At 42.2% G+C, this 72,089-nt stretch overlaps 2 protein-coding genes across 3 annotated transcripts; both read left to right on the top strand.

The window, feature by feature from the left end:
• The first annotated feature begins 2,758 nt into the window (after nucleotides 1-2,758).
• ppp1r36 (protein phosphatase 1 regulatory subunit 36) lies at nucleotides 2,759-15,356 on the top strand. 2 transcript variants are annotated; one of them, XM_014177597.3, is made up of 15 exons: nucleotides 2,759-3,230; nucleotides 3,347-3,447; nucleotides 3,899-3,973; nucleotides 4,075-4,160; nucleotides 4,312-4,349; nucleotides 5,527-5,591; nucleotides 5,779-5,865; nucleotides 6,177-6,307; nucleotides 7,656-7,725; nucleotides 9,501-9,599; nucleotides 9,739-9,879; nucleotides 10,144-10,186; nucleotides 10,649-10,875; nucleotides 13,215-13,409; nucleotides 15,018-15,356. In XM_014177597.3, the coding sequence occupies exons 4-15, from the start codon at nucleotides 4,091-4,093 to the stop codon at nucleotides 15,277-15,279; spliced, it is 1,428 nt and encodes a 475-aa protein (XP_014033072.1). In that variant the 5' UTR covers nucleotides 2,759-3,230; nucleotides 3,347-3,447; nucleotides 3,899-3,973; nucleotides 4,075-4,090; the 3' UTR covers nucleotides 15,280-15,356. The 2 variants fall into 2 exon arrangements, with proteins under 2 accessions (XP_014033072.1, XP_014033075.1); XM_014177600.3 differs by lacking the exons at nucleotides 2,759-3,230; nucleotides 3,347-3,447; nucleotides 3,899-3,973; nucleotides 4,075-4,160; nucleotides 4,312-4,349 and adding an exon at nucleotides 5,185-5,271.
• Nucleotides 15,357-23,695: 8,339 nt separating this feature from the next.
• On the top strand, nucleotides 23,696-57,594 carry sdc2a (Syndecan-2-A). Its single transcript, NM_001146396.1, is given in 5 exon segments — nucleotides 23,696-24,124; nucleotides 52,941-53,055; nucleotides 53,557-53,726; nucleotides 54,681-54,801; nucleotides 56,907-57,594. Coding segments are annotated over 5 exon segments (630 nt in total). The 5' UTR covers nucleotides 23,696-24,064; the 3' UTR covers nucleotides 57,071-57,594.
• Nucleotides 57,595-72,089: the final 14,495 nt, after the last annotated feature.

The following is a 72,089-nucleotide window of genomic DNA, read 5'->3' as shown; positions in this document are numbered from 1 at the left end:
CTTGATGACAGCTTTGCACACTCTTGGCATTCTCTCACTCCAGTGTAGAATTGGCCTTGTGTTTAAGGTTCTTGTCCTGCTGAAAGGTGAATTAATCTCCCAGTGTCTGGTGAAAAGCAGATTGAACCAGGATTTCCTCTAGGATTTTGACTGTCCGTAGCTCGATTCCGTTTACTTTTTATCCTGAAAAACATGTCGCAGCCCCCACTATGTTTGGAAATATGGAGAGTGGTAGTCAGTAATGTGTTGTGTTGGATTTACCCCAAACATAACACTTTGTATTCATGACAAAAAGTGAATTGCTTTGGCACATTTTTTGCAGTATTACTTTAATGCCTTATTGCAAACAGGATGCATGTTTTGAAATATTTTTTATTCTGTACAGGGTTTCTTCTTTTCACTCTGTCAGTTAGGTTAGTATTGTGGAGGAACTACAATGTTGTTGAGCCATTCTCAGTTTTCTCCTATCACAGCCATTCAACTATGTAACTGTTTCAAAGTCATCATTGCCTCACGGTGAAATCCATGAGCGGTTTACTTCCTCTCCGGCAACTGAGATAGGAAGGACGCCTGTATCTTTGTAGTGACTGGGTGTATTGATTCAGTGAATTAATGCCATGCTCAAAGGGATATTCAATGTCTGCTTTTTATATTTTTCCCCATCTACCAATACTGTAGGTGACCTTCTTTGCAAGGCATTGGAAAACCTCCCTGGTCTTTGTGGTTGAATCTGTTTGAAATTCACTGCTCAACTGAGAGATCTTACAGATAATTATATGCGTGTGGTACAGAGATGAGACAGTCATTAAAAAATCATGTTAAACACTATTATTGCACTCAGAGTGAGTCCATGCAACTCATTAAGTGACTTGTTAAGCAGATGTTTACTCCTGAACTTCTTTAGGCATGTCATAACAAAGGTGTTGATGTTAGGGGTGTGTACGGGAGGCGGAGTCAGGTGCAGGAGAGCAGAGTGTAGTAAACAGGCGCACTTTAATTACGGTCCAAAATTGACAGCACATAAAAACAATAACGTGCCAAAAACACGGAACATAGCAAAAGTATTGCGCCTGACAATATCCACATAACAATAAACAATTACACACAAAGACATGGAGGGGAACAGAGGACTAAATACATGCAGTGTGATTATGGGATGAGAACCAGGTGTGCAATGGAACAAGACACAACAAATGGATATATGAGAAACGGAGCGGCGATGGCTAGAAAGCCGGTGACGTCGATCGCCGACCGCCGCCCGAACAAGGAGAGGAGCCGACTTCGGTGGAAGTCGTGACAGTTGAATACTTATTGACTCAAGACATTTCAGCTTTTCATTTTTAATTAATTTGTAAAAATGTATAGAAACTTAATTCCACTTTGACATTATGGGGTATTGTGTTTAGGCCAGTGACAAAAATAATATCTATTTAATACATTTTATATTCAGGCTGTAACACAACAAAATGAGGAAACAGGCAAGGGGTGTGAATAATTTCTGAAGGCCCTGTATGTGTTTGGGAATTTAGATGAGATGAGGTTCTTGTGTAATTGTGTTTTTAATTCCAGGAAAGACCTGTGATATAGAGATGCTGCAGTTCATGGACGTCCTGACAGATGACGAGAAGGCTTGGGGCCTGGACTTCAAGGAAAGTGCATTACATCACTCCAAAGACCAATTATGGAACATTTCATCAAACAATTTTGACTCCTATTTAGGTTGCACATTTTGTATTGTGTTGGTTCTATAGGGGAAGATTAGTGTCACGCTGTACCTTGAAGTGGGTGATACATTTTTCTCATGCTGGAATAGATTAAAAAAAATTATAATAATAATAAACTCATATTCTTTACTCATTAGTAAACTTTAAAAGTCACACATTTCCAGACTCAATTAATATAACTGATCCAGGATTTCGTTTTTGATTAGGGGAAAAAGCAATTGTAAAAACGGTTTATAAATATGCTTACCTGAATGGATCAGTAGTACAATATACTGTAATAAAGATTGAGTAGACATTTTATATTGCAGTAGTTCATGAATAATGAACAGGGTTGCTAAGACTGCTGGTTCAGAAGATTTCCTTCTGGCAAAAATCATGTTTCAATACAGGTGTAGAGGCACATTCATTTTAATTTAAATATATTTCTCTACTCTTGTATTCATCGTGTATACAGCTACTCCTGTCTTATGTCAATAGTACTATCATCCAGCTTCACACATGCAATATTTGATGAGACACTATGAATAAATAAATAATATTGTATGGCTCAATGGAATCTGGATGACTCATTCTTTGTTTGTAGCTGCCTGGGGTATGTGTTTATGTAGTGTAGCCTATCAGCAGTAAAGTTTCCGTTCAATTCGGTAGAGTGATTGGGTCAGGCACTCCATCCATTTGTTATTCTCTTGATGTCTGATTAGGTGGAAGGTATTACAGAATGGAAGCTCGGGCTGATAGTGAGGACACTTGGAGATTGGGAGCAAGGAGGGGGAGATCGGGTTTCACCAGTACCCCGTGCTCAAGTAAATACCTCATTGTCTACTACTGAATCGCTCAAGGGATTACAGACTGTGATTTTAAAAGATGTGAATCTACGGAGATGGCTTTCACTTCGTTTTTCAGTGGTACAACATTGCTCCTTGTTCATACATTCACTCTGGGGTGCCAGAGTGCGGTCAGAGTGCGCTCTAGGCGTTCGTAAATTAAGAGTGTTGTCATATTGTCTGTAAATTCAGAGCGCTTCACTCTCTGAGCGTTCAGAGGAGTAGGGGTTGATCCTAGCGTTCTGACCTCACAACGGCAGTCAAGCACCCAAGCTGACTGGTAAAGCTGGCTAGCTTGATTGCTACTTCTAGACACAAATGAGAGAACACCTCACTCTGACCGCTTTACTCGCCATTGCAGAACTGGTTAGGCTGATTTCATGCTTTCTAGAGCATTGATGACTGTCGCTGTGCTGCTGGCAATAATTTAATAATGTTTTTTTTGCCGACGTTTAATGACACCGGTCATATTCAACTGGCGTTGTGCGTTCATAAATTCATCAGTTATTCTGCGCGCTGGCACACTCAGACGAGAGTGCTCCGAAATCGGGGTAGATAGCGAGAGTGAATTTACGAACGCATCTCTAATAGGATGTTGGAGAGCTATATTGACAAGGTTCTCTGTGGACAGAAGGGAGTCCGTTTTTTCTTCCCTCTGTGGGAAAGCTGTTGATATGAAATGGTAGGTGGGTGAAATTCAACAAGAAAACATAAATAAATAATAATATTTTTGTTCTATTCAAGCACTTGCACATGACTGAATTCTCTTCTCCTACCTGTTGATGCATATGCTTGCAGACATGGGACACTCAGTTGTTGGATATAGCTGAGATGGAGGTCAGAAGTTGACCTACAGTGAAGAAGTGGTCCCAGCTATACCTACTGCCAAGGTTTACAAGGTATGAGGAAGATGATGCTCTTCAGTTGACATTCTGAGGACCAATCTATTTTGATTGTCTTTCTATGTAATCACTTCAAATTGATTATGCCTTCACCGAAAATGTGCCTTTCACAGAGCTCAGATGGAAAGATATCCTTGTACCAGTGTGACCTATACAAATTCTCCAGCTAAAGATAATTTGAACAGTAACCCATTTCCTCACATTTTTTTGTATACCTTTATTTAACTAGGCAAGTCAGTTTAAGAACAAATTCTTATTTTCAATGACGGTCTAGGAACAGTGGGTTAACTGCCTTGTTCAGGGGCAGAACAACAGATTTTTACCTTGTCAGCTCAAGGATTTGATCGTGCAACCTTTCAGTTACTAGTCCAACGCTCTAACCACTAGGCTACCTGTTAAAGAGTAACATTCAAGTTTTCTAAATCTATGAATGTTTGCTTTTTAACAGTGCCATTGAGGGTCAGTTTGGAGGGATTTTGGACAGATGCTCCTTGGTGTCCATCAACCCACAGGACAGAGAAAAGTATGACCACATGAACTGGACTTCCCTCTGTGATTCAACAAGAAAGCACAGATTGTTTTGACACGTTATAAGTTCTGTCTGTTGTTCACTGTATGCTACAGGTATGCAGCACTGATCATGTCGTTAATGGACAAGGACTGCCGATACCACTTGGACACTTGTTTATACAATCCTGCATTGTTCAAAGGTACGATATTTTCTGAAATAACAATGGAAATTCTATTTGTCTTCCATTCATTCTAGATTCATGCAAGTGTAACATATGGATTCAAACATATAGTACAGTATGCATGAATGTAATTAACCTTCCATTATCATTCTTTAACACCTCTCTATAGGTTCTTCGTTTTATGTGCCTGATGAGGAGGACTTTTCAGTGAGTTTTATTAATACAATTACATTTGTCATTGATAATACCTTTATTACTCTTACTGCCTTTTTTTAAATATCTGTCATTGAACTGAATTTGATATTTAACATAGAAACCAATTGAATGGAATATAAGAAAATATTGTCCGAGAGAATTGTGGTAAGGTAGTTTTATGGTATTTTCTTTTAATGTATTCCAGGGATGAGTTGTGGTACTAAGCTTATACAGTCTTCAAATGCTCTCCCAGAGGTTAAGGATAAGGAATGGGGCTTAGATGTCTTCATAGAGAGTTCATTTCCTCACCCCAAAGGCCTCAAACATGATTTAATGGGCTTCTCTGAGACTACAGGGAGCGATATCTGAGAGAAATAGTGCATTGAAAATGATTGTCAGGATATTTGGTGTTCTGTTATTATATTTGATGTATTGTTATTAGCTTTGTTGACAGTTTGGAAATGACCTAATGTCGAAATATGCCAAGTCAATTCTTTCATATGGAAAACGAACTGAATTTCCAGTGTTTTTGAAACGTCTGCCATTTTAATATAAAATTGCAGACATATTGCCTTTGCTTTTTATTGTTAGTTTGTATCATATTTGTATCATAGATATTTTGTCTTATTGAAAACATTTCTCTATAGTGAAGGCAAGGATACTTTTAGATACATTAGATACTCCATAGTAATTGTTATAATGATTCTGAACTGTCTTGAAATGCATAGGCTACCTCATTGCAAACACCCGATTAGCCACACCAAGGTACTGCATTGGATTCTGCGCTTCTCTCTTTTCACGTACTGTCACATAGACCCGATTGGCTGTTGCCTAGATACTAGACCTACATTTTTAGTAAACATATCGAGGGTTTCAGGGATGAAGATAAGCGTAGTTAAATAAAGGAGAAATGCCGAAACCACAAAAGGAAACGGTACGTTTGTTAAATGTAAATGTGGCAAGGTTGGACCAATGTTGCCGTTGAGTTTTAGTGAATGTCACAATGTAGCAATTGCACGATGCGCTACAAATAGAACAACAAACAGATACAGATGTAGCAGCTGCCTGAGAGAGCTCGGGTGCAACATTTTAACAAGTGTACACCTGTTGCTGCAATAATGACGCTCGATCGTGAAGGTGTCAATGATTTTCATTTGAAAGTAATGACAATGGTTATTTCATATGACAGATCAGCATACCTCCACCTGGGCGATGGAACTGGAATGATGAAACCCAAGCCCTTGAGTTCATCAGGTAACGTTAATGGGCAGCTATTGCAGTAGCAAGTGTTACAATACTTTCTGGACCTATTTTTGTGATGAACGTTTTCGCCCTATTATTTGCGGGTGTAAATTGATGTATTTTATTATCTAATTAACTTATCAATGAGTATGCACATGTTGATAAGTATTTAACTATTTTCTCATCCTTTTATTTTCAGTTTTAATACATCTGTGGAGGTAAAAGAAAAGAGAAAAAAGACTAAACCTGTCCATTTTCAAGATCTTGCCAGCAAGCGTCCAGAGAGGTAACATTAGCTATTTATTTCTAGCCTTAGCCAACAGCACTTTTCCTATCCATATTATTCAACTAACAATGATATTAATAGATAGAGCATTCATTACATTAGATGCACTATTGTAAAGTGGTTGTTCCACTGGATATTATAGGTGAATGCACCAATTTGTAAGTCGCTCTGGATAAGAGCGTCTGCTAAATGACTAAAATGTAAAAATAAAAAATGTAAAAAATGATATGTATCCTTGATTGACACATAATTAAGGGCATTACTGTGTTCTGAACTCTTTCAACAAATACTTTTCTGTCTATTATTTGTAGGCAAACACAGTCATCGGCCAAGAGGGCGGGACAAAGCAGCAGGAAGACTGTGGGTCCTGCTCAACTCAATGCCTACAAGTCCGCAGTAAAACGGGGTCAGAGTGACTATGTGACCATTGAGGATGTGAAACGTAGGTGTTGGTCGGTCATACACAATACAGATCTATGTTATAGAACACATCCTTACAGCAGATTAGTTGAATATATGGCCTTTGTCTGTCTGTCTGTTTGTATGTACAGTATGTACACTGCCTTCAGAAAGTATTCATAGTCCTTGACTTACTCCACATTTTGTTGTGTTACAGCCTGAATTCAAAATGGAGTACATAAAAGAAAATTCTCACACCCATCTACACACAATACTCCACAATGACAAGGTGAAAACATGTTTTTATAAATGTTTGCACATTTATTGAAAATGAAATACAGAAATATCTAATTTACATTCACATCTGTGAGTCTTTCTGGGTAAGTCTCTAAGAGTTTTGCACACCTGAATTGTACACTATTTGCACATTATTCTTTTAAAAATTCTTCAAGGTCTGACAAGTTGGTTGTTGATCATTGCTAGACAAACATTTTTTACGTCGATTTAAGTCGTAACTGTAACTAGGCCACTCAGAAACATTCAATGTCGTCTTGGTAAGCAACTCCAGTGTATATTTGGCCTTGTGTTTTTGGTTATTGTCCTGCTGAAAGGTGAATTTGTCTCCAGTATCTGCTGGTAAGCAGACTGAACCAGGTTATCCTCTAGGATTTTGCCGTCAGAAAGTATTCTCACCTCTTGACTTTTTCAACATTTCTTTTGTGTTACAACCTGATTTTAAAATGGATTGAGTTGAGATTTTTTTTGTCACTGGTTTACACAAATACTCCATAATATCAAAGTGGAATTATGTTTTTCAAATTTTTTGGAAAAGAAGGAAGTCTGTATAGAATAAAAATATTCCAAAACATGCATCTTTTTTTGCAACAAGGCACTAAAGTAATACTGAAAAACAAATGTTGTCCTGAATACAAAGTGGTATGTTTGGGGCAAATCCATTACAGCACATTACTGACTACTACGCTCCATATTTTCAAGCATAGTGTTGGCTGCATCATGTTATGGGTATACTTGTAATCATTAATAAGGACTGGGATGTTTTTTAGGATAAGAATGGTGCTAAGCACCGGCAAAATCCTAGACGAAAACCTGGTTCAGTTTGCTTTCCACCAGACACTGGGAAATGAATTCACCTTTCAGCAAGACAATAATCTAAAACATAAGGCCATATCTACAGCTGTAATTGCGGCCAAAGGTGATTCTATAAAGTATTGACTCAGGGGTGTGAATACTGTGAAATAGGTATTTCTGTATTTCATTTTCAATAAATTTGGAGACATTTCTAAAATTGTTTTCACTTTGTCATTATGGAATAAGTCAAGGGGTGTGAATACTTTCTGAAGGCACTGTATGTATGTCTGTCTGTGTTGCAGAGGTGGCACTCAGTTTGCTGCAGGAGAACGATGCGCTTCCCATTCCACTTTGCTTCCTGTCAGTGTTGAAGTAAGGAAGCACCCACTGCACAGTATATCTGCCTTCTCTCTCTCTCTTTTGTCTGTCCATCTGTCTGTGTCTCTCTTAATCCCTTTCACACACACACACAAACCTTTGTTTACAGCTATGTTTTCAATCCATGCTACATCCATTTACGTACGCTTCCGTTGAAAAGTTTGGGGTCACTTAGAAATGTCCTTGTTTTTGAAAGAAGAAAATATATATTGTCTATTAAAATAACATCAAATTGATCAGAAATACAGTGTAGACATTGTTAATGTTGTAAATGACTATTGTAGCTGGAAACGGCAGATTTTTTATGGAATATCTACATAGGCGTACAGAGGCCCATTATCAGCAACCATCATTCCTGTGTTCCAATGACACCTTGTGTTAGCTTATACAAGTTTATCATTTTAAAAGGCTAATTGATCATTAAAAAAATCATTTTGCAATTACATTAGCACAGCTGAAAACTGTTGTCCTGATTAAAGAAGCAAGAAAACTTCGTTAGACTAGTTGAGTATCTGGAGCATCAGTATTTGTGGGTTCGATTACAGGCTCAAAATGGCCAGAAACAAAGACCTTTCTTCTGAAACTCGTCAGTCTATTCTTGTTCTGAGAAATGAAGGCTGTTCCATGCGAGAAATTGCCAAGAAACAGAAGATCTCGTACAACGCTGTGTACTACTTCCTTCATAGATCAGCACAAACTGGTTCTAACCAGAATAGAAAGAGGAGTGGGAGGCCCCAGTGCACAACTGAGCAAGAGGACAAATACATTAGAGTGTCTAGTTTGAGAAACAGACACTTCACAAGTCCTCAACTGGCAGCTTCATTAAATAATACCCGCAAAACAGCATTCTCAGCGTTGTACAAGTGTTGTGGTCTGGGTGTAGCTGGTGCAGAGGAGTCAGGCACAGGACAGCAGAGATGAGTAACACAAGTAACTTTACTCAAATATTCCAATAACATGTCGTAATACCGAGCCCACAATAACGGACCGAACATACATAAAACAATCACGCACAAAAACCATGGGGAAAACAGAGGGTATAATAATTAACATGTAATTGGGGAATTGAAACCAGGTGTGTAAAACAAAGACAAAACAAATGGAAAATGAAAAGTGGATCGGCGATGGCTAGAAAGCCGGTGACGTCGATTGCCGAACGCCGCCCGAACAAGGAGGGACCGACTTCGGTAGAAGTCGTGACAACGAGATCTTCAGTTTCTTGGCAATTTCTCACATGGAATAGCCTTCATTTCTCAGAACAAGAATAGACCGAGGAGTTTCAAAAGAAAATAAATTGTTTCAGGCCATTTTGAGTCTGTAATCAAACCCACAAATGCTGATGTTCCAGATTCTCAACTAGTCTAAAGAAGGCCAGTTTAATTGTTTCTTTAATCAGCACAACAGTTTTCAGCTGTGCTAACATAATTGCAAAGGGATTTTCTAATGATCAATTAGCCTTTTAAAATTATACACTTGGATTAGCTAACACAACGTGCCATTTGAACACAGAAGTGATGGTTGGCCTCTGTACGCCTATGTAGATATTCCATAAAAAATCTGTCATTTCCAGCTACAACAGTAATTTACAACATTAACAATGTCTACACTGTATTTCTGATCAATTTGATGTTATTTTAATGGATAAAAAAAAATGTGCTTTTCTTTCCAAAACAAGGACATTTCTAAGTGACCCCAAAATCTTGAATGGTAGTTTATGTTGCTAGGCTTTATGATTGCTCTTAGACATTGCCCTGTGTGTGTGTGTTTAGGAGCAGAGAGCTAGATGAGTTCCTGGCTGCCCTCCTGCTCTACCTGTCCTGTTACTTTGAGAGGAAGTCTCTGGAGAAGAAGCCCAAGCCTCTCATGGCGTCAGTACCATACTCATTGTGCCGTGTGTGTTTGTGTGTTTACATTAATTACCATTTTATATAGACTTAAGACTCTTAATTCGTATATATTGATGTTTCTCACGACTTTGCCTCTCTATAATGTATTGATTTGTGTCAGTGACCAGAGTATCACAGATAAGCAGGTGATGGCGGAGACCCTTGCTAAGGTGGAGCTGGCCCAGAAGCAGCTGGCCTTCTGCTACTCCAGCCTGATCCTGGGCCTGGGCCTGTCCCAGCAGCACCACATGGCCTGTGGCAGGTCAGTCACCTCGCCGCCATTTTGGCTCTGCAGGGGCAAGGAGGGGAAGTGACAAGAGTCAAGGGAATAGATACTAATTTGGTTATTAAGCAGATACCTTAGATCCAACGCGATTGACAGTTAAAGCCTATATTCAGAATAATCTACGTAGATTATACACAACATCTAATACATCCAGAAATTGTGAGTAGCGGCCTAACCTCCATGCATACAACATTTCACTTACTGCGTTAAACTATCACTTTAAGTGCTTTGTTTCTACAGGAGCCGTGTGTCATTGACCTACAAAGACAGGCAGTTGTATGAGGTTAGTACCAAACACCACAGAACTGTGACTTGACCTTTGCGACTGTGTATTCCAGAGGAGATGTTGACCCGACAGAGGCTACTGCTTTGACAGGCAGTACTGTTTAACCAGAGGTGGTGGTATAGTGTAACAGGGTTATTTTAGGGTAACTCAGCACCCTATGTCTGCATCTAGTACCAGAATAGATTTTTTGATGTTTGGAAATGTATTTTGGAAAAAAAGAAGGATGATGTGACACAGACCCAGACGCAGCTTTAGTACCTTGAATGAATTACTGGCTTGCAGGCTTGGCTGACTGGCTGAATGGCTGGATGAATAAATGAATGAATGAACAGGCCTAAACATTATTATTATTATTATTATCTCCAGAGGATGGAGCCATCAGCATTAGATATTAACAAATGACCTACATCAAATGCGACTGTAGCATCTCATCTCTGTAATCTGTCCTATCTACACCAGTGTCTGTACAGCTTCTTCTGCTACGTGGCGTGGGTGACATTCAGTAGGAAGGAACTGAGGGGCATACAGGAGGAGGTGGGGCACCTGCTGCGTTCTGACACCTTCAACCCCGCCCTCAGGACCAGGATAGATGCCACAGAGGACACCCTGGCCCAGGACTCCTCCACCAAAGAGGGACAGACTGAGCCCAAAGTGCACACACAGAGCCACAACGCCCCAGAGCAAAGGTGTGTGGGGAGTGGGGGAAGGCTGGGGTGGTGTATGCATGGCTATCTATCAGTTCCCATTTTGAGTCATTTTTTAAATTGTTTTTCCGTACAATAGTTTCTACTAGCCTAAGTGACTGACTGACATGATTAGTTGCAGTAAAGAACAAAATGGTTTAGGCTGCAAAGCCATCTCTGCTTGAATGCTGTCTATCTACCTCCCAGACCATGGGATTGACTGAGACAGATTCATGACTTGTCAGATAAGAGTGACAGGCCGTTTTATGTCAGCTCCCAACATCTGACAGATGACTGACAGTTCTGTAAACGGTTTCATGTCTCTTGCTCTTATGCTGTCAGGTCTAGGCCAAGTTGGTCTTGAAGTCAGTACTCCATACAGTGAGGGAAAAAAGTATTTGATCCCCTGCTGATTTTGTACATTTGCCCAATGACAAAGAAATGATCAGTCTATAATTTTAATGGTAGGTTTATTTGAATAGTGAGAGACAGAATAACAACAAAAAAATCCAGAAAAACGCATGTCAAAAATGTTATAAATTGATTTGCATTTTAATGAGGGAAATAAGTATTTGACCCCTCTGCAAAACATGACTTAGTACTTGGTGGCAAAACCCTTGTTGGCAGTCACAGAGGTCAGACGTTTCTTGTAGTTGGCCACCAGGTTTGCACACATCTCAGGAGGATTTTGTCCCACTCCTCTTTGCAGATCTTCTCCAAGTCATTAAGGTTTCGAGGCTGACGTTTGGAAACTCGAACCTTCAGCTCCCTCCACAGATTTTCTATGGGATTAAGGTCTGGAGACTGGCTAGGCCACTCCAGGACCTTAATGTGCTTCTTCATGAGCCACTTCTTTGTTGCCTTGGCCGTGTGTTTTGGGTCATTGTCATGCTGGAATACCCGTCCACGACCCATTTTCAATGCCTTGGCTGAGGGAAGGAGGTTCTCACCCAAGATTTGACGGTACATGGCCCCGTCCATCGTCCCTTTGATGCGGTGAAGTTGTCCTGTCCCCTTAGCAGAAAAACACACCCAAAGCATAATGTTTCCACCTCCATGTTTGACGGTGGGGATGGTGTTTTTGGGGTCTAGGCAGCATTCCTCCTCCTCCAAACACGGCGAGTTGAGTTGATGCCAAAGAGCTCCATTTTGGTCTCATCTGACCACAACACTTTCACCCAGTTGTCCTCTGAATCATTCAGATGTTCATTGGCAAACTTCAGACGGGCATGTATATGTGCTTTCTTGAGCAGGGGGACCTTGCGGGCGCTGCAGGATTTCAGTCCTTCATGGCGTAGTGTGTTACCAATTGTTTTCTTGGTGACTATGGTCCCAGCTGCCTTGAGATCATTGACAAGATCCTCCCGTGTAGTTCTGGGCTGATTCCTCACCGTTCTCATGATCATTGCAACTCCACGAGGTGAGATCTTGCATGGAGCCCCAGGCCGAGGGAGATTGACAGTTCTTTTGTGTTTCTTCCATTTGCGAATAATCGCACCAACTGTTGTCACCTTCTCACCAAGCTGCTTGGCGATAGTCTTGTAGCCCATTCCAGCCTTGTGTAGGTCTACAATCTTGTCCCTGACGTCCTTGGAGAGCTCTTTGGTCTTGGCCATGGTGGAGACTTTGGAATCTGATTGATTGATTGCTTCTGTGGACAGGTGTCTTTTATACAGGTAACAAACTGAGATTAGGAGCACTCCCTTTAAGAGTGTGTTCCTAATCTCAGCTCGTTACCTGTATAAAAGACACCTGGGAGCCAGAAATATTTCTGATTGAGAGGGGGTCAAATACTTATTTCCCTCATTAAAATGCAAATCAATTCATAACATTTTTGACATGCGTTTTTCTGGATTTGTTTGTTGTTATTCTGTCTCTCACTGTTCAAATTAACCTACCATTCAAATTATAGACTGATCATTACTTTGTCAGTGGGCAAACGTACAAAATCAGCAGGGTATCAAATACTTTTTTCCCTCACTGTAAGTAGAACCAAATGAATTATATGTGGGGAGTTTCTTTTGTTGATATCTTCACAGCTGTTGTCTACATATTTGATGATTAATAGTACAGCTGTATATATTTTATAATATTTGTTATTAGAATGACATGCTCTGGTATTTTACTTTCATTTATTTTCTCCTGGCTTAAAGAAATTCTAGAGTATGACTTGTGAGATTTTGTCCTCCCACTATAGGATTGCCCCTAATGACTCTTCACTCTAATGCCCAAATCTAAATCAATTCATATCTAGTGCCTAGGCCCTAGGGAATAGGCGCCAGTTTGGAATTGGTCCTCAGTCTTCTGCTTCTCGTCCTTTGACCTTTAACCTTTGACCCCAGGAAGTCCCAGCGTCGTCCGGCCTTGAGTAAGATCATGACCCAGCGCTCCCCGGTCATGGTGTCCCTGCTGCCATATCCGTGGGAGGAGGCTCCTCATCTGTTCCGCCGCTACAGACCCAGGAAGCAGAGCCAGGCCAAGCTGTATAACCCAGAGACCCTGATGGAGGAGCTCAAGGAGCAGCTGGCCTCTGTCAGGTAGCTAACAGTCATAGCACAGGGAGGGAATACCCCCATCCCAGATCTGTATGTGCTGTCTTGCCAACTCCTATGGTCATTGTCACACCAACTGTTAGCAAGGTCTGGGACCAGGCTAGGGAAGGAAGATGTTTGCTATATACATTTACATTTTAGTCATTTAGCAGACGCTCTTATCCAGAGCGACTTACAGTTAGTGCATTCTTAAGATAGCTAGGTGGGACAACCACATATCACAGGCATAGTAAGTACACTCTGCTGTCCTAGCTTTAGGGGGAAAGTGCCAGGACAGAGAATGACTTGGACTGGGCTGAGCGGGAGCTGCCCTCCCGGAGGGGTGGGAGAACCAAGAGACCAGAGGTGGCAGAACGGAGTGCTCAGGTTAGGGTGTAGGGTTTGAGCATAGTCTGAAGGTGGGGGGGGGGGGGGGGGCAGTTCCTCTTGCTGCTCCGTAGGCAAGCAGCATGGTCTTGAAGTGGATGCGAGTTTCGACTGGAACCCAGTGGAGTGTGCAGAGGAGCGGGGTGACATGGGCAAACTTGGGAAGGTTGAAAACCAGGCGGGCTGCAGCGTTCTGGATAGGTTGCAGGGATTTGATGGCACAAGCGGGGAGCCTAGCCAACAGCGTGTTGCAATAGTCCAGACGGGAGATGACAAGTGCCTGGATTAGGACCTACACCGATTCCTGTGAGAGGTAGGGTCGTACTCTACGGATGTTGTAGAGCATGAACCTGCATCACTGCTTTGATGTTTGCAGAGAACAACAGGGTGTTGTCCCGGATCGCGCCAAGGTTCTTTGCACTCTGGGAAGGCGACACTGTGCAGTTGTCAACCGTGATGAAGAGGTCTTTGAGCAGGCAGGCCTTCCCCGGGAGGAAGAGCAGCTCCGTCTTGTCGAGGTTGAGCTTGAGGTGGTGGGCCGACATCCAAGCTGAGATATCTGCCAGGCACGCAGAGATGCGTGTCGCTACCTGGGTGTCGAAGGGGGGAAGGGGAAAAGTAGTTTTGTGTCATCTACATAGCAATGATAGGAGAGACCATGTGAGGATATGACGGAGCTGAGTGACTTGGTGTTTAGAGGGAAGGGAAGAGGGCCAAGAACTGAGGAGGATTAAGGAGGGAGGAGAAGGTGGAAAAGAGTTTCATAGGGTTAGAGACAGAAGCATGACATTTTGAGTGATAGAAAGTATATCAGAAGATTGAATGAAAATAACAAACTATATGTGTAAGAGACTGATAATATATACTACAAACATTGTATTGAACTTGAATTGTCCCTCAAAAATGTATGTATATCTCTTGTACATGAAGTTAACGTTCACAGCACTGTATTTCCACACCCCTGAACTTATGTCTGCTACACTCTTAGAAAAAAGTGTAAAAATAAAAAAGGGTTCTTTGGCTGTCACCATAGGGGAACCCTTTTTGGTTCCAGGTAGAACTCTTTTGGGTTCCATGTAGAACCCTGTGTGTAAAGGGTTCTACATGGAACCAAAAGGGTTCTACCTGGAACCAAAAAGGGTTCTTCAAAGGGTTCTCCTTTTAGGTTCTAGATAGCACCTTTTTTTCTAAGAGTGTATGTTTGAACTTTGAAATCTGTTTTTCTAGCTTTGGGATTCTGGGGAAGCCTCTGAGCCAGTTCAGCTGCACCACCCTTATGCCCCAGGGAGCCAACAACGAAGACGAGGAGGAGGAAGATGATGAGGATGACGATGATGAAGACTCCGGCGTCCATGTTCGAAGCAGTAAGAACACCTTCATGGCTCAGAGACCTGTCGCATCAGCAGTGGACCAACGTGGCAGCCACAGCCGCGCCAATACAGTCATCTCACGGGCCACCACAGAGGGAGTGTCCTCAGACACAGAGTAAGAGTATGTGCGTGTCTGTATGTGTGCCAGGCTTCCCCCAAAGTTTGACCAATAAAAAAAGAACAAAAACATATAAAATGATGTATCTTTAGTCGCTCTGTGTTTCATAATTGGCCTTCAAGTTGCATGTGGCTGAATGTATCTCACCAGAGAAAGCATCTGATCGAGCGAAACGGTGCCCCTCAGTATATGTATGTTGTCTGGCCAAAAAGAGTATGCCATTGTTGCTGCCCGTAGCATTGAATTTAATAGCAAGGGAAGCTAGCAAGCATTTTGCCTCCCTTGATAATGTTTAAATAAAATAATAACCAATCAGCATTGAGCTAAACTGAGCACCAAAAAAAGTGTCAATGGAAGCTAGTTTGGATTTGACTTCACACCAATCACATTGCATCAAACGTATTGAAAAAAAGGGGATTTGGACTTGTGGACTTAGTGTACCGGCCAGTGATTATAACGGTGATTCAGATCCAACCATAAATTCATACATTGTGCCCCTGGCCTGAGTGGGTGGGAGTTCAATATGTAACTAGATGTAGTAGGCTAACGTTAACTAGCTGGCTCATCATTGCCCTTGAAATTAAGTTAGGCTAGCTGGCAAGCCTTTTAGCCATGTAGCCTAGTCGAGAACAACAAAAACTAAAAGTGTGTAGGCTACTGTATGACAGAGAGGAGGATTGCATTGGCGTTCCTTTACAAGGTAAGTCATTGTTTTTTCTACTTGCGCACACACACACACACACACACACACACACACACACACACACACACACGGACAGCCACATGTTATTTACCTTATGTTGATTGGATTTGAAATGATGGTGGATTTACTTAGCAGAGGCCTCTCCTGTTTTTTTTTTTGTTCCCACTTGTGATATCACTTTTTGTTTCTAAATCAATAATTGTTTAGTAGTCAGACATTTTGCAAGCAAAACATCAAGTTTTAAATTTCATTTCCTGCAGTTGTACACATTTGACCATGGGGCGCAGAATTTTTTTTGCATTTTTAAAGCAAGTTTGCTCCAATTATACACATTTTGCCATGGGCCAAAGAGAAGATTTACCCATTTCTGGCAATTCTTCAAATTTTCCCATGGGGTGTAGAGAAAATGTTTGCAGGTTTACATCACATTTTCTGTAATTCTACACATTTTGCCATAAGTTGGAGAGTAATGTTTGCAGTTTTTAATATTTCATTTTTTTGGGGTGAGAGCGACTAATTAAATCAATGTGGGCCCCCCAGTTGGTAATTCGACCATGATTACTACAAGTTTAGAAAGCTGAACATTATACTAACAAAAAATGTTAGCTGACATGGGCTAATTGAGTGACTGTCAGTGACTGACATAACAAAAGAAAAACTTCTGATGCACAACTACATTTTCAAAATGGCACCCTGTATATTCTACTATTCTAACTCTCAACAGTAAGTTGAGACCTCAACTGAGTTCTTAATTATTTATTTTTATTGATCCACGGGCCGCCAGTTGCCCATCCCTGCTGTAGGTCATCTACCTGTTTGTTACATGCAATGTGCTTTGTGGACTTCACCGGACAGATATGGCTCTCTGGTTTTGTGAAGAAACAAACGTGTGGTTGAATTTATTCTGCCCAGTGGTGTAAAGTACTTTAGTAAAATTACTTTAAAGTACTACTTAGTAGTTTATTGGTGTATCTGTACTGTACTTTACCATTTATATCTGATCTAGCAGACTTAGTTTGCTTAGTTTGTACATTATGTCTGAGTGTTGGAGTGTTGGAGTGTGCCACTGGCTAGCAATAAAACGAACAAGAAAATTGTGCCGTCTGGTTTGCCTAATATAAGGAATTAGACATTATTTATACTTTTACTTTTGATACTTAAGTATATTTTTGCAACTACATTTACTTTTGATACTTAAGTATATTTAAAACCAAATACTTTTAGAGTTTTACTCAAATAGATTTGACTGGGTGACTTTCACTTTTACTTGAGTCGTTTTCTATTAAGTTATCTGCTTTTACTCAAGTATGACAATTGGGTACTTTTTCCACCACTGATTCTGCCAACTGTGTGACTATTGTCTTCTTGTTATCTCGGCCTTATACACTGAGTGTACATAACATTCACCCCTCATTCACAGCCTCAATTCGTTTGGTGCATGGACTCTACAAGCTGTCGAAAGCATTCCACAGGGATGCTGGCCCATGTTGACTACAATTGAATGGCACACATACACAATCCATGTCTCTATGATCTCAAGGCTTAAAAATGTTTCTTTAACCTGTCTCCTCCGCTTCATCTACACTGATTGAAGTGGATTTAACAGGTGACATCAATAAGGGATCATAGCTTTCAACTGGATTCACCTGGTCAGTCTGTCATGGAAATAGAAGGTGTTCCTAATGTTTTGTTCACAATGTATATCACAGTGGGGAATGAACTAAAATGATTTATAGAGGAAAAAAACGAAATTAACACATAGGTTGTAATATGGCTTTTTTTCCTGAATTGGCTTCCCCAGTGATTTTACCCACACACCGTGTGTGTGTGTCGGTCTGTCTGACATCTCTGGGCTATCATTTGAAACATCATTCTGATATCTGTGTTTTCAGTTTCCCCCAGTAGACTGTCTAAAAATGTGTTTGGGTGTTTCGAACTATTATTATTTGTCACCAGGTGGAGCTGTTGTCTGAGATACAATGAAATGGTATTTCCTCATACAGACGGTACAATCAATCCATCATTATTGTATACAGTTCAGTTTCAACGCAATGCTTGGGAAAATATATAAGGATCCCAAAATACCATTGTATGTATTCAATGCATCACTATCATTCACGACATTTGCAACTACTAAGTAAATCTCATGCTACAGTATGTAAATCCTGTGTCATCTGTCACATTGACATAGACAGTACATCCTCGTTAACGTAAGACCGCTTCCATGACTCTTCCCCCAGGGTGACTTGCAAGCCTTCCAGTCAATGCTGCCTGCATCCTAACCTCCCGTAGCAGAGGGCCATAGCTACTAAGCATGCTGCAGCAGCACCAGCCGCGGTGGCAGAAGGGGCTTTGCCTTCACCCTAATTGGCTGGGTAATCTGGGATGCCAGAGCGAGAGCTAAGCCTGCTCAGGAGACTGGGGGATGGGGCACAGGGGACAGGGATGGAGGGGAACGCTGGAGAGAGGCTGGAGCGTGATTCCTCCTTGGCTCCTCCTTTATAAGGGCTGGATCTGACCAGAAAGGCAGGATGGCAGGAGTCAAATCCCCCTACAGATTTCATTCCAACAAAACGTTGCGGTCCTAAAGTATATGCCCTTTGAAATAGTTTGCAGTTGAAGCATGTCACCTCTTGTTAAGAACTAGCCATGCCTGTAATTACAATCCATATTCAACAATGACAGGCGATGTTAAGGGATTTCTGTTTGAGGCAGACAACCAATAGCAGAGCACCCTTCTTGTGATTATAGGAAAGAGGCTAGGCAAACTGTGTTTCATAAAGTTAAAGGTTATACAGTGCTGGCTGTTAAAGGGTATAGGTCTATTGCACTCCTAATTTAAAGAGTGTTATGTAAAACTCCTCAGAAGTTTGCCAGAGTCCATTCTCAGCTGATAGTGAGACTGAGGTGAGAGAAAATTTTGGAAACAAGGTGACAAGGCATCTGTTGTCCCAGTCGGTAATCCCAACATGTTTCAATCTGACCACCATGGTCGCTGTTCCCAAGAGCTCCAAGGTAACCTTCCTAAATGACTATCGCCCCGTAGCACTCACATCTGTATTTATTAAAGTGCTTTGAAAGGCTGGTCATGACACACATCAACACCATCATCCCAGACACCCTGGACTCACTCCAATTTGCATCCTGCCCCAACAGATCCACAGATGACGCAATCTCAATTAATCTTCACACTGCCCTCTCCCACCTGGACAAGAGGGGAAATAACTACGTACTGTTGAAGTCAGAAGTTTACATACATCTTAGCCAATACATTTAAACTCAGACATTTAATCTGAGTAAAAATGTCCTGTCTTAGGTCAGGTAGGATCACCACTTTATTTTAAGAATGTGAAATGTCAGAATAAAATAATAAATTATTTATTTCAGCTTTTATTTCTTTCATCACATTCACAGTGGGTCAGAAGTTTACAGACACTCAATTAGTATTTGGTAGCATTGCCATTAAAATGTTTAACTTGGGTCAAATGTTTTGAGTAGCCTTCCACAAGCTTCCCACAATAAGTTGGGTGAATTTTGGCCAATTCCTCCTGACAGAGCTGGTGTAACTGAGTCAGGTTTGTAGGCCTCCTTGCACACACATGCTTTCTTTTTCAGTTCTGCCCACAAATGTTCTATAGGATTGAGGTCAGGGCTTTGTGATGTCGACTCCAATACCTTGACTTTGTTGTCCTTAAGCCATTTTGCCACAATGTTGGAAGTATGCTTGGGGTCATTGTCCATTTGGAAGACACATTTGCGACCAAGCTTTAACTTCCTGACTGATGTCTTGAGATGTTGCGTCAATATATCCACATAATTTTCTTGCTTCATGATGCCATCTATTTTGTGAAGTGCACCAGTCCCTCCTGCAGCAAAGCACCACCACAGCATGATGCTGCCACCCCCGTGCTTCACGGTTGGGATGGTGTTCTTTGGCTTGCAAGCCTCCCCCTTTTCCCTCCAAACATAACAATGGTCATTAAGGCCAAACAGTTCTATTTTTGTTTCATCAGACCAGAGGACATTTCTCCAGAAAGTATGATCTTTGTCCCCATGTGCAGTTACAAACCGTAGTCTGGCTTTTTATGGCGGCTTTGGAGCAGTGAATTCTTCCTTGCTGAGTGGCCTTTCAGGTTATGTCGATATTGGACTCATTTTACTGTGGATATATGTCACGTCCTGACCAGCAGAGGGAGCAATTGTATTAGTTTTGGTCAGGACGTGGCAGAGGTTTTGTGTTATGTGTAGATTGGTTGTTGGACTCTCAATTGGAGGCAGGTGGTTCTAGTTGCCTCTGATTGGGAGTCCTATAAACAGGTGTGTGTTTTTCTTTGGGGTTGTGGGTAGTTGTTTTTGCACTGCGTTTTGTGTGCCTGCAAAACTGTTCCTGTCGTGTTTATTGGTTTTTTCCTGTGGATGCTTTACTCGAGTTTATTAAAAATATGAGTATCCACATTCCCGCTGCGCCTTGGTCCATTCCTGACGACAGACCTTACAATATAGATACTTTTGTGCTTGTTTCCTCCAGCATCTTCACAAGGTCCTTTGCTGTTGTTCTGGGATTAATTTGCACTTTTCACACCAAAGTACGTTCATCTCTAGGAGACAGAACGTGAATTTTTTTCTGAGGTCTTGGCTAATTTCTTTTAATTTTCACATGATGTCAAGCAAAGAGGCACTGAGTTTGAAGGTAGGCCTTAAAATACATCCACAGGTACACCTCCAATTGACTCAAATGATGTCAATTAGCCTATCAGAAGCTTCTAAAGCCATGACATTTTCTGGAGTTTTCCAAGCTGTTTAAAGGCACAGTCAACTTAATGTATGTAAACTTCTGACCCACTGGAATTGTGATACAGTGAATTATAAGTCAAATAATCTGTCTGTAAACAATTGTTGGACAAATGACTTGTGTCATGCACAAAGTAGATGTCCTAACCGACTTGCCAAAACTATAGTTTGTTAACAAGAAATCTGTGGTTGAGTGGTTGAAAAATGAGTTTTAATAACTCCAACCTAAGTGTATGTAAACTTCCGACTTCAACTGTATGGGAGAAGGCTGTTAATAGACTACAGCTCAGCGTTTCGGTGTATGTGACAATATTTATTTTTCTCCAAGCTCATCACCAAGCTCGGGACCCTGGGACTGAACACCTCCCTCTGCAATTGGATCCTGGACTTCCTGACGGGCCGGCCCCAGGTGGTGAGGGTAAGCAACAACACCTCCGCCACACTGACTCCTCTACATGGGGGCCCCTCGGGATGTGTGCTTAGTCACCTCCCTGTTCACCCACGACTGTGTGGCCATGCACGACTCCAACACCATCATGAAGTTTGCTGACAACATGATGGTGGTAGGCCTGACCACCGATGGCGATTAGGCAGCCTACAGGGAGGAGGTCAGAAATGTCCACATCAGTAAGGACTGACACACATGTCCACAGACCGACACACATTCGTGAACAGGGCATGACAGTGCCGCTTCACCTCAGGAGGCTGCAAAGAGATCTTGACTGGCTGCATCAGCACTTGGTACGGCAAATGCATCATTCTCGACCGCAAATCACTACAGAGGGTGGTTCGGACAGCCCAGTAAATCACCAAGGCCGAGCTCCCTGCCATCCAGGACTTCTATATCAGGTGGCGAGGAAGGCTTGAAAAATTGCCAAAGACTTCAGCCACCCAAGCCGTAGACTGTTCACTCTGCTACAGTCCGGGCAAACGGTACGGGAGCATCGGCTCTCGGACCAACAGACTGCGAGATAGCTTCTATCCCCAAGCCATAAGACTGCTAAATAGCCATAAAACTGCTAAATAGTTAATTCATTAGTTACACAGACTATCTGCATTGATCCTGTCTTGCACTGACTCTATGCACACTAACAAGACTTTATACAGTGCTTTCTGAAAGTATTCACGCCGTTTGACTTTTTCCACGTTTTGTTGTGCTACAAAGTGGGATTAAAATGGAATTAAATGTCATTTTTTGGTTAAAGATCTACACAAAGTACTTCAATGTCAAAGTGGAAGACCAATATGAGAAATAAAACACTTATCTTCATTCGATAAGTATTCAACCCGTTGACTGAATACATGTTAGAATCACCTGTGTTTCTGGGTAAGTCTCTAAGAGCTTTGCTCACCTGGATTGTACAATATTTGCCTATTATTCTTTTGACAATTCCTCAAGCTCTGATAAATTGGTTGTTGATCATTACTAGACAGTCACTGGGTGTATTGATACACCATCCAAAGTGTAATTAATAACTTCACCATGCTCAAAGGGATATTCAATGTCTTCTTTTTTATTTGTACCCATCTACCAATAGGTGCCCTACTTTGCGAGGCATTGGAAAACCTTTGTGTCTTTGTGGTTAAATGTGCTTGAAGTTCACTGCTCGACTGAGGGACCTTACAGATAATTGTATGTGTGGGGTTCAGAGATGAGGAAGTCATAAAAAAAATATGTTAAACACTATTGCACACATAGTGAGTCCATTATAAATTCAGACTGTAACACAACAAAATGTGGAAAAAGTCAAGGGGTGTGAATAATTCCTGAAGGCACTGTATCTATCTCAAATACCTCTTACCCCTGCACATTGATCTGGTACTTGAACTCCCTGTATAAACCTTAATTGTTGTGTATTTTATTCCTTTTGTGTTGCTGTTTTTATACATTTTTTTAAAACTGCATTGTTGCAATGGGCTCGTAAGCAACCATTTCACGGTAGTCTACACCCATTGTATTTGGGGCTGGTGAGAAATAAAATGTCATTTGATTTGAGCGAGGATGGCAAATATACAAGCATATGACCTGATACAAAGATTGAATGCATGGTTACTTGTAAGTTATAAACAATGTTTGCCATTCACAGTATGTGAATGTCACACAATTTAAACATAGTGCTCATTCAAGATTCAAACTGTCATTTACTGACATTCTATGCGTGATATGATTCTATGATTCATAAAGTAGGCCTACTAACACTGGACCCCATATAATATCAATCTACCGTTTAGGAGTGAATTGTACCAGTAGGGGGAGACTTTGCATTGAAATGAACCATAGAAATGGACTGACTGGAAAATTCCTTGAAAGGATCCTCTGCTGCAGGGTTTCCCAAACTTGGTCCATGCCCTAACACTACACAGCTGATTCAAATAACAAACTCATCATCAAGCTTTGATTATTTGAATCAGCTGTGTAGTGCTAGGGCAAAAAAACAAAATGTGTGCACCCAGGTGGGGCACCAGGACCGAGTTTTAGAAGACCTGCTCTATTGGTCTATAGAGGCCCTCAGGAAAAACAGTTGGTAGCACAATTTCAAGCTGTCACAGTCATTTCAGTAAAGTAATACTTTGTTATGCCTCTCCATTGGACAGAAGATGCAGATAATTATAACCCACAAATTAAGATGATACATGTTGACTAATGCTAACTGGACTTTTCTGGAACATTTATGTAGGCTATTAAAAGGTATATCATGTCAATAAAGTTTATTACTTCAAATAAATGTAGATGCAAGCAATAGGACACTTGATTTGGTGCCAATTCATTTGATGGCAGTCCGTTGATACTGTATGATGTACAGATAGGCAAAGCTCTTGGCTTGAACAATGCTCCCATATGGTCGGAGTTACTGTCAATCATTGCTCGAGCTCTCCCTCATATGACCTGTATTTTCTTCCCGACTCTCTCTCTGCATACAGCAATGCGGTTGAGTTTGTGTTACGTGTGACATGTCCGAATCCTAACGCGTTATAGCGGAAACATCTAACTTGCGTTTCTACTATACTCAAGTGAATACATGGTATTATTAAGTCCGGATTCAACTGTGTGAAACATCCAAGTCAAGTGTCCTACGCAGCAATTTGACTCGAACTACATTTTTTTTTTTGTACGAAAAAGTGCGTGGAGGAATAACAAAACGCAACACGTATCCGGTGGGATTCCGTTCTAGAGTAGAGAAACGCGAGGGCGCAAGGGGAGAGGGGGATAGTCACAAACAGAAGAGGAAAGGGAGAGAAGGAGAAAGATTTTGTATGTTTTGCCGTATCTACACATTTTATTGAAGGAATAATGAGGAACATTTGGATCATTTTGACCCTCGGCATAACAGCCTTTCTCTCGGGGGAAAGGGTAAGTTTTAAAAGCGAACAATGTCGATTTGCTTGAGGGGGTAGCCGGGAAAGCGAACAACTTCGAGTCTTTGACCACTCCACTCTTTCTTGATTGTTGCATTGTAACGTTGGAGTACTCGGCGCAATTGTAAATGTAGCCTATTCTTGTCCTGAATTTCACACGTTGTAGCCTATCATATTATAACTTAAGAGCAATGTCAATTCAGTTTCGGGCAGAGGTATTTTTTGAACTGTAGTCAATATTATTTTAAATAGTTTTTCTTGGTCTGGGAACCATAACGTTACTGTACTTGCACGTCAAGTTTGTCGATGTTGACAATGTTCAGAGTTTGCTTTGAACAGATGCACATTCATTTTAGAGTTTTAGTTTAATGTCAGTATTTTAACATCTCCAAAACTATAATTTCGATGTACGTGGCAGGTTGCTGGTCAAAAATAGAGGAACCCTTTCTGGATGGAAATGTCAACGAGCATAGTTTTACAAATCAGTGCTTATAAGCTATCTGTTATCAGTTGGTCTTTGGGGGTAATAAAACCCAGTCTGGTTCCATTTATGAGGCTTTGTCTTTAACCTATGAATTGGCCATTAATTAAATCTTATTGTGAAATGCAAATAAACACTATTGCTGCATGTAGCCTATCTAAACTGCCTAGCCTATTCATAGCCATGGGAAGTAGGGGTGCGGATGGTTCTGCAGCACCCCCTGCAAATAATATATATATATATATATATATATATATATATATATATATATACACACAGTACCAGTCAAAAGTTTGGATACAACTACTCATTGCAGGGTTTTTCTTTATTTTTACTATTTTCTACATTGTAGAATAATAGTGAAGACATCAATACTATGAAATAACACATATGGAATCATGTAGTAACCATATGGAATCATGTAGTAACCAAAAATGCGTTAAACAAATCAAAATACATTTCATATTTGAGATTCTTCAAAGTACCCACCCTTTGCCTTGACAACAGCTTTGCACACTCTTGGCATTCTCTCAACCAGCTTTGTGAGGTAGTCAATTAATAGGTTGTAAAAGTTAATTTGTGGAATTTATTTCCTTCTTAATGTGTTTTAGCCAATCAGTTGTGTTGTGACAAGGTAGGGTTGGTATACAGAAGTCCTATTTGGTAAAAGACCAAGTCCATATTATGGCAAGAACAGCTCAAATAAGCAAAGAGAAACATCATTACTTTAAGACATGGACAGTCAACACAGAACATTTCAAGAACTTTGAAAATGTCTTCAAGTTCAGTCCAAAAACCATCAAGCACTATGATGAAACTGGCTCTCATGAGGACCGCCACTGGAAAGGAAGACCCAAAGTTAACTCTGCTGCAGAGGATAAGTTCATTAGAGTTACCAGCCTCAGAAATTGCAAACCAAATAAATGCTTCACAGAATTCAAGTAACTGACACATTTCAACATCAACTGTTCAGAGGACACTGCGTGAATAAGGCATTGATGGTCAAATTGCTGCAAAGAAACAACTACTAAAGGTCACCAATAAAAAGAAGAGACTTGCTTGGGCCAAGAAACACAAGCAATGGACATTAGACTGGGGGGGGGGTGCTTTGCTGGTGACACTGTCAGTGATTTATTTAGAATTCAGGGCACACAAGCATGGCTACCACAGCATTCTGCAGCCATACACCATCACATCTGGTTTGCGAGTGATGGTTGAGAGAATGCCAAGAGTGTGCAAAGCTGTCATCAAGGCAAAGGGTGGCTACTTTGAAGAATGTAAAATATGTTTAGATTTTTTTTTTACACTTTTTTGGTTACTACATGATTCCATATGTTATTTCATAGTTTGGAGCTCTTCACAATTTTTCTGCAATTTAGACAACAGTGAAAGTAAAGAAAAATCTTTGAATGAGTAGCTGTGTCCAAACTTTTGACTGGTACTATATATATATATATATATATATATATATATATATATATAATAATATATATATATATATTATTATTTATATTTTTTTGGTGTGGAGGGTAATTTTTTAATGAAAGTAATGGAAAAGTAGTGCACCTTTTCTGTCACTTTTAGAAAGCAGAGGGCAGAGAGAGTGACATTTGCTTTGCCTGTCAGCTGTTTAGGCATTGCACCTATTGCTTTGAATTTTGTTTCGGCATTTGAACTTGGCCTTGTAAGCCTTGTTGTAATCTTATAGCCAGGGGTTGATTTAATTGGGAATTGGGAGGTGGGGAGCCCTCCTTTTTGGTGACCATTCGAAACCAAAAGCTGTTTTATTTCTATTATAATACAGACTGTGGTAGCTGTAAGCCTAATTGTTATTTTTATTTATTCTCCCAGTAGGCTAGTGCAATTTTGGTTTAATGTAGACCTATTGGTATGAAAATAAACAACTGAGCAATTTGCTTTTTAGAGCATTTCCCCAAAATACATGTCAGGTTTATGGCATCAAAGACATTAACAATTGTAGGCTATAACACAATTGCATTGTCATGCATTGACAGAATGATAATTGAGATAACCTTAATGATTACCTAGTTGGGCTAACTTTTTAACTTCTTGCTGTAGGCCAACATCATCATCCTCCTCAACCTGCAACCCTACCTGTAGCCTACCTGCACTCCTACCTGTAGCCTTCCTGCACCCTATCTGTAGCCTACCTGTTTCTGGTATAATGCATTTCTACCTCTCACTATATCAGTCTTGCTTGTCCATCTTCCTGAATTAAAACATTTGATATTCTAACAGATCAATCTTCCTGGCAAATCATAAAATATTACAAAGTTATGTAGATATAGTGTGGATGTGGGGCTGTTTTTTTGTATATAATGAGTACCCAGATGCTGTGTAAGCAACACAATATCAGACAGAGACAAGCTGGCCGGGTGAAATATTTCCAATGGCCGCCTCCACGTTGGCTACTAGGTTGCTACAAAATGTTTCAATATTCTCAGTGCAACCTCATTCATTCGCAGAATGTTTCCCTTACCTGGTGAATAATGCAGACAGGCATATACAAAAATGAGCTGGGTGCACACATAAGGAACAATTTTGGTGGGTAGCGCACGAAACAATGACACTGTCATTGTACACTGTATGCACCATTCTACAATGGTGACTTCATATAGCCTATAGCAGGGGGTCTGCATTCTTTTGGAGTCATCTAAAATCATAAATAGCATTATAAATATTCACTTACCTTTGATGATTTTCATCAGAATGCACTCCCAGGAATCCTAGATCCACAATAAATGTTGTTTTTGTTCGATAAAGTCCATAATTTATGTCCAAATACCTCCTTGTTATTTGCGCGTTCAGTAAGCTACTCCAAATGTAGGAAGCGCGCCGAAAATTTCACGACGAAAAGTCAAAAAAAGTTATATTTACGCTCGTAGAAACATGTCAAACGATGTATAGCATCAATCTTTAGGGCCTTTTTAACATAAAACTTCAATAATATTCCAACCCGACGATTCCAATGTCTCACGTGAACGCGCGCCAATGAAGTCATGTCCTTTCCTGAGTCAACAACTTCCAACTTCCTTTGTTCGCTCTCTGTTCACCATAGAAGCCTGGAACAACTTTCTAAAGACTATTGACATCTAGTGGAAGCCCTAGGAAGTGCAAAATGAACCCTAAGTCACTGTATACTGTAAAGGCAATCACTTGAAAAAACTACAACCTCAGATTTCCTACTTCCTGGTTGGATTTTACAGTAAATGAGCTTCAACTGGTGGGTGTATTTCGACACACCCCACTTTGCCATACAATGGGCTAAGCTGAACTGCCCACTGCCCACCCCCAAAACTACTGACCCGTGGCTATGGACCTGTTCATAAACTAAACCAGGAAAGTAACCTAGCTATAGTCCTATCCATATGCTACGTTATGTTATGTTGCGTTGCTCAGCTCAGTTTACTGCTTGGTTATCAGAGTCAGACATAACTCCAGGCAACCCAACAAGATACTGTGATGTTTACATTTACTTTAGTGAGGGCTAAATAAGTTGTTTGACGCATTTCCATTACAGGAGTTACCCCCAGTGTTCCCTAAAAGGCTCAGACGTTTCTGTTTCCATCTACACGGGCCTCACCCGAGTCACTATGCCATGGCTCTGGTGGACCTGCTCTCACTCGGGGCCAAAGCCAGGCCACTGGTACTTTTCAGCTTTCATTTACATATCAATGGCTAATTGTGAACTTTAACACTTCAGAAAGCAACTGTTTTGATTATGCAGAGGTTGATTCTGCTTTTCACAGGTCCTCACTGTCACCATCAGCTATGAAAACTATTTCCCTAGTATAAAGGTGTATACACTAGTGTAACACTGGTGTTAGTCGAAAAGCAGCATTATTGTCCAACCTATTAGAAATATGTATAGTATGCTTTAAATTATAAAGTCCAAACTTACTATTATGTGATTATGTTTTTTCTATATCATCATGTTTGGTCATTCAATTGGGGCACACTGTTTATCCCATACATTGGCTAAAATGCCAGCATGGAAATCAGTGAGCATTTGTGTCTTTCATGTAGTTGGTGCTGTAACTGAACTCTTATTCCAAGTGCCCGCTGTTTTCTCTGTGGCTTACGGACTTGTCACTTGGCTCCGCTTCTCTATGAATGGTTGTCCAATTAACTGATTCAGACGTCAGTGTTTTAATGAGTCATAGTTTTGCATGAGGTCACTCCCAGACTGCACGTTTTTTAAAAGATGAGCCTCAAAACCTGAAGCCCTTATGTCTGCTTGACTCAAGGTCTCACTCCCTTGGATATGATTGGGGAGAAGTCTCACTCCATTGGATATGATTGGGGAGAAGTCTCACTCCATTGGATATGATTGGGGAGAAGTCTCACTCCATTGGATATGATTGGGGAGAAGTCTCACTCCATTGGATATGATTGGGGAGAAGCTCAAAGCTCGCAAAAACACAAGTGGCCATGTTACTGTGCATTTTTGTTGTTTCAAAGAATGTTGTAGTCAGGCAATTGTGAAGAGAGCCTCCCAACCTGTAATTTTCTTTGACCCTTTGGGTTGCATGTAGCCTACCCAGTTATGATCCATGGTTGTGTGGGCATGACAACTACAGGCCCAACTGCTCACACTGTAATGAACATGAGGGGAGACAGAGAGCTGGTTTCAAGCGCAGGGCGCAGCAGGTGTTTATTGCAAAGGACCACAGGAGGAGACATGTAGCTGAGTCCAGAGGCAGGCTGAAGGTCATACACAGGGGTCCAAAAGGGCAACAGTATAGGCAGGGAACAGGCTAGTAATGTAGTCCGGGAGATTAGGCAATAGGTAGATAACAGGAAATCCGATAGGCTAAAGTACAGGCAGGGAATAGGCAAAAGGCGTCGTTAGTTTTTGCCTGCCTCACTATCATACACGGGAGGAGTAAATAACGGGGAAAAACAGAGCTCCGAAAGACGTGTGTCACAAAACAAATAATAACTCAGTGATGGGGTGCAAAGAACTGAACTAAATAGTGTGTGATAACGACATACAGGTGTGTGAACAGGTGATTAGAATTCAGGTGATTGGGATCTGGAGAGTGAGCTGTGTTCAGGGGATCTACGTGTTTGAGGGTGTGAGTTGGAAGCAGACGTTACACACACATTCATTTCTACAGAACCATGTATGGTTGACATGTACCCCCTCCTCCTCCCTCACCTATCAACCTATCACTTCTCTCTATCTGTATTTCCCTTCTTGCAGTGAGGGGCGTAGATATCCGCCTCAATGAAACTCGTCACGTGGCATTGATTCTCAATGTTGGCACCCCTGTTGACATGGCAATCAAGTGGTTTGGCTGATAACCACCAGACAAATCTATGTGTTAATTAGAAGGTTGACGTTTATTGTCATGAATCTTGCCCTGGAGGTAGAACTTAGCGATTTCCGCTAGATGGGCCAGCTGGAAAGTCAAATTTGGCTATATGTGACCGACCGGCTTGCTACAGTCTTATGTAGTAATATTTGAAATGGTATTTTGGATAAAACTAGAGACTCAGAGCTAGAAAATGGTATATCATACCTCACAGTTGAGGAACATTAGGTAAGTAATTCTGCTTTGAAAGTTGATTAACTTGTAACCCCACTTTTGAGAAAATGGCCCTTGAAGGTTTTGGTACACCTACTGGAGAGCTCTTTGTCTACACCCATTCAGCATCGTTCACACCCTCTTAAGCCTTAGCCCCACACATCTCTTTAAGGATTGTGGCCATGTGCTAAACAGAATGAGTACAGTAGTGTACTAAACAACCAAAGATTTCAAGACTAAAGGCTGGTTTATAGTACGTCTATTGACATGTCTCTAGACAGTTGTCACACTGACATCATGAACATTCCATTTTTTTATATTTTGTTTTTAAAATGACTTTTTACCCCTTTTTCTCCCCAATTTCGTGATATCCAATGGGTAGTTACAGTCTTGTTCCGTTGCTGCAACCGAAGGATGACCCTGCCAAGCTGCACTGCTCCTTGATACACTGTTCGCTTAACCCAGAAGCCAGCCGCACCAATGTGTCGGAGGAAACACCGTCTAACTGGCGACAGTGTCAGCTTGCATGCACCCGGCCCGCCACAGGAGTTGCTAGAGCGCAATGGGACAAGGACATCTCGGCTGGTCAAACACTCCCCTAACCCAGACGACGCTGGGCCAATTGTGTGCCACCTCATGGGTCACCCAGTCGCGGACGGCTGTGACACGCCTTGAGCACTACGATGATGTGCCTTAGAACGCTGCGCCACTCGGGAGGCCCTTTGAACCTTCTATTCTCGTCTCGTCCGACATCAAACTTGTTGTCATTATGAAAAAGTATTAACACAAGAAAATGAATTTAGTATATGTCAATGTAGCAAACCAGGCAACTAAAATAAACTTTCTAAACAATGTTTTGGTTCTTTTTTAGCTTGTTAGCTAGCTAACGTTTAGCTAGCCTGCTAGCCAGTTCAAATAATGACCATATCATATAGCTGACAGCGTCTTATTACAGGAAAATAAACTCACAGCTAGATTATTATTTACAAGTTAAATAAGCTAATTACAGAAAATAGATTATGGTTATGAGTGTGACAATTAAAGCAATTTTAGAACTTGGACACTGTCTCGTTGGCCTAACGTTATAACCTAATTTGACTTTGATGCAGTTCATGTTGTTCTTCACATTTCTGTCTCTGGTAAACACACACTATATCCAATAAAATCTATGTTTATTTGTCACATGCACAGGATACAGAAGGTGTAAAAGGTACAGTGAAATGGTTACTTGCATAGTGGCTAGCTAGCTAAACAGTTAACCAAAATCCCAACTCATAATGCATGAATCTGCAGGTAGCTAAATCTAACCAACTAGGTTCAAGCTATAACTAGCAATGCAAATGGCTCTGATATACAAATAATATTACTACACAGATCATACACATAACGTTAGCTGATGAGCCAGCCAGCTAATATTAGCTAGCTAGCTAACAGTACTCTTTAACTTGCAATGAAAACGACTTTCTGACAAATTGTAGTTAGCTAGGCTCTCGTACCTGTATACATGGATGAACGCTTTTCCCTCTCTGTCACGGACGGCATAGTTGCCCTTAGTTTGAAGATGTAATCTGAAGACAGGTATTTTATACAACATCCTTCTGTGTGTTCTCTTAAGACTCCCTCCAAATATTTGCAATCAAATGCCACAATTTTCTCCATCTCCTTAGCTATCATACTCTGCTTCCACCGGACATTCCGCTGATTTCAAAACTCGGTTCTCCAGAAAGTGGAGAGCATTAGTAACACTTTTGCAGTTCTTCGTGATATCTTTCAGAAAAGCTGCATTAGAAAGGATGACCTACACATACTGAGCAGCTCATGTTATAGACAGAAGCGTGCTACATGGCAGACCAATCCGAACTCATCTCTCGGCATGTCCAGCCCATGAATTATCTCAGCCAATCATGGTTAGCGGGAAGGTTCCTGTATTTTTCCGTAGCTAAACCAACTAGGCTCATAATTTGACAATTGTGTTCGTATTTACAAATGGCATACATGTTTGTTATTAAAGCACATGAAAGTTCACATGTTCCAGAAGGCATTTCTTCCAAAAAACGTATTTAGATAAACTATTTACGTTCAAATTGCTCTCCTGTGAAGTAGTGACACACGACATACACCTAGTTTCTTGAAACGAGTCACATGTCGTAATAATTCATAAAAACCAAAATTAGGTTTTTGGTCTAAATTTAAGGTTAGTGTTAGGCATTAGGGTTAGCAGTGTGGTTAAGGTTTAGGGTTAGGTTTCAAATAAGGTTTTATGACTTCATGACTGTGCCAGCTAGTGGCCACTCTGCAGAGCTGCCTCCAGGGCGAGATTCCCTTCCCACCACCCTTTTCAGTGTATTGCGTACTACTTTTTAGTTACACTGAAATGTATGATCCAACAATCGATTGCATGCTATTGTCTCATGTTGATGTTTTGATAGCTATTTAGACTCAGGGCTTTATTCAATCCATATCGCGGATGTTCAGCATGGCAGCGTGATAGACATTTAAAGGCAACGTTCCCGTGTTAGCGGTAAACGCTGCATGTGCCGGCTCAATCAGATATACCTTTTACATTTCTGTCTTGCAATCTGTAACGCGTCAGCGACACAGATTAAGTAGAGCCCTTACTATCATGCAATGCACTAGATGCACGTCAGTGTCTGAAGCAGGACCTCAAAGGAATGACTCCGAAATGGCCTTGGCCATGGAATCTTGGGACACTCAAGGACAATGAGTGGGGAACCACTGAAATTCCATTCTATACACTTAGAGGGACTTTGTATCTAACAAAATAGGTGGTTTGTTTACAAACTGTATATCATGAAGCATTACACATCTATAAGCACACCATAAATGCATGTATACTTACATTAAGTTGTAATAATGCTATGTAGCTGTAAAGAAATGTCTATGATGTGCTTTTGAATGTTTATTGTATGCTTTATTATCCCGGGCCCTTAAATAACACTGGCACGAAATCAAGGGGGTCAGGGGAGATGTATCCATGGATAGAACTACACAGCACATCAGAGCTTCATTTGTGGGCCGTTTGTTTTTTGTTCACTGATTAAGTAATGTTGTGCCCGAGTAGCACAAGCTGCTACCTGACCGCTGGATCACCCCACACCCCTGACAGCTCATCACCTGAGGCTCTTTGGCTCCGGCATAAAGAAGACAGTAACAACATCAATACACAAACTGCATTCGCTAGCAGGCCCAGAGCCACAGATGCCAGGCCTTTTTTTATTTCCTAGTTATACAATTTCCGAACAACTTTATCGAAAGATTCTTGCGATTTTTTTTATTTATTTTTTATTTATTTTTGTTATTTTTTGAATATTTTGACCGGAATATTTGTACACCCTTTGTGCAATTTTAGAACCAGGCTCTTTTAAGGTGTGTAGAAGAGGGCTTTATCCATCCTTCTTTTATAAAAGTAAGCTAAGAAGTGCATCATCTCTAATTTAAGGCATGATAAATAAATAAAATGTGTGGACAAAATATTCACTTTCCTTAGCCTCCCATCTTATCTGGAACATTCTAGTCTTTATCTGGGAGAACCCTTTTAGGTACATACAGCCACATAGAAACCAAAGCTAAGTTTGTGGACTGTGTTTTAATTAACCCACCACACATCAAATCAACCTTTATTGGTCACGTACGCAGTTTAGCAGATGTTATAGCGGGTGCAGCTAAATGCTTATGTTTCTAGCTCCTAACAATGCAGTAAAATGTCAACAAGTACACAAATGATAATAATATATATTTTCTTTTACAATAAATGTTGAAATGTCGGAACAAATTTTATTCACCTAAATAGCACTAACAGTAATACTAATGCAATCTTTACATATATACACCATATCAATTTACACAATTTAAACTAAGAATGATATGTACAGCAGTAGATACAGTATTTTCGAAGAATCCAGGAAATAAATCAATATGTGGTGTGTATATGCAGTGTAACTAAAATGCAATATACTGTAGTAATAATAGAATGAACTATGTTGAGAATACAGTATTTAAATACACACTTCAAAACCCCATGGCAAAATGGATAGAATTGCAGGAATTTAGCTTCCAGACCAGAGCCTGGAATATAAATATATATGTATTTGAATGGTGTGTATGGACTGTATGTGAATAGAAAAGGTGTGTTCAGCAGTGGTTATATAAGATGAGCCATGACTAGAATACACGATATACATGTGAAGTGGGTAAAAAAGTATGTCAACATTATTAAAGTGACCAGTGGGAATAGTCATGTCTTGCTGTGTGCAGAATTTACTTCAAGCCCCTTCCGGGGGTGTATTCATTTGCTCCCTATCTGACAAACATTATGTAATCTCTAATGGATTCTACAGGCCGAGGCTCCTTGGGCCTCCGAAGGAAGGCGCCCATCCCTTGTGCTCTTGTTTCGTCATCAGCCACGCAGCCCTGATTTGTAGACGCAACCCCGAAGCTAAGATTCTGCTTGTCGTTACCGCTGTGTCTTGAGTTGCCCTGAGAACAGTTGCATGAATAGTCCCTTTAAGACAGCTGAAAAGAACATTTTTTAAGAACAGAGCGATGCAGCAACACACTCTGCTTTGTGGACACTCAAGAAGCGAGTTTTTGTGTCGGCGTCGCGAACATCTGCAGGACGTATGTGTGTTTGTTTGAAAGGAACAGCTTCTCCCCCTCATGCCTCTCGACTGGTTGGAAGGGATCCTTTCATGAGGCTGAGGTTGTGTGTGTTTCCAAAAGACAGTCAGTCCAGCCTTCTAGGAATGGGGAAAACACATTGGGGAGAGGCAGCACATGGATAGTGGTTTAACTTTGGCCCCTTCCACCATGCATGTGGCAGGGGCAGTAAGGAGCCATCTTTCTTAACTTTGGATGTCAAGTTTTTGTTGAAAACAGTAACTCACAGCAGCTTTTGTTTATAAATCGTTCTCTCTCCGCTCTGTCTTGATTAGCATAGCAAATGGAAAGTTCCTTCATTGTGGTGGAGGTTCTGTGGTTGTGCCGAAGAGAAGAGGGAAAACCCTTTGTTTTCTTTGCTTTCTTCATTTATTACCCTGCATGCAGCCTGGTTACACTTTTTCAAGGAAGAGAAGAGTGTGAATTTGGTTTCCCTTTTGGCGAACAAATCTCCCTATGTCTGGTGCTGGGAACGTGTGAGTCCGTCTTATTTGGCGGGGGGGGGGGGGGGGGGGGGGGTGTGATGGCAGACCCATGTGCCGAGCAGGATGGCACTGGATTGGGCTAGTTAGGACAGTAATGAGAGTTAAGTGTTTGGCTTGAGCACAGCATCACAGATCTGCCTGATACTATGCCCAAGAAATCTGGGTTGCCAAGAGAAATAACGGCTGTATTGTGTCAAAAAGCAATTCATGCTTTCCCTCATTGAAATGAAAAATATATGATCCAACAATCGATTGCATGCTATTGTCTCATGTTGATGTTTTGATAGCTATTTAGACTCAGGGCTTTATTCAATCCATATCGCGGATGTTCAGCATGGCAGCGTGATAGACATTTAAAGGCAACGTTCCCGTGTTAGCGGTAAACGCTGCATGTGCCGGCTCAATCAGATATACCTTTTACATTTCTGTCTTGCAATCTGTAACGCGTCAGCGACACAGATTAAATAGAGCCCTTACAGTCATCCAATGCACTAGATAGTTCACTGCAAGAAGTGAAATCTGAGCAAGCCTTAAGGTAAAATATCTTGAAATTATAAAAAAAAAAGATAAATGATCTGCCAATGATTTTAGATGAGAAAAAACACACATTTGTTGCAGTGTTGTGTTGAGTAAGGTAAAAATGTACAGCGCATTTGGAAAGTATTCAAACCCCTTGACTTTTTCCACATTTTGTTACGTTACATCCTTATTCTAAAATTGATAGAATAAAAAATGTTCCTCATGAATCTACACACACTACCCCATAATGTCAAAGTGAAACATTTTTATTTTTTTATTGTTGCAAATTTATGATAAATAAATAAATAAATACCTTATTTACATAAGTATTCAGACCCTTTGCTATGAGACTCTAAATTGAGCTCAGGTGCATCCTGTTTCCATTGATCATCATTGAGATGTTTCTACCACTTAATTGGATTCCACCTGTGGTAAATTCAATTGATTGGACATTTGGAAAGGCACACACCTGTCTATATATGGTCCCACAGTTAGTGCATGTCCCACTGACAGTGCATGTCAGACAAAATCCATGCCATGAGGTCGAAGGAATTTTCTGTAGAGCTCCGAGACAGGTTTGTGTCAAGGCACTAATCTGGGGAAGGGTACCTAAGCATTTCTGCAGCCTTGAAGGTCCCCAAGATCACAGTGGTGTCCATCAATCTTAAATGGAAGAAGTTTGGAACCACCAAGATTCTTCCTAGAGCTGGCCGCCTGGCCAGACTGAGAAATCGGGGGGAGAAGGGCCTTGGTCAGGGAGGTGACCAAGAACCCGATGGTCACTCTGACAGAGTTCCTCTGTGGAGATGGGAGATCCTTCCAGGACAACCATCTCTGCAGGACTCCACCAATCAGGCCTTTATGGTAGAGTGGCCAGACGGAAGCCACCCCTCAGTAAAAAGCACATGACAGCACGCTTCGAGTTTGCCAAAAGGCACCTAAAGGACTCAGACCATGAGAAACAACATTATCTGGTCTGATGAAACCAAGATTGAAATCTTTAGCCTGAATGCCAAGCGTCACATCTGGAAGAAACCTGGCACCATCACTATGGTGAAGCATTTGTGGTGGCAGCATCATGCTGTGGGAATTTTTTTCAGTGGCAGGGACTGGGAGACTAGTCAGGATCGAGGCAAAGATAAACAGAGCAAAGTACAGAGAGGTCCTTGATGAAAACCTGCTCCAGAGCGCTCAGGGCCTCAGACTGGAGTGAAGGTTCACCTTCCAACAGGACAACTACCCTAAGCACGTAGCCAAGACAATGCAATAGTGGCCTCGGGACCAGTCTCTGAATGTCCTTGAGTGGCTCAGCCAGAGCCCGGACTTGAACCCGATCTAACATCTCTGGAGAGACATGAAAAAAGCTGTGCAGCGACGCTCCCCATCCAACCTGACAGAGCTTGAGAGGATCTGCAGAGAAGAATGGGAGAAACTCCCCAAATACAGATGTGCCAAGCTTGTAGCGTCATACCCAAGAAGATCTGTAATCGCTGCCAAAGTTGCTTCAACAAAGTACAGAGTAAAGGGTCTGAATACTTATGGAAATGTGATATTTCAGTTGTTTATTTTTAATAAATCTGCAAACATTTCTAAAACATTTTTTGCTTCGTCGTTATGGAGTATTGTGTGTAGATTGAGTTATTTTTTTCTCCATCCATTCTTGAATAAGGCTATAAAGTAACAAAATGTGGGAAAAGTCAAGGGGTCCGAATACTTTCCAAATGCACTCTATGTGATTGTGTGTTTTTACTGTTGCCACATTTTAAAGGAAGGACATCTCCTTGGTTTTTCAGGTTCAGTAAAGAGGAATACATCTGGGTGGACATTCTTTAATCTGAGCCTCCTTTCACACTCAAATCATATTTTAGGTGCCATGGAATTACTCTCAAGTGACTTCAGTCAAAACTGAAACTTTGAACAACACTCTCCAACTCCTTGCTCAGACTTGGGCACACGCACGCCACACCAAAAGTTACAGAAATCTTCTTGGCTCACAGTTTCATAGTTTGTGGTCAAGCTTGTCTGCTGTTGTATATCTGCTGCCTGCTAAATCAAATGTTGGTTGGAGGCCTCTCCTTGTCCATTTTGGCTCTGTTCTGCTGTATAGACAAGGATCTGAGTGGGAATGTGCTCCGTCTGTGGGGTGTTATCCAAAGAATGGGGGATATATGAAGGCATGACGTCAGTTTCACTTTTTCCATCTCACTCCCAAGATTGCTCTGGAAAATGACACGGTGCATTTAACACATCTGTGCTCACTCATATTTACGAGCCCGTTTTATCAGTTCTAAAAAGCTCCTAATTGAAACCTGTACTGTGCTCCACCAAGCAGAAGAATGTACTTTAATGTCTGGTGTTTCCATTATTTTCCATGGCTTGATTCCATGCAACACTGAATCAGCTGCCGGGTGTAAATCGTGCACTCTAATCAGGGTGTGTTAGGGACCACAAATTATACCTTATAATCTCCTAATGTTTTCATGAGAAATCTCCCAGATTCCAAAGGCATTTGAGGAACTTCCGTAATGAAATGGACAGAAATTTGTTAGGGGCTTTCAAAATGACACCTCTCATTAGAATGCTGTGGTCATGTGTAAACCTTTCTCTTTTATTCAATGGTACTGCATTTAAAGTCCCTGATGGCGCACTCATGAATATTCAGAAGAGTAGGGGTTGTCATAGGAACAGTTTTATAAAAACAGGAAGTACTTTAGTTCTCTGTCTAGTTACACCGTACCGTAGGGAAATGCTTTTCAAACCAATAATTGCTCTCTAAGGCACAGCAATTTTTTTACTATTTTCCTCTCCTTCTAGCATGTAGGAAAATTGCCTCCAATTCAGATTCGGTTCAGTTGTACAAAGACATTTTCACCTTTTGTGTTTTGTAAAATAGCTACATCCTTAATCCTAGGCGTTTTTAGAATACAGCTTCCTGCGTCTTCTAATTTGGATCCAGAAGACAACCATGATGTCATGATTGAAAGACTCTTTCAAAATATTCTGTAGTTTGGTTCTCCAGGGCAGCGGTGGCAGGCACACTGTCCAAAGCCCTAAACCCTGGCTACATCATCAAACAAAGACAGACAATGCGTCATCCAGCAAAGGGCAAACCAACAGTAATCAATGGAATGGGACAAACATAGTACAGGTCAAATGTAAAGCCCGGCTAGACGAGACAGAAAGAGATTCGGTGGATCTTTAATTACCGTAGGTCAAAATGGACCTCAACCAAGTCTTTGACGTGCTCAGACGCATTAATGCACCGGTCCTGCGAGCCCGTTAATCTTTACTAATGCATTCTGTTAACACCCATCTATGTGCTAAACACTAACTGTAAACCTGGCGCAGCCAGATAGCCATGTCCAGTGTCCCGTAGCGCTCCCATTACAGAGAGAAAGAACAAGGGCACTCTTATTCAACAGGGGAGGAGGCTTTAGGGAACCGTGTCAGATAGAATCCATTTTGATTTGAAATGCAAATGCCACTGACACGCCCATTTCTCGCTGTCCTTTTGAGGCGACTGTGCAGTCCTAATGGGAGGAACATTTCAAGGAAAGCCTCCAAACAAACAAGAGTCTAATGGGTGGCGTTCCACCGTCAGGTGAATTTTGGCCCCCTGTGACGTCATGGGAAAGTGCATTTCCAAATCTGTCACCTTTTGATAGTGTGTATATCATATCTCTGATATTATTGGCTCCCTGTTTTTTTTCCCCCATCCCTGATTTCGGAGAGACTGGGCCAAGGTCATTGCTATTTGAATCGGGGCATTTTCATGCTATGCTTAAATTTGTTAGCCTGACGTAACGGAGGAGGGAGGCTTGATGACTTTGATGATGATAATTTGTTTAATCAAGTGATTCAGTGGCTGGCTGGAATGAGGGCCGACTGCCCTGACTCCAGACCCAGGATGTCCTGCAGAGACACTGAAGCCTCATGGCTGTCTCCAATAATTCCTCCTCAGTGCCAAGGCTTGGTAAAATACCAGACCTGACCTACCATACCAGCCAGTGCCTGGACTTTGATATTAGGTACAAAGTTTACAGAACCTCTTCAAAATGTTCCACGGGTTCATGGCATCTTCTGAAGCGTTGTGTTCCCCTTTTTGTGTGGCTTCACATCACTATGTTTGACTTATTGACCACATAAGGCATCTTGACAGGTTTTGTTGGGGTCTAGGCTAGACATCTGTACTTGTGTGGGGTATAGTAGCATCTCCCCTTTTAGTGAGGTGTGTACCACCACAGTCTGTGCTCTCCAGCTTTAAGGCGCTATACGTCTCTTCTGTTCCTGCTTAGAGGTCCGGCCTTCAAAGTGTTCCCGGGTACCAGCTACTGAGACCTATTCAAAGGCTCTAAAGTTGTGTCTTGAAGTTTCCGGTAACCAATGAAAACACTGGCTAGGTGCTCGGTGTGTCTCTGGGACCAATCAGAATGCTTCTTCTACTTGATCCTAAGCATCTTCTGCCCATCCATATGGAGACAGTAAGACAGATGGTGGAGCACAGGATGGCCTTGTGTTGTTTCAGGAACTCAGGGAAAGCTAGACGGCAGATTTCATAACTGCACATTCTTCAGGAACTACAGCAGAGGGATAGAATTGGGCTGCGTAGCGAGTGTAAGATTTGGCAGATACGTTAAAGCTGTTTTTAGCTGCACAGTTTTGTCAGCGATCACAATCGCTGGTTCCTGACGGAGAACAAAACGGTACATTTAGGAGGTTCTGGCCGTGTGTATGCGCGTGCATGTGTGTGTGTGCCTCTCGGCCGAAAGTGTGTTTTCTGTGTTGATAAAGTTGGCTTCTCCAAGGGTCCAGAGGGGTGAAGATGCTCCTTCTGCCACACAATCATTAATGATGGAGAAAGCAGCCAAGATGTGGTACTGGTAAAGGACCTATTTCTGTTTCCACAGAATGGAATATGAATTGCCTCCTCTTTCTCAAATATGAGCTCAGGGCTAGAGCGCTGCTTTGAACAGTCAGACAAAAGCTCCATAGAAACCAAGCAAACCCGCTTTTTGTAAAAGCCCTGATATTTATATTCAGGAGGGTAGCTTATATGCCTATGGGTTTTGTGACTTTGTAACTTTATTGCGTGGAATACAAAAAACAGAGACCGGAAAATCCTCTTCTGTTCCAGCTGTTTTACAAAAAGTTGTCTACATAATGTGCTGGAGATGATATTGTCCAGAACCGTGTGAGTTGTTTACCCTTGCTTTGTGAGCTAATTGTGGCTACATTGTTTTTCTGTTAATTAGCTAGGAATGCAATCCCAGCAGCTGGCATGCATAAAACATGGAGGTTTTTTTTTTTCTCCCTTTTTGTTGTGGAGAGGTTTGTTTCAACAAACATGGAAACCAAATCGGACGGAGCGATGGTATTCTGTCAAGCGTCACACACACACACACACACACTCAAATGGCTTCCTCTCTGTAGAGTAGTGTTTGATCTCTTCCTGTGTACGAGGCCTGAATCACTCCCTAAACGCCCGGCTACAACAGCTAATCTTCAGCATATGCCACTTCCTAAACTGATAATCCACCCAGTAATTGTGTGACTGTGTGAAAGGTTAGTATGTACTGTAAGTGTGTCCCTCTGCACCTTCTTGTTACCAAAACAGGAAGAGGCTACATATTTAAAGCTGTGGCATCATTCAGAGCAGCTTTGTTCTATGAGAATCTGAGGTTAAGGTCAATGTTTCAATAGATCTTTATGATGCACTGTTGAATAGTCTGTGACTGTGCAAACCTATAAGGTAACTAGCCCAGCTCCCAAGGCCTTGTCTCATTAATTGGCTATTAGATGACTCTTGCCTTCCCACTCTTCATATGTTGCCACTTGACTTGAGCATGCCTTTAGGGCTGTTATTGTTTCCATCTTACCTCCGTAGTGTGGTCAGTGTACGTAGCTTGCGGTGAGGGCTAAGTGCCTCAGTGTGAAACTTTAGATCTGTCTCTGAATCAGTGTTTGAATGTAGCGATGGGGCATGGCTACCCCGACCCCCAAAAAACAGCTAACCCCCCTGGTCCTGGATCACAGTCCCTGCAGGTTGTGCTGAGACCCGGGTTGGTGCTCCAGTAATTTTTTTTAAATTTTGTGCTAACGTTGGTTTTGTGCTCTGCTGGATTAGCCCTGGATAATGGGATCAGGGATCACCACCTGCTTCTCTCTTCCTCCCCCTGCCGGTACTGACTGTGTCACTCCCTTCATCAACCTCTCAACATTCATTTTCCTCTTCATAGTCAGCATCATAGTCAGCATCGTCATGCCCTCAGGTACACTAACAGATAAACAGGTCCACACTGCTCTCAGAGGAACTAGTCATCACTGCTATGGCAACTCTATCTCCACTACCTCTCTCCCTCGTCGTTCTATCTTTCATCTTGGCCAATCTCTCTCTTTTTTTTCCCTCCCTATCTCTCACGGCCCACCCTCTTCCTACTGTCGTCCCCCCCCCCCCCCAGAGTGTAGTGCCCTCCTGACTCCCGTGAACACAAATCCTCTTAAGGGAAGGGTCGGATGGGAATTCAATTGCTGCACTGTGAAGATTGAAGCAGATCAGCCACTGAAGCGGTGAAATCACCCCCCATACACATGGCCCATATCTATCCAGATAAGGGCCCATTTGCAGCAGTGGGGCAGTGAGAGATGGACTGAGCTTTGGAGGAATTTGGCAGGTCATAATTTCTTCTGCACAAATAGATAAGTGTGTGGGGAAAAGGCCATATGTATAAATGAGCTTGAGTGTGGGTGAAAGAGCATGAACTTTTTCGCATCCCACCGGTCCGTTCTTAAGTTTTCTTGCTGTAAATGAAAGGAATAAGATTGGAAATGACAGCAAACTCTAAATACTATGACCTAACACATTTGGAAAATAATCTTGTTACGACAACTCAACTTGCCTGTCCATGCCTGTAAAATTGGATAAGTTATCAAATAAAAAGACAACTAATCCTCAAAAGTCACATTGCGCCTTGGCTACGAAGAGACAACGAAAGCTCCCCCCCCAACGAGCCACTTTTCTGCTTTATGTTGTGAGAAAGACAACATGACATTGTGGTCAGGTCACCTTTGACCCCCCCCCCCCCCACTCCTAGGAGCTCTTTCATGTCACAGCCCTTCCTGGCTGCATGGGGTTAATGAGCTGGCTCTGAAAAACTCATGAGTTTCCTGTTAAGAAAAGGGTTAAAAGCCTGGACGGAAGCCGGACAAAGGCACACACAGCAACTTTTTTGACCACTCTGGCCGAGGCTTAGAATCTGGATTAAATTAAACTTTGAACCAGCAGCTAATTTATCCATCACGCCCCCCTCCCTGGATGCCATAGCTCTTTTAGGGGCCTGGGGAACCAAACACAAAGGCTTTGAGCGATGCTGATTGAAGCCATGCCTTTATCCTGACACACTGAAGGGGATAGCAGACTGTTTGAAGTGTGAATGAGAAGTGCCTTGTGACACAATGGCAATAGTGGCATGGATCAGAGGTATTGCTAGTTAGCATAGCGGTTTAGTATAGCTGGCTTAGGCAGAAGCACATGGGTCGAGGTGACTGGTGACTTCTTTGGTTGCTTTTTTGCCTGAAATTCTTTCCAAACATGCCATTGTTGAAAAGGCTCAGAACGGGGATACAGCCCCGCAATACAAATAGGTCAGCCTTGAGAAGGTATTAGATTAATCTACAGTTTTAAATGTTTTGTATACCTTTTGGAGTGGGAGAGGCAATGAAAGTAAATGTAAAAATCTGTATTATGCTACTGTGTGGGCAGTATGAGGAAAAAAAGCATCAAAATACATATTGTACAATTAGTTTCTCACGCACATGCCCATGCTTTGTTCACAAAGTGCAGTCAGCAGTGCAGAACATGGGTCCGGGTGATACCATATGGTCCTCTTGAGTGCTTATATATGCTGTAGCAGAGAGATTACCCCCCCCCCCCCCCCCCATTTACTCATCCAGGGGGTAGCTAGCTAGCAGCACCTGTGTTTGTAGAGGAATGGTGGATATGGCAGACAGGCTGTGACCTGAAAGGGTGCATTCATCTCCTGCTGTTGAGCCCTGCAGAGCACCAACACCCCGACTAATAGAGGGGTCAGAGGGGGGTTGGGGGGGGGGACACATGCAGGGGAGCATGTTTCCCTGTGTCTGTGTACATGTGAGAACACATGCCGCTTCAGTTGTTTGTGCCTCTCTGCATGCTTGGAGGTTTGTGTGTGCCAAGGCAGTGTACTGTAAAGGTCTGCCTGGCAGCTTCCCCCGTGACCCAGGTGTTTGTTGCTGTTTTACGTAACTTGGTTTCATTGCGAAAACCTTGAATCGAGTCCTTGGAATATGAAACTGAATACTGTTAGGAGGATTTGGTTCAGTCATTGTCGATGTCGATGTCAAAGTCAAATTATACATTGCTCTACTTATTCAAACAATGCAGTAATCGGGAATGCATCTTTGGTGAAAAGTATCCATCCTCCTTCATTCCCTCCCTCTGGCTCGTATTAAGATATAAGGAAAAGGCGAAGGCCTGTTTTATCTCTCCAAGACGAGGACTTGGCAGATCCTCTCAGCATTCCTCCTCCTCCGATAGCTTTTCATCAGGCAGGAATGCCTTTCAGTCACTGACAGCTCCCGGGCGGAACGGTACGAATCTGGAGCACACGCTGTAAGCCAGCCCTGTGTTCAGGAAGAACCCAATCGTACCCGAGTGTTACATATCAAACCAAAGAGATGAGCGATTTGAACAGAACCCAAGGCCTGTTTCCTGCTATATCCATCCTGCATACTCTCCCTAATGTGCACAGGCCCCATCGAGAATACTCAAGCATACCTGCCAACCTGGGAGAAAAAGTATTCATTTTCTTTTTCTTTAAAAAGCAGGCCTCTCTTCCACCTGTAGGCTAAAAATCTAAGTAGGAGATTATTAATGTGCTGCAGGTGAAGTCAGAAAGGTGGAATCTACCTCTTTGAGGGCATAAGGACATTTCAACATTTCCCCGTACATGGCCACCAGGGATTTCACTACAGGAATGGAAATCCGGTCTGTGTTATATTAAGATCAATGAGTCACGGTAGAGTTACTCGGACTTGGAGAATAAGCTCTTGGGGAAGTGTTAATTTTCTTCAGCGTGATTGTATGGAGCCGACCGTGGGGCAGGCCTGCTCATTTTCCCCATGACTGAAATGGCCTCATCTTGCTTTAGTGTGCCTCTAGCCAAAAGTGCTTCAGTAGAGGTTACTGTGTGAGACAGTTTTGGTCCGGCTATTAATTAAAGGTGAAACTGATGACGCCGTTGGAATTGCGTGTGTGTGTGTGTGTGTGTGTGTGCGTGTCTGTGCGTGTGTGTTGGCTGCAGTAATTGCTCTTACCTGAGGCTTTCAAATAATGCCCCCTCGTCTGCTTTCTCTTTTGTGCTCTCTCCTTTTTTAACACTCTCTCACTTTCCCCCTCCCCTCATCAACCTTTAGGTGATATGAGCCATGATGAATAAGGCCAATGATTAACTAGCTGGAGGAGTAATTCAGTGCCTATAACCTGAATAGATGACATTTTGTTAACCGCTCTTCCACTATCATCCTCATAGTAATTTTGCTGGAGACGTTTGAGGACCAACAGTCATTGCCTTAATTTTCTCAAAGGGCTTTGCCTGAATATGTGGCCTTGGAAAGCATGTTGCTGAAAATGTGTTATTTTCAGGTGAACTGGAATGCGAAAGGAAGGTCTGTTTCAAACCTTTCGTGAAAAGTTTCTTTGTGATGAAGTGCGTTTTGCCGAGTTAGTCAGGGATGTGTGAAATGAACGCTAAGCGGGTACAAAGGCAGGGCGAAAGAACAGCGTCTCCAACGACATTCAGACAAGTCAGAACCGGTCAAAATGGTGAATTTGCAAACACGGCGTGGTACTTTTCCACTTCAGACGATATCAATTAGGGGGTCAGTGGTTTACTGAGGGTTGAAACTTTTCTAAGCCCCTTCCCCTCTCTCCCCACTCGTGTTAAACAAGCAACATCCTCCTCTCACAGATCTGCCCTCTGAAGAGACCTACCGTTCATGTTTACACGGGCACCATTTTGACTGGCCCAGTGTTATTTGTGTGGATAGTGGACTTGATATATGGTAGTCAAGTAAGAACGTTGCTCCTGGATGTGGGAATTCTAGATTACTGATGCTTCTGAACTCAATAGTTTTTTTGTAATAGCTAGAGGTTTTAGGGTTATAGAACATTAGACCTGTTTTAATACAGGCCTAAGCACTTAAAACCACCCTGTGCTTGTTTCTGTTCAGCCTTGCCTCTGTTACAGCTTCCTATTTTCACTGTGACTTGAGGGAAGAAACCTGCCGTGCTGCGGCAAATCTTTCAGTTTCCCTCCTCACAAAAATGACTCGCAGGTGAAGCCCATTTCCCAGCATATTGGGTTTCCGAGCTGACAAAGAATCTAGGGTTTCCTGTGCGTATCAAAAGATGTTTAACGGGGCTGAGGAATTTCCCAATTCCCAACCCGGGGGCAGGCAGTATTCCAAATGGTAGACTTGGGATTCCAGAGAGGGCTGTGTGCAGAAAGAACTCTGTCACTTTCTCCCGGCTTGGATGCAATAGAGCTGAGATATTCACTAAAAACTTTACATGTTGAAACCACGTGAGCCGCATTTGCTTCTTGTTTCACTCAAGGTTTACATTAACTTTACATTAGGCTCATCAGGTGCCTCAGCGAATGAGTCAAGCAGACAGGCTTTAATTGGTATGCGAGTAAAATATTTAGTTTTTCTGAGATTAAGTTAATTAGCCATAATGTGTCGTAGCGTGTGTGAGCGTTCACACACATTGACACACCGATACCACAGCGAAATTGGCACATATGTCACATGTTATGTTATATTGCAACATTGCAAAACGATTGTGTCTCGTGAATCGTGTTATGGCTTGTTATGCTTTATGGAATACACATTTCTTATTATTTTATCTCGCTGGACTGCGTAAATAGGATTGTGCAGGCAGGTAGGTTTACTCTATTGTCCCACGGCCAGGCTATCAGTAGCGTCTGTTTTCGTTGGAAACCTTGAAATTGACTTTCTTCCTCTCAGGATGTTGTCTCTTATTGGGCGTCTGTAGGAAAAACATTGTATTTTTTGGCACAGGCGCAAAAGAAAAGTATTTTGACAAAATACTTTTATTTTGCACAGTCTGTACTATCAGGTTCTTTATGATTCTTGCCTCATGTTATATTTATGCAGTCTGAGGTAGATTAATCGTCAGTGTATGTGAGGACGGAGTTAGTCAAGCTCTCTGTTCTCTTTTGTGAGACATTATTGCGAAAACTCCTGTGCCTGGTCTTATTTTGGTCAAACTGTAACAAAGGTTCCCCAGCCAGCTTATGCAGCTTGTGTTTGTTCACATATGGATGTAATTTAAGGTAGTTTGAGCTGCTTGACTGGACTTTGACACGTTGTTTGTTTGGAGAACTAAAGCAAAGCTTATGCTGAACATTTTTTTTATGCCCCCCGCCCCATATGTCAGAACTTGACGGCTTTTTGGGGGGGTATAGAATGTCCTTGCATTGTGGAGAACTAAAGAAACTGATCTGTGAAACGGTTCTCAAAGTACTGAGCATATTTACCCAGCAGTATGTGGTGAGCTGATCCAGTTCCATAGAGCAGCAAGATCTGCAGGTTTTAATTCGAGCACAGTCCCAGACAGTTTACTCACTCTTTATGAGGACGTAAAGATCAGCTAATGCACCCGTAAATGACTGCTCTCCGGCATTCATTTGATGATGGAGTCCCAACTGCTACCACGAAATGAAAAGGTAACAAATCCACCTATAAACTCTCCACGTCAACCCAAGTGTGGCACTGCTTTGAAACAGGAAGGAGCCATTGCATCTAGATTACTTCCTGAACTTTCCAAAGGAGCACTTCAGCTGGGTTCACTTCAGTGTTCATCATTCAGTTCATTACGAGTGGTGACAGTTTTGGAATCGCAGATCAACCGCCGATCAATTGTTCAAAAGCTAGTCATAGATATACTGTCAACACTCGTCTTTGTAGCTCTTCTTAACTGTGTCTTTGTATTCCAATTAGGATTATAAAGGCTTTATATACTTAACAAAAAAAATCTATCATTAACCAGAAAGCCCTATTGTGGATGCATTATTTATGCTGTTATGCATGATGAAAAAGAACATGTGGCAAAGTGAGCTACTAGCAACAGAGCCAGATGAACAGATTCTGTTTCCTGGATTTTGTGGTAAATGTCAACACACACACACACACACACACACACACACACACACACCAAGCTACAAAGCTGTCCCCCGCACTCCGGGAATAGCTCCAGGGCACACAGTCTGGTTTTAGGGAGAGTTTGATTTGTGTCAACTTCCTGCAGTAACAGCCCCTCCCCTCCAGTGTCTCAAAGACCATCAATTTGTTTCTTATTATGATCCCAGGAGGGAAATAAAAGTCGACGGTTCTGAAGAGCGCGGAGAGACATCCGTCCACCCTACTCCCCCTCCTTTCCTCCACCACCACAACCATTTGCTTAGCTTGTGGGTCAGTGTTTGAACTCCCACTTCATTGCTGTAGACTTGTAGCCTTTATGAACTAATTTCTCAACCCCAATTACATTTGACAAACAAATCCTCACCAACAAACATCAATTATGAAGCCAGCTTGCTCCTGCCGGTTGTTTGTTTAGCATTAGTATGTGCTAGCGTTAGCCTACAAAATGGCCACCAACAGGTGCCAACCTAGCAGTCCATTGCTGTTGTCATTATCTCTTAAGACAAAAAGTGACAAACTAAACACCACATAGAACTGATAACAAGCGTAAAATCTTCACTATTGAAACACTGCATCTCGAATCCAGCCATTCTAGCCCACTCAAGCCAATTGCTTTCACCCAGTCACCTCTAATCCTTTCCTCCCAGCCAGGTCCGGCACCGGGAAAAGCCGTAGCCATCCATCCGTTCAGGGCCGATAAAAAAGCCACCTTGTAAATGTGCATGTGGGAGAGCGATGGGAAGGAGGCCAGGCCAGAGTGGTGGCAGTATTGATCACCGTATGGATCCGTGGCTTGCTGAGTTTACAGATGAACATAATCTACCTGCACTACTTTGTTGTTTAACACAGAGACACTCAGGCTTTTTTTCCTTCAGAAAATCATTGACTTTCAGGGTTCACTTTTGTTTTCCCCAATCCTGGGGAGAGGAGACCGATTTCCTTTGATAACACAGTGGTACCCAATGGTCTTACAGAAGCGGACAATACGGAACAATGACCATTGAAGGCTTAATATAGCGTGGACACTGTACTTACTGTGAGGTACAATGACTGACATCAGTGAATATCCTTAAGAAAAATGACAGCATTGCAAGTCAAGTGCTTTATGTTGCAACGGCCCTCGCTCGCCCTCGTAGTTAACTTATGGTTCTCTTAAGGAAATATTTTTGAGCGGGAGCAGAGCAACCGACGGACAAAGAATGTCTGAGGCACTGTCTGCCCTCTGTCTCTTGCTTTCCACTCCTGTCAATGATGTAAGCCTTACTGTGTGTGCGTGCCCATGCGTGTGTGAGTGTTTTCGTGTGTGTCTGCATACCTTTGAGGATCACTTTTTTTTTCTTCTTCTTCCCCTGTCTCCCCTGTATTGGGGTGGGATAATATTGACCGTGTAAGAAGTGAATGCAATGTGTCTACACGGATTAGAGACGGGGCAAGAGGGCTCACCCAAATTACCCTACACTACCCCTATGACCCATAGCCACTCACCCAACTCTAACTACCTCCCCTCACATTCGCGCTAGCTTACAGCTAACTGCACACGCCATAAAGAGAGCCTCTTTGACTTTCGGACACCGCCAGCCATGGGCTTGGCGGTTTCACAAGCTTTTAGCAAAGCAACCTGCAGGCCACAGATTGTCTACTGCAGCGCGTAATCGCTCTCTCTCTCTCTCTCTCTCTCTCTCTCTCTCTCTCTCTCTCTCTCTCTCTCTCTCTCTCTCTCTCTCTCTCTCTCTCTCTCCTTCCTTGACACTCGCTCGTTTCTGCCTCTCCTCTCTTCTTCCTCCTCTTGTGTATTATATTTCTTTCCCTATAGACGTTCTCCACGGAGACCCACTGCATCCAGCAGCAAGCCTCCTGCTGGTCACTAGTTGTTCATTAGGTGCAGACAGATAGTAGGAACGGTAGTTCTGTTCTAATAAAAGCCACGGTGCCGCTTGTTATCGCAGTCTCGCTGTCAGTCAGGCGCTAGACTAGGTGCTGCTTGTTGCTTGTTAGGTTCTTGGCTAAGGATTAGGCGGCTAAGGCTCTGACTGGCTGGATGGATTCTCCATGGGCTTTTTCCCATTCATTCATACCAGTGAAGAGGGATTGTATTTTTTGTATCTGCCAGCTCTCACTGTGTTAGTTAGGGTCATACCTGGATGTGGACAATGACCCCCAGACGTAGTCATTAACACTTTGGGGGGGGGTGTATTTACAAGCACACAGTCTGTGTGTGTGTGCATGTGTGTCCGTGTGTGTGTGCTTGAAGCATTAACAGATGTCTGTCCGCACTCTAGAGCCCTAGTCTTTCTAAAGGAAAAAGTGATTTAAATAGCCTGCTTGGAAGAAACCCTTTATCTCTTGAGCTCAAATAATGCCAGTGCATAGTAGTCAAAGCATGTGTAGATTAGGCTTTGTTTGTGAAGAGAACCCAGAGGGTGATTTCTATGGAGTCCCACTACACGATTACCACATCTTAAACGTCAGTTGCTTTAATAGGCTAATTGCCATTTACACGAGTGGAGTTGACGAGCTGAAAGAGAACCCGACGCTCTGCCTGGCCTCTCACTTTCTGTGGAAGGAAAGTAAACATAGAATGGACTGGAAGGAGAAGATGGTTTTCACACGTGAGAGAATGGCCACAGAAATAGAATTACTAGTAGCCTAATTCTAGAAATCCTATTTCTATGAGGAGGGTGCTCCTTTGTTATGGAGTTCCAGGCTTGAACTCCCAGCTTGGGATAAGGTTTCAAAGGCAAGTCCTCCTGGAAGGTTAAACATGTCAATAGTGATAAGAGGCAGGAGTTTACGGACCATTTCCGCTCCAGAATGAACATCTGATTTGATCCACTCCTTGTCTTGCTCTTTGTGCCATGCACGCTATAGCAATGGCATTGTTTAGTTTCACTTTCTTTAGATTTGTGCTGTGTCGAATAATGTGGGTACACACGTGTGTGTGTGTGTGTGTGCGCTTGAGCGTGTGCGCGTTCGGGTGTGAGTGTGTGTGTGTGGCCTCAATTGCCTCTATCTCATTAGGCTCATTTTTTTTGTTGCTTGATTTGTGGGCTCCATCCTTTGGTTCGTTAATTGTATTATTACTGATGCATAGTGATGTGTGGGCCCAGCTAGTGAACTGAACTGGGGGGGGGGGTTGGTGAAACAGAATAGGCAGCGAGGTTAAAATAAAGTTGCTTTGATCAAATTCATCCTTTGATCAGCCAGCCCTGGCCTGAATGCCTTTCTGTTGGAAAGTCATTGCTCCTTTTTGGAGGGGAGGCAGATATTGTTCTGTTTTATCATCCCCTGTCTTTTCACCAACGCTCACCACCGCAGACCTGCCCCTTTGTGACGGCGGAGAGTGTCAGGCTGCTCTTTGAAGAGAGGCAGACAGACCTTCAAACACACACTTTACCCCCACACCCCGAGGCATTTAGGGGCTATGTTCACACTCATTCCCATAGGCTCAGTTCGCTGTTTTATACACTCAGTTGTACACCTATTGCAGTCAAAGTAAAACAGGCAACCATGCATAGACACAGACACACATATGCAAACGCACCTACACACACACACACACACGTTTTGTTCTTCTATACTTGTGAGGACCGAAACAAAAATTCCATTCAAAACCCTAATTCTAACCCTAACCTTAAAATAGCCTTTGTCCTCATGCGGATGTGGGAAATGGTCCCCACATGGTTAGAACACACACACACACACACACACACACACACACACACACACACACACAAACAAACCTACTTATCACAGCTTCCTTCTGAGAAATGTGTCATCTCCTATGGGAAGTCCTCGCTCTCTTTCTTCCCCGGGCCTTTTCTGCAAAAGCAACGAGTGTAAAACTGATCCCAGGTCATTTATTTCCAGGTATATCAGCTGAACAGCACAAGAGCAGGATTGAAACGTGACAAAAACATTGGTGCACCAAACCAAAGCAGGGATGATTTATTGTTGGCCCTCTTTTGTGGCACTTTTTCTAAAGCAGCATCAGTATGGAGGGGACATCACACTCGGACTCAGACTGAGGTTGAATGGAGGTTGCCATGGGTCCTACCGAGCTATTCCACTTAATGCACACACGAACGAAGGTGCACACACACACACACACACACACACACACACACACACACACGCACACACACACACACACACGACAATGATGGCATTGTTTTGCCCATTGTGCAGTAATTTCACTGAGTTTGTATGAAGTTGTTGTTTGTAAAGGAAATTGAGGATAGATGACATTTTATTAACTAGCATTCTATAGTCTTGAGGGGGTTGATGTCTTTGCAAGTCACACGAACAGCATTGTTCAATTTCAGCTTTTCTATTTGCCAGTCCGTTAAACTGTAAGACAAACACACACACACACACACACACACACACGCTCTTCTATGAACTTTTACCCCGGCAACGATGGTGGGCGGAGCTAGACGTCTAATGTGGTTGTTTGACTCTGACACAGTGATATAGTCCAGCGTGGTTTGTCGAGACAAGTGCCCTCTGTGGTACATGGAGTACGATGTTCAAGCAAATAACGATATGTCTACCTGGCAAAACATACTGTAGTGCTGAAACGACTAACTATCTTTGGGTCAACTATGGCTTTGAGTCAAGCGATAAGCCCTTTTTGGTGTTCACTTTTCATTGAAACTCAGTGCTTTCTACCAAACAATCAGACCGTGGTATCCAGAAACGTGTTCACTGCTAGAAGTATTTCAAAGACAAAAGTGGTGACTATAAGAAAGTTATGTTGGACTTGCGCCTTGGAAAGTGGTCTCGGAACAGACCAAATGCCCAGTACTTTGTCTAGATTTCTGTTGTTCTCCCTTTCAGATAGCGGACGCGGCCAAGTCGTCCTCCGAAGTGGATGATCTTTTCATTGACGACACAGGGTCCGGGGGTTACTACCCTGAGGACGACGACGACTTTACCTCGGGGTCAGGATCAGGTAAGAGTCTGGTCACCGTAGCCTTTGACTGGGTCGACACGTACAGGCAGGCAGGCTGGCACGCACGCACGCACAAAAAAGTCATTTCTGTATACTGTGTCTTTTCAAAGGATTAATTGAGACTGGCTTTTCACCCAGAGTGGGCATGTCTGTAGAACTGAGGTCTTACTTAGTTATTGAAGCCCCTTTTTACAAAACTTTTAGCTACATGCAGATGGCCAAAGCAAAGCAGGCTGTAAGAAAGAGCTTTGATAACTGTAGCGAACACTGTTCCCAGTAAAAAATGAAACCAGACTCACTTTACCTTCACCTGATCCCATTCTAGAATATCCGGAGGTGGCCTTGTCTGTTGTGATTGAATTATGAATGTGAACGTGAGGTACTTATGAAAAGCCTGATTTCACTTAGATACAGACTCGAACATAGACTGACAACCAACTGAAAGTAATTGAGTGCTGGTGAAGTAGTACAACAGTGCTATCTCCTCATCTTGCTCTGCAGGCATTGCTGAGGAGGTGATCGAGGAGGCGGTGACCGTGAGCACGCTGTACATTGCGCCCAAAGCAGAACCCACCCAGGACTCCACCAAAGACTTCACTCCCAGAGTGGAGACAGACACGCCCAGAGAAAACCTGCCTAGGGAAAAGTCCAGGAAGCCAGTCAGAACAGAGGTGAGGGAACATGACGACCTTTTAGACCGGCCCGCTAAGCTAAAGATGGACCGGCCCATTGGGCATTTGCCCGAACTGCCCTAGGACCAGTCCTTCCCCCCCCCCTATGGTAGATATTGAAAGATTGGAAAGTGTCTACTATTCTGTGGGAGTCTTTCCCCTCCCAAAATAACAGTTGAACATGCATTGACCCTGATGCTGGAATGCTATACATGAAAGTAGTCATTGGTAATAGAGCCCTAATAACGCACTAATATTAGAGCATTTTGCTAGACAGTGATCTATGCTCTTTGACCTCCCCACAGATGAAGAGTATAAACCATCAGCCATAAGTCTTAACTCGTTGACATAGCATGTCATCAAATCCCTCTAATGCATTGATGATAATACCCTCCAAGAGGTTCCTCTGGGGATAAGGATCAAGCTCCCATCTAGGCTCCTGATGTTGCTCTGGTTTGTTGTACATTATGCTGGATTACTGAATCAAACAGTCATAATCTCCCGCTTTAGAACACTACAGCATCAGCTCTTGCCCCCCCCACCCCCACCCTTGGTGTTGGGTGACGGCCTAGATTATTTTTGGCCTGGTTCCATTGTGGTCCCTTTCTCCTTCCCCTAATCCCTTACCATTCAATTTTACACATGAAGACACTAGGGAGGTGACAGCAATACAGTGGCGACTCCACCAAACCCTCCAATAGTGTTAGTGTGGCTTCTGCCATGTTGCTTTCACCTATCCAGTCTTTTCAGATCTGTTAACACGGAAGGTGTAGGGCAGGTGATTTTTACTTGGCCCTGGTTTCGGGGCTAGAGGCCCAAATATGGACCCAGGCATCTATGTTAGTACATAAATTATATCCCTCCATCTCTAACTTCCATTCTCCTGGCTTTTATGTTTGTATAAAAAAACAAAACGTTATACAATCATCGAATCCTTCCATTCTCTCCTCCCAGCCCCCAGTACCCGTCACCGAGGACGTGCGCAAGAACCAGATCACCAGCACCCTCAGCTCCCCCCTGGAGCCCATCGATGTTCGCTCGGAAAACCTCTTCCAGAGGACGGAGGTGCTGGCAGGTATGTACGGCAACAGCAGCACAGGGGTTCACCTTTTTCACACTCGACGCAGGCTACGGTGTGCAGTCTTTACCCCTGTGTCTACACATCTAAATGTTGATTATGGGTCGTGAGCTGTCGAATGGGAAATTCTGTCACATCAGGTAATTACACTGCCGTGTTATTCCTGAATTCTTGATTACAACGTTGATTATGAAGTAGGTCAGGTGCCGGGTCTGGAGCGACGCTAAAGTGTGTCTGCTGCCGAGATTGATGACATGAAAATCTGCGTTTGGATGTCTGGCTTTGTTTTGTTGGTTGGATCTTTGCTGCATCTTTAGCTTGTGCAGCAACTTCATATATCCTCTGCCATATAACACCTAATAATCTGTAATATAATTGCTATAACATTTCTGTTATACACTGAGTGTAAATAAACATTAGGAACACCTTCCTAATATTGAGTTGCACCACCTTATGCCCTCAGAACATCCTCAATTTTTTGTGCATGGACTCTACAAGGTGCCGAAAGCGTTCCACAGGGATGCTGGCCAATGTTGACTCCAATGCTTCCCACAGTTGTGTCAAGTTGGCTGGATGTCCTTTGGATGGTGGGACCATTCTTGATACACATGGGAAACTGGTGAGCGTTAAAAATCCAGCAGCGTTGCAGTTCTTGACACAAACCAGTGCGCCTGGCACCTACTACCATACCCAGTTCAAAATACACTTAAAACTTTTGTCTTGTCCATTCACCCTCTGAATGGCACACATACACAATCCATGTCTCAATTGTCTCTTCAACTTGTCTCCTCCCCTTCACCTGCAGTGATTTTAGTGGATTTTACAGGTGACATCAATAGCGGATCATAGCTTTCACCTTGTCGGTATGTCATGGAAAGAGCAGGTGTTCCTAGTGTTTTATACACTCAGTGTACATTGTGTTATTTCCTGATCAGATCCACATTCCTTAATCATGATGTTCTGCCCATGTCTCTCATGTTCTCTACAGCTTCTGAAAATAATGTATAAAATACATTTCTACCCTTCAGTGGGACCTTCCAGAGTTAATAGCGCACTTTGCTCCAAATTAGTGTTAATTCACTTCTAATGAAATCCAAACTAGGAAAATGATCTGACTGGCAATCGCACTCTCTGATGCTGTTTTCCTTTCAGTGTCGGCGAAAAACATGTAGAGGGTTACAAATGGATTGGCATTTCAGTTCCCCTTTGTTCTGACGTCCATCTGATAGTTACTGTGAAAAAGTGGCATGGATGAGGACAAATGGGGACGTCAATACAGTCGTGCTGGAAATATATCCCACAAACATCCATCCAGTTAGCCGCCTTTTCTCATTTGGATTTTGTTGTTTATTCCAAAGTTTGCAATGTAGAAAACTTTGTCTAACTATTGTATTTCAAAATTGCTCAAATTACCTGTCATGTAGACATGTGAGGCCCTGACTTTTCGAACTGTCTGCTAGCTAAACTACTTTTTTCTGTTTTCAATTATAGTCATGTTGGCCACATCCACTAAAACCCTGGCCTTGACAGGGCTGTATATACTGTGGATTAGAGTAATGTAAAACTCTGAGTTCAGGAGACCCAGGCCCACTGGGTGGAAACAGATCTGGCTAGCTAACCTCCTCCTGTCCTCTCTACCTCCTACCTTTCCTCATCCTGTCCCCTATGGCTCCCACAAACTCAAATTGTCTGTAATCTAATTCACATTTATCCGCTCCACACCGAGGAGCCGTACGGTTTCTGGCTGTAAGCGTGCCAGATATCTTTTTACCCATGGGGCCGAGGCGCCAGTTCAACATGTGGAAATAAAACTGGAGCAGAGGGGAGATTGTTTCGCCACAAGAGCCCTAAAACAGATTACGGGCTGTAAAGAAACTTTATACAAGTATAATTGGAAGAATGATGAAATCCTATGTAAATAATTAGCATGCAGGAAACAAGGGCATGTCCTGGGAGTAATGTTGAGTAGCTTGATAGGGGGGTTGTGTAAGAAAGGTGCATTCAGTGCGTTCAAAGTTCCCCCTCTAGATGCTATAAGCTTTAATGTCCTCTGAATAGCCTTTGACCTCTAACCTCTGACCTCACCCTCTCTGTGTCCACAGCTGTCATTGCGGGTGGAGTTATTGGCTTCCTCTTCGCCATCTTCCTCATCCTCCTCTTGGTTTACCGCATGAGGAAGAAGGACGAGGGCAGCTACGACCTGGGAGAGAGGAAACCCTCTGGGGCAGCATATCAGAAGGCCCCAACCAAGGAGTTTTATGCATAAAGCCCCACCCCCTCGTGAGAAGATTGACAAATCGGAGTGACAGTTTATAGCAGTCCATGACAATGAGAAAAAACCTGTTCAAATATACTGTAACAACAAAAAAAGAAAAAAGTTAATTGAGGAAAAATGACATAAAGGAAAGCTTTTGCATAGAGTATTGTAATTAAGACATTTTCTTCTTTTTTTTAATGAAAAGCCAAGCATTGCTTATTTTATGGCATATCTCAGTGTATTTAAATATTTTGTGTATTATTTGAAAAGGCAAAAAAATATAAAAACATTTTAAAAATCTGTTAAGGTGAGAAAAAGCTGTTGCATCTGTCTTCTGTCAAAGGAGCTGTTTTTAGTCGCTGACTACTATTTAACTGTAGCAGTATGTATTTGTAAAGAAATGTTTTAAAAGTGGAAATAATTGAATATAATTATTCTGTATCAATCCTATAAAAAAAAAATATTGTCCTAGCATGTCTGCCGTTGATCTTTAAAAGGTGTATTTCATTCATTTATATTTTTTTCTCAGATGTAAAAAAAAAAAAAAAGATATATATAAGCCTTTTGTAGTTTTCATGAAGCTTTTTCATCTTCATATTAACGCTGATAACTGTCAATGTAAATGTTCTCCCTTCAGGTTACAATGTCAATCAATCTAGTTGAACTTGAGCGTTTCATTTATTTTTTGTTCGTCTTGTTTGTTTTCTTTCAATGTTTCTTTTGGTCAAAACCATTTCTTATACAGCATACATGTTAAAACACAGTAATCGGTCTTAAAAAGCTAAGATGTGTCAGGGGCTCAAGAAAAACACAAGACTTACTTTACAGTATGTCTTGTGGATGCTTTTTTTTAAATGTAATTTAATTGCATACGACTTCTCATATTGCACATTCACCTCATTGTTTCTTTGCTGGTCTCGTTCAGCTCTGAGTGTTTACTATGTTTGGGGTTAAATTTGGCTCTGGGGCATTGGCCCCCTGCCATGCCCAATGTTTTCCCCTAGTTTACTCTGACTGTCCCATCTGCCCTTGCTCCTCCCTCTCATCCTCAGCACTCTCTCCATCTCCTCCATGTAAGCTGTCGGCCTCTCCCCTTTTTCTCACTCTACTGTGTTTCCAGTGTTTTTGTCTCCCCTGTGTCGATGGTTTAGCCCGGAGATCCTCTCTGGCAGCCTTTTCTGTGCTACTGGATACGCACCAACTGCCCATTGAAAGAGTCGGCTCTGTGCGGGACCACGGTGATTCAGATCCAGTCGTTAGAGGGAAATGGAACTTTGGATCCTTTTTTCTAAGGTTTCAAGTGTTGTGGTCAGCCACCGCATTTTGACTTGAGCTAAGTCCAATAGAAAACGTAAGTGATGGCCCTCAGTTTCCAGATGACACCTTCCTCCGTTTAGCGGCAAGGAGCTCTCCTTTGAGCGATTCTCAGAGAGCGTGAGGTTGGTTACCAGGAACAAGACACAGAGAAATACACCATGGGATTGACCTGTTGTTGCCATCCTCTCGCATTGAAACGGTCACCTCTGCGTGAAAGGTACAACAGGTTGTGAAGTTGCCTTTTGAGCTGTACACAAATGTGAAGTAGACATCCTCTGATCTCCCAACCATCCACATGAGGCCATCCTCCTCCCTACATCCCCTCCTCTCCCTCATTCCCTCCTCCTCCCTTCCCTTTCTGCTATACCCTCCAGCTTCTGCCTGCAATCTCTCTCTCTCATATTATCATCATCAAAACGATAGGTACTAAACTGCATACGCAAAACCCAAAGACACAGTATTCTCACCATTGCTTGAACTTATTCCCATTATGGCCACATTACTCTCTCATTTTCATTTCCTTCATTTTTGTTTTTTAGCTTTTTCTTTTATTAGAGACTTGACCATTGAGTCCAATTGCTTAGTAGTATACAAAAAGATATATATTATATATATAAATGCATATTCACAAATGTTTTAAACCTTCAAAGTGCCTACCATTTGGAAATGTACTTGCTCTCTCGGAGAGCGTAAGGAGGTGCCTACGTTACACCAGGAGGATGATGATAATGACTGGCATTCTGTGAGCACAGATGACTGTAATGGTCACTTTTTTTCAGTCTTACAAAAGCAGACAGTATTGTACCTATACGTTGAAACAACACTACTGAATAAACATTGTGGCCTAATATCGGTCTCGTGTGGGCTTTATTGATCACAGTGTGTTTTCTCTTCACGGTTTCTTCTCCCTCAGGCCACAACCAATGACTGAGGAATACTGTATACTGGTCTCCCAAGGCGCCATTGTACAGATGCTTATATCTCGGTAATGATTAACATGAACTATATACCATAAAAACATCAATTACTTATCTATTAGCACATAGTGTATATCACCACCCGATAACCATTAAATAAGGTTTGGGCTTTGATTTGGGATTATCAGTGTTGATGACTATTCTTTATGAGTGATGGATGAAGCATTATCATTTTACTGAACTAATCTGATGGGTTCTGGATTGAGATGAGTATAATGGGGATGTAAAGTGCTAACTGGGAATTGATCCTGCCTCTGGTTTCCATATCTGTCACAGAGATGTACGGTAGTGCCATAGTGTTCCCGAGGCGCCCGGATCTCTTATCGATGGTGAGATTAAGAGCAAGTGAAATCTTGGCTAGAGCTCCAGCACACTGCAATTACTGTAGCGTGTGATCAAGGTTAGTTCATTCAGAATGGGGTTATTAAGGCCTTAGTTGAGCAGTTGGTCGTGAAGACCTCGACGCTTCAAATTGTTGAAATGGAAGACACCATATTTTGGTGTTTTCTTGGAAGAAGTGGGGGGAAGGGGGGGATGTGTGTGCGCATTAGTGGGTAGCGGGGGCATGTTTGTGTGTGTCTTTGCTCGCTTGATCAATGGGTTAACAGACCCATGCTATCACTAGTTAAAGCACGTATTGTTTCGCTGTACGAATACGCTTCTCTATACAGAACAAGGTCAGTACATGTAAGTATGGGATATTTGCCCAAGAACAATATATGTACGACACTTTCCAAAGAGAGGCATCTCAATAGAATAAAGCAATGAGCCAATAGGATAAAGCAGAGCCAATAAGAGAATCTCTCTCCAACTCTTGCTCAACAACACTGATCGATCCATTCCCTACACATCCATCCAGTTTCCCCACTTCTGTTTGTGTGCCTTTGTGTCTGGGTGTGACCACAATTTATAACCCCCTGAATGGTTGACTCTGTTGATGTTTGTGTTGGGGTTAGGGTCAGTGTGTGTCCATGTCAGAGTGTAGAACATAAATTCATTACACTTTCAATAGGAGAGAGACTAGGGAAAGGGGTTTGGGTGGATGTTTTTAGGGGACAAAAACCACTACGTCTCTCTCTCCCTCTCTCTCTCATGCTCTGAGACAGAACTAATTCAATAAAGAGGCCGGCCATCAACTGTTAGTGAGCGCCAAACCATGCAGAAACTTCTAGGAAATGGAGTCCAAAGTAAACACGCTGTCAAGCCTCATAAAGACTCATGGCTGGAGGCTAAGCCACAGCCGGCGTGGAGACGTAGCACCTCAGTGAACCAAACACAGCCGACCGACACTCCACTGGGCCACTGCAAAGTACTGTAGTACTATATGGCCACAAACTGGGTCAGACATTACAGGATTGGATGTGTGTCTATACCAAACACCACAGGAACCTTACCGGACAACACCTATCATTGCCAAACGTCTGTGCCGAGAAGAGGTGGATAGAATGAATGGATACTAGGCATCAGTGGAGTTCAGTTCTAAGCTGTTCTGTGCCAAGTTGCAAGGTACCTAAATGACTGCATTACTGGACTGATACTTCACCCGAAAAGACCAGACCGTTCTAATACCAAAGTCAGCTGAAAATGTGGTAATAAGGTGTGTGACTGCACCACAGCCACCTTCTAAAGCACACTAAGCAAACTAAGGCCTCTACCATTGAAGTACATAATAGTACTTCTTGTTTTTGCTGCTACATCCCTCATGCTGTCCGAACGCTTCTCTCGATTGCCCACGTTTCTTTATTCTCAGGATTGCGAGGAATTAGTTGAAAGAGCTGTTGATTTGTTGGAGACACTCATTGGATTCAGGTTTTGACAGGCGAGGAAGTGAAAAGGAAAAGAAAAGCAAGTCTTCCCCCGCAAAATGTTCCCTGTGGGGAGGTGAACTACTGTTTCCTCCCTGTTGATTGTACCAATGAGACACAAGAAACGCATGGATAAGGTGAATGATGTCATCTAAGGTTGCGCAACAATTTCTATAGCACATATATCATGCACTGTCTTTCTCCAGGCAAGACTTTCATCGTCATTTGAACAGTTAGCTACTTGAAGCTACGCTTAGTGTCAGAACCCTGTGAATAACGCAGTTGGTGATCTCTGAAATCTTTAATGGCTTTCGTATTCAGATGAAGGGGGCCTACGGTAATGACAATATTATGCTTACAGATTTCGCTTGATACACAAGGGTTTTGAATATTTCTGATGCTCAGAAGAGGACGGTGTAAATGTATCACATACCTGGCTATAACTCCTTTACTCATTGAACCATCTAAAACCACTGAGGAATATACCTTTCAATAACCAGAAATATTGTATTTTCAACTGAAAGTAAAAGACGCAAAAACTAAATTTAAGCACGAGTAGCATTGTTCGGGTCGCCTAAAAAGTTACATATTGCAGCTTTTAATCTGGCAATCCAATTTGGGTCAAATGTCAAACAGAATTGTTAAAGAAACTACTTTAGTCTTGTAAAAATAACAGAATTAGAACTTTACTCATATAACTGCTGTGAGATGGAAACGAATAATAACCCTTGCTCACACACACAACAAACTCAATTTCGAGAAATGACAAGCTCCTCAATTTGCTACTTAATCACTCCGGCTCTTGATTAAACACTGACTGATAATAAATGCCAATGTGCCACCTTGGTTCCCCCTGATAGGATTTAGAAATCATCATCCGCCCAACACGCTCGGCAGCATTCTCATCTTCCCCCTACCAAGAAACATGATAGTGCGCTTCCTTTTAATACTACTAGCTCATTGGAGGCCTATTTTGAAAAATGAAAGTTTTGTTTTGATTAAGGCCTTTCTGATGGGACCGTTTATAATCATTATATTCTAATTAAGTCGCAGGCTCGGGAGAGAGAGAGAGAGAGTCATGGATTTGAGCTTAGAGCCCATGGGAATTTGTTGTATAAGTCACACTTGAAACTTGGTAATTTTGTAATCATGGTTTAATAAAGTTACAGGCCTCTAGTTCTGGTATCTGAAGCGGTGTTGGAACTACACTGTACCAAAGAGCAGTGTTCTTCAATTCTGGTCATGGGGAACTACAGTGGCTGGTATCATAGACTAGACGTAACATAGCAAATGTACCTCCGAAACACTCAAATTAGTATGATATGGCAACTTCCGGAGGACATCTTCCAACCTATCAGAGCTCTTGCAATATGAACTGACATGGCTATCCAACACTGGAACTATTCCAAGTCAAGGCAAGATTTTGGTTTTATTAAGTTATTGCTACGGGTCCTGCCGGTGTAACTGCTAAACTGCTTGATGCTGACTATAAACTGTACAGCATGATTGTAGCCGGTTTACTAGCACGTTAGTTCTAGTAGCTATATTGATTATGAAATTAATATGGTGACAAGGATATAGGCTGTGTGTAGCAGTTTGCGGTTATGATATGAAGGTTTAGCTTGGAAAGGTTTTTTCACCTCGTCACAGAAAGCTGGTGTGTTGTCCAGAAACAAAGGGAAAAGGTGAGAGGAGAGCGCGTAGATGCAATAATTAATTATACAATGATTTAAAGGATCATGCTGTTTGTATGTGGCTGCTATGAAAGTGAACTGTGTTTGAGTGTGATCAGGGGTGTATTCATTCCGCCGATTCTGTTGAAAAACGTTTCTTAAACGGAAGCAAACGGAACGAAACAGGGATAATTATGAATTTGTCCAATAGAAACTCATGCTTGCAACTGTTGGACTAATAACTACACCCTAGATCAGATAGATGTAGGCACGTGTGTGCAAGGCAGTATTGAATGTGTCATTGTCTGTCACCTTGATTACTCAATTTTTTCTCTTGACCTGTGCACCTATGTTGTATACTTTCATTCATAGGCTAGGTTGTAGTAACATCATGATGGGTATAGTGAACATTTGAGTATCATGTAGTAGCCTAAACTTATCAATGTTACACTGAGCTGGGTGAATGGAATATGAATGATAGTTATCCAATATGCTGTAATAGAAATAAAGCCATGCTGATCATTTTTGGGGGACGCGTTTCAAGAAGCTAGGCGTGTGTTGCACTCACTACATCACAGGAGAGGCATTTTAATGTTTTTTTATTTTATCAAAATGTGTTTTTTGGCAGAAATGCCTTCTGGAACATGTGAACTTTAATGTGCCTTAATAACAAACATGTATGCCATCTGTAAATAAATAAATAAAACAAATAAATGGTTAAATTACGAACCTAGTTGGTTTAGCCACAAAAAAAGTGAGGAACCTTCCCGCTAGCAATGATTGGCTGAGATAATGGCTCGGCTGGACATGCCGAGAGATGAGTTCGGATTGGTCTGCAATGTTGCATGATTGTCTGTAACATGAGCTGCTTAGTATCCGTAGAGATACTAGTATCCGTAGAGATACTGCAAAAGTTTTGCTACTGCTCTCAACAACATTGCTGACCAGAATTTAGCAGGCACAAACAACAAAGATCAGCAGAAAAAAGTTGTGATGAACTACTTTCTGCACACGGTCAGTGTGACCCAGAGTGTCTTCACACAACAACTTACCAAACAAGCTGCAGCTAGCTACAAACCAAATAGAAAAGACACGCTGCTGTGAAGCGTTCATCATGTACAATACCAGTCAAAAGTTTGGACACCCCTACTCATTCAAGGGTTTTTCTTTATTTTTACTATTTTCTACATTGTAGAATAATAGTGAAGACATCAAAACTATGAAATAGCACATATGGAATCATGTAGTAACCACAAAAGTGTTAACCTTTTCATGCGTGACTTCCGAATATCTCTAGCGGTCGCCCCAGCGTGACTTTTTTTTATGCACGTGATGTCAGAACGTTCTCTCCATTCCAGAATGTGATTGTTACGCAACAGGCAGCCCTCAAACCAAGGCACGCAGCCTGTTTGTCATAATTACAGCCGTGTTGAAGAGACCAAACTGCAGCAGGTGAAATGTAGATACTCATCTTTTTAATATAAGAGCAAAGTATCCACAGGAAAACCTACCTACCTACCTACCTACCTACCTACCTACCTACCTACCTACCTACCTACCTACCTACCTACCTACCTACCTACCTACCTACCTACCTACCTACCTACCTACCTACCTACCAAAGACGAGCAGTGTTAGCACAACCACCCACAACCCCAAGTGACAAACATACTCCTAATTATATGACTCCCAATCAGGAACAACGATAACCAGCTGTCCCTGATCGGGAGCCACACAGACCCACATAGAAATACAACACCCAGAACACACATACACAGACATACTCTGCCACGTCCTGACCAAAACTACACAACAACACCCTCTACTGGTCAGTTTTTATTTATAGTGTCACGTCCTGACCATAGTAAGTTGTTATTTTCTATGGTAGAGTAGGTCAGGGCGTGACAGGTTTTTTTTGTCTGTTTTTGTATTTCTATGTTCAGTTTCTAGTTTTGTATTTCTATGTTGGTGTTGTTTGGGTTGATCTCCAATTGGAGGCAGCTGATCCTCGTTACCTCTAATTGGAGGTCATATTTAAGTTGATGTTTGTCCCACCTGTTTTTGTGGGTGATTATCTTTTAAGTAGGGTGTTTTCTTCTCTGCGTCACAGTTTGTTGTTTTTGTGTTTCAATAATTGAATGTATTGCATTAGTTTCACGGAATAAATAAATATGTGGAAATACGAACATTTTGGTCCGATCCTTCAGACAGCCGTGACATATAGGCTGTTTTCAACTTGTCAATTTCAAAATGATTTTCTAACAAGTTTTTATTTTCTAAGAACAGTTTGAATTGAGGTGTGTTCCGCCTCCTCATTCATTCACATAAAAGTAGTCATTTTAACTTTTGAGGACAATCCTTTTTTTTTTACATTTCTGACCAGGACAAAATTCCCCAAGCGCTTTGCAATTGTTTGTGCAGTTCAAGTCTGCAGACATTTGCGCATCTCGCGTCAGAACAGGATCTGCACGCACGTGTTCACATTTTCTGTCTGTTGCACGCATTGCAGTCATTGTTTTCATTACCAACAATATAACTTTGGAAATGTGTGCGTTTCTATCAAAGTAAGTGCCTTACTACATTATAATAGTATGTCGTTTCTACTGTAGCTCACTATTTATGGAGCATAATATATTTGTTTATATTCCTTATAACCACGGACACGCGAGGTAACTTCATTTCATAACCTTTATGGTGTTATATTCAATCGTGCTTATGTAGCTAGCTACATTCTTCTGTTAGCTCTGTAAAACAATGCTAATTGCGTCAGAGAAGTATTAGCTTGTGTTGTATTTTGAAGCTACCCTGGCTTTACGACTCCCAAGTGGCGCAACAGTCTAAGGCACAGCATCTGTGCTAGAGGCATCACTACAGACACCCTGTTTGAAATCCAGGCTGCGTTACTATCAAAGTTTCTGTATGTAATTTGCATGTGAACTGTATGTCCAATTACAAAAAATACCTTGTTCAGTAATCATCTCACCTGTTAGATGGTGGTGAACTATGTGGACATTGAGGGCAGAGGCGATCAGATGGAAAAATATCTTCTTATACCCTTTGGTCGTTTTCCGAGAGCATTCCACAAAGCTGTTTATCATGGCCGCCTTATCCACAGCCCCCATTTTGAGGTTATAGTCAATCACACAGTCTGGTTTGATTTTTCTCTTTCGTCAGGTGGTCCACCTTCCCTGTGGCCGATATGGTTGCTGTATGGACAGTGGCGGGGACATGGACGTCTTGTTCATCATGCCACTTTACTGCCCTGCTGTTGACCGTTCTCCTTGAACTCCACCTCCCCTCTCTGCATCTTCCTGCATCCGAATGCCGGCATCCCCTTCCTGTTCGACCTGACTGTGCCACAGGCTCCTGTGCTGTTGGAAGAGCAGAAGCTGGAAGAGTGTGGGACTGCTGTACCAATTGTCCACATACAAAGTGTGTCCCTTGCTGAGATTAGGAGCCAGCATCCTCATCACCATGGACCTGGACACCCCAAGCCCCTCATAATGTTGTATGTCAGTGGTGGACCCTTGGTAAACTATAATGTCCCGGACAAATCCTGTCTTCACGTCGCACATGACAAAGAACTTGACCCGAAACCTGTACCTTTACTTAACATCAGATACTCTTTAATGCATAGGTCCTTGTATGGCACAAAGACCCGACCAAATGCTGATGTCAGGCTGGTAAGAACATTTCTTATTTTGTAAAATAGTCATTTAGGATGGCAGTAGCATTGTTGACGAAATGCAGGCACCGCAGCAGAACTAGGAGGTGGTCTTAGGAAAAGAGGGTGGCAAAAGAAGAGAGTTGCAAACATAGGATTTGTGTTCCAGTATTCTCTTTGGGAGTTCTTCTTTACTATCCCCATGAGAAGGACTGTCACCAGGAAGGTATACATTTCACTAATTGTGGTTGTCACCCATTTAGCAAGTTTCCCCCTCACTCCTGGCTCCCTCTTCTCTTGTAGCTCCAAGGCATAGCAATTGGTCTCCTCTACTATGTCTCCCACCAGCTCCTCTGTTAGAAACAACTTGAAGCACTCTGCCTCAGATGGAAATGGCAAGGGGAGTTGCACTCCAGACTGGGACTCATCAAAGCAAACAGCAGGGCCAGGAGGGGTGAAATGGCTGGCAGCCTTCCAGCTACCACAGAACTCCTGTACTTCATCCACTGTTAGTCTGCCTCCATCAGCACCAGCATCTTCAAAGGGACCTGGGACTTCGTCAGTGGACAAGGGGTCCTCAGATTCAGGGATCTCAATGGCTACAAGGTTGGGGGGCAGCTCCTCACTGTCAGAATCTGATTCCCGACTTTCAGACTCATTGTCAGAATTTTTTTAAATATCCAGAATTTCCGCATTCGTGAATTATCTCCTTTTGAAAGACATTGCTCATGCTACAGCTTAGCTACATACATAAACAACAACACTGAATAGCTCAGAGTGGGAGTCAGAGGTTACGTGATTGACTGCCAGCACGCGCCACTAGTATCAATAAATCACAATCATAAAATGTTTTGTGTGGTAATTATTTATATATGTACTGTTTTATTCACATTTTCAATTACCGGTGACAAATCATGCATTCCGATTCTTGCATAGATTGTAAAAGGGCACATATTAGGTTGTGTACTGATTATGATGAGTTTAGCTAATTCTAGCTATGTGTGGAGCCATGTTTGTTGACATACAATGCATTCTGGGTTCCACGTAATCATCTGTTAGACAAAATGAGGTGAGTGAGGGTTCACAAATTTTTTGAGAACTTCCGGAAATGAATGGTGGAATGTCAACAATGGTTGACGACACACCCCCTTCGACATGCATACTATAATCAGACCAAACTCATCTTGTCTTCTCTCTTACTTTCAATTTCTAGAGAGTGTTTTACTCAATTATTTCGATCAATGGTGAGCTCACCCATGATGTGATTATTAATAAATAGCCATTTCTATTAGCTATACATTTTGTAGTTTGTCAGCTGAGCGTTATCTAAATATGACCGCTTGTGCTACGTAAATCTTTCGTCAGTTAGCGCTAGGACAAATGTAGCCTACATTTTTCGGGTTTGGATGATTGTGTTATGCTGTAGATAATTCTGTGAATGTCTGAACATTGCATACAAAAATAAACTGCTCACATTCTGGACATAACTTTGCAAGGACTGTGTTTTTACTAAATGTTTCTGAAAAAAACAGTGTGACCAGCTCAAATGCTGATTGTTGCGTCATTCGAAACTGGCTGTTCTAAATAAGCGCTCTAAGTAAGTACGCTACAGGGACCACTAGAATGATCACACCCGTGTGATGGTACGTGTGAAAGGGTTAAACACATCAAAATATATTTTATATTTGAGATTCTTCAAAGTAGTCACCCTTTGCCTTGATGACAGCTTTGCACACTCTTGGCATTTTCTCAACCAGCTTCATGAGCTAGTCACCTGCAATGCATTTCAATTAACAAGTGTGCCTTGTTAAAAGTTATTTTGTGGAATTTCTTTCCTTCTTAATGTGTTTCAGGCAACCAGTTGTGTTGTGACAAGGTAGAGGTGGTATACAGAAGATAGCCCTATTTGGTAAAAGACCAAGTCCATATTATGGCAAAAACAGCTCAAATAATCAAAGAGGAATGACAGTCCATCATTACTTTAAGACATGACAGTCAGTCAATCTGGAAAATGTCAACAATTTGGAAAGTTTCTTCAAGTGCAGTCATCATCAAGCACTCTCGTAAGGACCGCCACAGGCAAGGAAGACCCAGAGTTACATGTGTTGCAGAGGATAAGTTCATTAGAGTAACCAGCCTCAGAAATTGAAGCCCAAATAAATGCATCACAGAGTTCAAGTAACAGACACATCTCAACATCAACTGTTCAAAGGAGACTGCGTTAATCAGGCCTTCATGGTCGAATTGCTGTAAAGAAACCACTACTTAAAGACACCAATATGAAGAAGAGACTTCCTTGGACCAAGAGACACGAGCAAAGGACATTAGACCCTTGGAAATCTGTCCTTTGGTCTGATGAGTCCAAATTTGCGATTTTTGGTTCTAACCGCCTTGTCTTTGTGAGACGCAGAGTAGGGGGAAGGGATGATCTCCGCGTGTATGTGTCATACCTCAGGATAAGACCCAGATGTAGCCAGTTTGAAATAGAAAATGTTTATTCATGAAACAGGGGGCAGACAAACGACAGGTCAAGGGCAAGTAGAGGCTCAGGAGACAGAAAACATTTTGCATGGTTCCACAGATCCTCAAAAAGTTCTACAGCTGCATCATCGGGAGCATCCTGACTGGTTGCATCACCGCCTGGTATGGCAACTGCTCGGCATCTGACCGTAAGGCGCTACAGAGGATAGTGCGTATGGCCCAGTACATCACTGGGGCCAAGCTTCCTGCCATCCAGGACCTACAGTATATTATCATTGTTGTTGTTATTTTATTGTGTTACATATTATTTTATTTTTTACTTTAGTTCATTTAGTAAATATTTTCTTAACTATTTCTTGAACTGCATTGTTGGTTAAGGGCTTGTAAGTAAGCATTTCACGGTAAGGTCTACACCAATTCGATTTGATTGTCACAAGTTCCGCCGAAGTCGGTCCCTCTCCTTGTTCGGGCGGCGTTCGGTGGTCGACGTCACCGGCCTTCTAGCCATCGCCCATCCACTTTTAATTTTCCATTTGTTTTGTCTTTGTTTTACACACCTGGTTTCACTTCCCCAATTACTTGTTCATTATTTAACCCTCTGTCCCCCATGGTTTTTTGTGAGCGATTGTTTGTCTGTTATACGGTCCGTTATGTGGGCTTGCTTTATTGTAGTGTATTTGCCTATTTTGATTAAATAACGTTTATTTACTCATATCGGCTGTCCTGCGCCTGACTCCTCTACACAAGCTACACACAGACCTCATTACATTGATTGATGAGAGGAATAAAAAAATATATATACATTTTAGAATAAGGCTGTAACATAACAAAACGTGGAAAAAGTCAAAGGGTCTGAATACTTTCCAAAGGCACTGTATATGACATAGACAAGCTACAGTAGGCTCAGACCATCTTTAACCACTGGCAGGGATCCAATTTAAATTCTTAACTCAAGCTCATGCACACCTATTGTTCTTTCTGTAACCTAACCATAGAGCATAACAAAAGATGATGAGAAAGGATTCAAAGGCATACATGAGCAACCACAAGAGAAAACAGTTCCTAAGAAAATACATTATCCACTCCGAAGACCCCTTTCGTTGCCTGACTGATCTCTCTCCTCTTTTATCTCCCTCTTTCGCTCCTCTTTTTCCCTCCGTCCTTCACTCCCTCTTTACCTTCTGTCACTGTAGCTGAGGAGAGGGGAGAAAGAGGGAGAGAGAAGAATAGAGGCAGAGGGGGTTTCTGGTTTCCAGGCGAGGTTTTGATGAAGGCTTTTGAAGTACGCCATGATTGTCCATGAAAGGGCCTTACGTCTCGCCCAAGATGCTATGCTCTCCATCGCCTTCTCTCCCTCTCCCGTCCCCTCTTTCCCTCTATCTCCATGATCAGGATATGGATCATGTGTTAACCTTAACTAAGCACGCAGGACCCATCTAATTACCTACAGGACTTTGGTGTGTACATGTGTGGATAGAGGATTGAGTCGTTGGGACGGAGGGAGGCAGAAAAGAGAGATAGAACCCCCGTAGGATTCTGGGAAAGTGCTGCCGATTGTCCGTCGACTCCGGTGACAGCGCTGCGGCAGTGGCACTTTGTTATCTCGACAAAGTGGGTCCAGGGGCTATTTTACAGTACTCCCTCCTCTCTCCATCTCTCCCCTCCTCCTCCTCCTCTTCCTCCTCCTCCTCCTCTCCATCACTCCCCTGCTCCTCTGCCTGCTCCGCCTCCTCCTCTCTATCTCTCTTTTGCTGTGTACTGTCCAATTACCCCTCCCCCATACGTTGAAATACAATTGATTCCTATCCTAAGGCACATCTTAATATCACGTTATCGAGAATAATTTTTTATACTATAGATTTTATTTTCATTTGAACTGAGGTAAATATGTGTTATCAATGAGAGGCAACTATATAATGCATCTCTATGGAAATATACAGTCAATTCAACGAATAATTGATTCTGCAATCTTTTTTTCTCCATTTAGGCGCCACGTGTCATCATGTGATGTTGTGTTTAACCGGCTGGGGATGGCATGTGTAAATGTAACACTTGGTTGCATGGTGTGGAAGGGAGACTGGGGAGCGTCCGAGCCAGTGTGTAGAATGAACATTAGTGCAGCAGCATGGTTTAGTCTCACCTTTTATTATATATATCTCTCTCTGCATTCTCTCTCTCCCTCTCTCTGTCTGTATGAGTGCCTGTACAGAAGGTTTAGGCACTTGTTTGGGACACGGCTATCCAGGACCACTGAACAAACAACCTGACTTAACGTCCAGCCAGAGAGGGGAGAATGTGAGAATGTTCCTAAGATAACTAAATTAAAGAAGGGCTATCATTCATACTGTGTTATATGATGGTAATCATGATGATGATAATAACTCTGAAGAACATGAAGTATGCATTCATAACGATATTGCGATATTTCATCCATAGACGGTATGAGAATATATAGAAGTATAACAATCACATTCAACATGCAGTTTCACACGAAGTGTAACTCGACAGCATCTTAATACTCAGTTTAACGATATCGTCCCTAGATAAGACTATTATTCCCATATTGCCTCTGCCTAACTGCTACAACTAGCGCTTTTTCATTTTTCATTTTCAACAACCCTATTCTGTGACTCGACTTTTTCAAGGTAGTTTTACTCACATTGCTTGTAACACACTATAAAGCTGTTCTTTGGGAGCAGTATAACTTGGGTGAATGATCTGCTGCACCTATTTAGCTCAGTCAATAGCTAGTTTAGGAGATGGCTGGGTGGGTCAATAATGACTGAGATCAACACTTATTCCAAATAGGCAGTGTGGAGAGAAAAAAGGCTGTTCCAAAGTATTTTCAGATTGAATATAGCGGAATTTCCCGTAATGACTTATTTCCCCCATTTTATTGCTCCTCTCATTGAGCAGCTTGCCAAAGCAATTTCAAAGGATTTTAAGTCCTGTGGAGCTGCCGTATGCCTTGCAAACAAGCCATTATTCAATTACGTATTCATCAAATAAGCAGTTCGGCAGGCATTTATATATAAGTTGGCATAAAATTGGTAAAACACCAATGTGATTTAACTATGGGTGTTTGAAATATAAATTTAATGGGTTTGCCTT

Source organism: Salmo salar, chromosome 27, assembly GCF_965601325.2.
Source record: "Salmo salar chromosome 27, fSalSal1, whole genome shotgun sequence".
NCBI classification, from domain to species: Eukaryota; Metazoa; Chordata; class Actinopteri; order Salmoniformes; family Salmonidae; genus Salmo; species Salmo salar.
The sequence above is the reverse complement of the archived record's forward strand: the minus strand, read 5'-3'. Positions and strand labels throughout refer to the sequence as shown.

Bases quoted from the DNA above. Each gene is read 5' to 3' on its own strand.
- ppp1r36 (XM_014177597.3), top strand. From the start codon at position 4,091: ATGTCGTTAATGGACAAGGACTGCCGATACCACTTGGACACTTGTTTA. The intron at 10,876-13,214 runs GTGTGTGGGGAG...CTTTGACCCCAG, and splicing joins CACAACGCCCCAGAGCAAAG to GAAGTCCCAGCGTCGTCCGG. The intron at 13,410-15,017 runs GTAGCTAACAGT...CTGTTTTTCTAG, and splicing joins GAGCAGCTGGCCTCTGTCAG to CTTTGGGATTCTGGGGAAGC.